Raw genomic sequence first — 72089 nt, 5'->3', positions numbered from 1 at the left:
GGGTGAGAGTGCATTGCTGACAACTGCTTATGGGAAGAATAAAACAACTAAGTCTCAAGCTAATTAGAAGGGGAATGGTAAAATACCACCTCAAGATGATATTAAGAAGGTGGCAAAGTGTTTCTTTTGCAAGAAGAAGGGACACATGAAGAAGAATTGTCCCGGATTCTAGAAATGGCTTGAGAAGAAAGGTAAATCAATCTCATTAGTATGCTATGAATCTAATATGATTAATGTTAATATTAACACTTGGTGGATTGATTCTGAATCTACTATCCATATTGCAAATTCTTTACAGGGCATGCAAAACCTAAGGAAATCACTAGTAAGTGAGCAAAACATTTTATCAGGCAATAAGCTAGGCTCACCTGTGGAGGCCATTGGAACTTGCATTTTAACTTTAAGTAGTGGCTTTATTTTAAAATTAGAAATGACCTTTTATGTACCAAGTTTTTCTTGAAACTTGATTTCTGTTTCTAGACTTGTACCTTTTGGATATTCCTTTAATTTTAAAGACACATCATTTGAGTTATTTTATAATTTTGAACGTGTTGGTTATGATATCTTCTTGTCTGATGGTCTTTATCTTCTTGGTTTACAAAATTATGTCACTTATAGTTCAATGCATGTTCAAATTGGTATTAAAAGGTGTAATATTAATGAGAATTCCTCTATGTTATGGCACCGGAGATTAGGACATATCTCCATTGAGAGAATTAAAAGGTTAGTAAAAGATAGGGTACTCAATACTCAATGTTTTGGACCAAGAATAAACATTGGGTTTAATCATTAAGTTTTATTACTATGAGTATATTGCTTGAGAAATTGAGCATATTGTAATACATGAATGATATTACTCGTTATAAGAGGAATTATTATTATGATTCGTATATTCATTTCTTAAGAAAATTGAGCATTGAGTCAGAATGTTTGGAACAAGTGGGAGAATGTAATAATTTTGGTCTCAACATTTTTGGAAAATGAAAGGCTCCATCGGTTTTGGAACTGAGAAGCCAAATTGAATGGCTAGTGGTAATGACCACTAATGGGTGGTAATGACCACTAATGAATGATAATGGCTAGTAAATGCATTCTTGATGGTAGAATACCTATATATAGCACATGTATTTGGTCTCTGATCTCTTCCAATTCATCTGATACACCATCTAGAGAAAGAGCTTGGAAGAACCAAAACAAAGCAACTCTTTCATGACAATGACTGAAAGTATAATTTGATTTTTGTTTTTCCGCATTTTGTTAATGACATGTGCTTTTTTTTGTAGTATGTAACATTATAGGTTAAAAATTTTAGTCTAACATAACCCAAAATTGCTAACAAGTTTGTGATATATATTATTCTCTTTTATGATTGTGATGTCTTTTTTATAGCGAGGAGAATAAATAAAATATGATATATATATATATATATATATATATATATATATATATATATATATATATACTTTTCAGATTGATTATATATTTTTATAATCTATCTACAAAAATTAATTTTTTAGATCACTTATCTAAAGAAATAGATCTAAAATAGTATGTTTTTAGAATGATCACTTAAATAAATTTTTAGAATGTTCGTGCTATCGTTGTAAAACATATATTTAAAAATTAATGAAAGCTGGTTCCAAGGCAACCCGATGTGAATGGTCTAAATAGCTAGAAGGTATGAGCTAATTAGCCAACGAACGGAATTAGTCCACGTACAGATCAACAATGCAATTTAACTTTGTAACTAAACATGGGTTATATTTCTTTTATATTTCAAATAATTTTTAAAAACTATAATATTACAATTTTTATTATTTTAAATATTATTAATATCCTACGTGTATAAGCAACGGATACAAGTTATCACCGACGGACATGTCACTGTTTTCCATTAACAATTGGATGATATATTAACAATGACGTAGAATTGCTTAATTTTAGAAAGTTAGAGGAATAATGTGTAATTAAATTTTTATAGGAATCCAAATTGCATATTTATAAAACTTTTATAGGAATCCAAATTGAATTTAAGAATTTTTTATTGCGAGTTCATTTTCTAAAAAAGTTTATCAAGAAGTTTTAAAATATATAATAGATAAGTATAGAAACAACATTTTTCTATAAAAGTAAAAGAAAAGAGAGACGAAGATAATAATAAATATTTCATATTAAGTGATAAAAATCATAAATTAAATAGTAAAACTTATTGCTGATAAAAAAAAATTGCATTCTAAAATATAAAAAATAAAAATTTAGTAACAGACTTATATGTATAATTGGCCTGGAATATATGTCAATTACTAAATTTGGAATTTTCAAAATAAAATGATTAGGTACTTTTTTTTCTTGTAGGGTATTGAAATATGGACCCTACCATAGATTAATTATTTAGTTATTAGGAGTGGGCAAATTATATTCTATATAAGTGGGATTTGGTCTCACTATTTTTTCCCATCTCCCATCCTTTGTTTGTTGATCCATCTCTTGTTTCTTGCTTTCTTTCTTCACCATGTCACTTGCTGGGAAAATCACCACTGAAATCGGGGTTCATGCAACCGCTACAAAGTGGTTCAACCTCTTCGCAACACAACTCCATCATGTTCAAAACCTAACTGATAGAGTGCATGGAACCAAGCTGCATCAAGGTGAAGACTGGCATCACAACGAGACAGTCAAGCACTGGACTTATACCATAGGTAATTAAACTTCTAACTATATTAATATGATCAAACGAAAATGGGTAGATTATTATTTCCCCCCAAGTTTGAATATAGTTTTAGTCTCTCTCTCTCTCTCTCTCTCTCTCTCTCTCTCTCTCTATATATATATATATATATATATAATATAATTCTCCTAGTTTTAGTTTTAGGGCCAGTTTTTTACAAATTAGAAAATAATGATTCTGATATTAGATAATTTAGTGATTTTTTTTACAATTTAAAAAAAGTTTAACTAATTTATATTTGTTTACAATCGTAAAAATTGCTGGGTTTTTTTTTTTTAAAAAAGTAGCTGATTCTATGATAAATTATTCAAAATGACTTATAATTTTAATCAATTTTTAGATTCCTTTCGGATATTGTGATTGTTTTGAATATATAGTTGAAATTATAAATGCATAAAAACTACAAAAAGTGATTATTTTTTAAAATGATTTTTTTATGAAAGAAGTGTATTAAACATTGCTAATTAGTTTAATTTTGACTTTCTAGCTATAATGGTTTTATTTGTTATGGAATTTGTTGCTGATTTGTGGACAAATTAAAGCAAAAACGTAGTCACAATGGTAAGATTAATTTCTTATCTACAAGAAATCAAATTCTGATGGATAGAGATCAATATTAAAATTTAGAAAAATATAAATTCATTGATTTATTCTTTTTTTATTTATAATTCTTATACAATGATCTTGTTATTGGTTTTGATTGCTTGTGAAACAACAGATGGTAAGGTTACAACATGTCTGGAGAGTATTGAATCCATTGATGAACAGAGCAAAACAATCACCTACAAGCTCTTCAGTGGTGACATTGATCATAATTATAAGAACTTTAAGTTCATCTTTCAAGCCATTGATGATAATGATCATGGCGGTACTATTATCAAATGGACCGTTGAATACGAGAGGCTTCGTGAGGAGGTTGATCCTCCATATGGCCACATTGAATACCTGCACAAATGCACTAAAGATATTGATGGTCATCTTCTCAAAGCATAGCTAGCTCTAAAAGTTATGCACTAAAAAATAATGGGCTTGACCTTTGGATAAGTGCTTATATGTATAATAAAATCGGTGTGAAGTTTGACGAGAAGAATGCTTAGTTATGTAGATCCTTCCTTTGTATGGAAAATAAACTTGGATATGCATGTCGGTGATATCTTGAAGTGTGTTAAATTATATTTGGAAGTGCTCAATGTGATGCATGGGAATATTATTAATGAATGGATGTTTATGATTTTCGTGAGTATATACTTTCGTGCAGTACTTTTTTATTGTTGCTGTATTGTTTTAATTTATTAGTTTGATTTGTCAAGATTTTCACTGGGACGTGGAAACGCACTAACATGAAGTTCAATAATTTAACGCGCCCCTATACAATAGAAACATGAATATAATATGATATCTGAATTGATTAAAATAATCGACCGATCGAACTCGCTGCTGTCATGGCTTAATTTCATAAGCTATACTCCGATTTTTTTTTTCTTTTAGTTGTTATTTTTTTTATTTCCTACCTTCCAAAATAATTATTATTTTAGTGGTTTTACATTGATTAAAAAAATTAATAAATAAATAAAAGATAATAATTTGACAAAATGAACTTTACATCATCATTAATTTATTTATGGATTTTATAGTACATCATTAATATATAAGTAATATTAGTTAAAAAAGTAATTAATATTACATTAAAAATTAAAATGATAATTATTTTGGATAATTTTTTTCTCTTACACAATAATTAGAATAAGACAAAAGAAGTATCATCTTTTCTTTTTGTTGTTAAAAACATGTTAATCGTAAAAATTGTATTTACTTATCGAAAGAAATATATTTCAAAACAATCAAGTAAATCTTATTAAATGATTCTATTAACAAATAAATATTTAAAGATGAGACATATAATTGATTCTCGATTGTGATCTCTTTTTAATTAAACAAGTAAGTTCATAATTTTTAACTTATCAGAAAATTGTATAATACTTTATACATATAATAATAGTGATTTCAATAAAGATATCCATAAATAATTATCTTAGTATCGTATAAAAGTTTATGATATAATTTGTAAGTAAACTTTATAATATTGTTTTTGATTATAAAATCAATTTCTATAGTTATTGTATTTCAATATCAATTTCAATAGTAACCGAAATGGGGATTGGAAGAGTAAAATGGTTTAGAGAGATGAAGCAAAGTAAAAAGAAATGAATTTGTAAAAGGCGGGAATTGAATACATACACAATTACCTGTTGAACCTATAACCAATTTTGATGGTAGGCGTTGTTAGTGTTTGAGAAATTAAATGCTAGTGTTTCAACTCCTTTTTTTAGTTAACATTCAACCGTCTTATTTATAGACTTATAATATTAATTGTCGAATTATATAATTTTGACATGTATACAACGATATTCCTAAATACATTGACCTAATGTTATTATACGTCTTCTTATAACTTTTTCGTAATTGCTTCAACTAGCATTTCTAATTTCGAAGAGACCCTGTTTTTGAGTGTTTTCCAATCTCGTGTGCTTTACTGATGTTATTGAAACTATCACTTTTGATCGAAATGAATTCCTTCGATAACGCATCTAACTTCTCAAATTTTAGTTCATATTATGATCAAATTCGAATAGACTCTTTTGTTTCTCTCAAGATAAGATCATCGAAACATGAGTTTCATAACTTAACTAAATTTTAAATAACATAGGTCAAAGAATGATTGTAATATTTTTTTATCCATATATAAGAAATAAAGATAAGTGTTAAACGTTTATTTACAAGAATTCACATACATTGTTATTATTAGTTTTTCATTTTAAAGTATTTACTAACAATTAAGTGGACACCAGGATATAACTATAGATAATAATTAATGTTTTTATTTTTATTTTTGATTCGTTAAAATCAAAAGATTTATGACAAATGAGCTAGACTTCTTAGTAGGAGAGGTCACGTTTAATGAATATCAATTATTTATTAAGTATAAACTTAAGCTATTGAAATTATAATTGTTGGTTGTTTCTAATATTTGTGGAACAAACATACACTCCATTTTCTGTTCGAGTAAGTGAAAATAGTTACGTGAAAGGTTGTTATCGTATGTAATCTATTTTTTTCCCTAAATTGAAACCCATTATCAATAACATTCATAATGAGATTGTTTGGGAGTTTTATGGTTACCACGAATATCTCCATGTTTGAACTCTATTATGGGTAGAGCTCTTTATATGAGACGTGCTACTCTTCATGTTGGGTCACTAAACCTACTTCTCCTTCTGAAATAAACACCATCACGTCAAGAGAGTAAAGGTTTAGAACTGAAGTAGAACGGGTTTGCTTGATCTTTTGCAATGGAAATGACTGTAGGTTGTTTTTCAATTTGTTAATACTTCTGCTATAAGCATTTTGTTTATGCATCATCATTTATTTTTGCTTACATTTGGTATCAGAGTCTGGTTTGCCTCTGCCTTGTTTGTTTCCTTTATCAGGAAATGGGTATTATGTTTTTGCCCATTTTAATTCAAACTAAAGCCAAATACATTTGGTATTACGACATTTTCTTTTTTGGTGTTTAAGAGACTAAGAATTCGTCTGGTTTTTATGTTGGATTTGCAGGTTACAACCGGGTCATATGTTTCATCTAGCCTTGTGTTGTGAGTTTGAATCCAATCTTGTTTTTTTTTTCACCATTTTGTTTTTTAACGTTTTAATAAAAAAAAGCTGTTATTATGGTCTGGTTGAGTTTCAAACCCAGGTCCTGGAATATGTACAATCCTGAATAACCACCCAGTTGAAAAGTTTGTTTTTTATACACTCGCATTTTAATCTTGATATTCTTTATTCTGGTTTGCACACACAAAACAACGTGCGATCTATTTGTCATTGGTGTATATAAAACATTTATTTGGTTAAAATTGCATGCTTTATTTTGTCCTTCTTTAAACATGCAATATTATTCAGAGCTTGTAATGGGTGGAATAATTGTTTTCATATATCATTACTTATTTTGATATTGGTATGTATGGATTTATTATTACTATACATGCAGTTTTTGTTGGTTTTTAATTTATTATTAATGTCTAGTGGTTGATATAATTTTAATAAATTAGAGACTAGCCTCAACATCTTTAATTGATTAAGATTATATATATATATATATATATATATATATATAAATATATAATTTTAGAATCACATTAGAAACATTAGTTGTAATTGATCATATGTATGTGATGAGATATACTCACAAGAATTTTGTTATATATGTATGATTAATTAGGATGAAATATCAAATTATATTTCTTAATCTACCCACAAGAATGAAGGAAAGGAACACAATTTAATAGTTTTATCATAAGGTTATATGTTGAGTCTAATTGAGTAAGATATGTTTGCATTGGTGAAACATGATTTTTTATTTTAGTCTAAAATTGTGAATGATCAGCATGTATTTTGAACTTTGCAGTTTCTCAATTTGTGAATATTTTTGACATTAAGTGTTGTATTCTTGAATTAAGAGGAGACAATTATAAGATTTGGAAGGAAAGAGTTATTCTTCGTTTGGGCTGGATGGATATTAACAATGTTATAAAGAAGGAAGAGCCACTGGCTATTACTGAGACCAACACTCCAGATGTGATTGATCTTTATGAGAAGTAGGAGAGGTCTAATAGCCTCTTTGTAACGTTCATAAAGACCAACATTTTTGTTGGTATTCGGGCTTTTATTGACCATCATGATAAAGTCAAGGATTTATTAAAGGCTATTGATGAGCTATTTACTACATCTGATAAATCCCTTGCCAACATATTAATTATGTTTTTTTCCTCTGTGAAGCTCACTGAGACAAGAGGTGTGTGTGATCACATTATGTGCATAAGGGATATAGTGGCTCAACTTAAGGGCTTGAAGGTAACCATGTTGGATTCTTTTCTGGTACACTACATATTGTGCACCCATAAATTAATATTCATAATACTATTCCACCTATACACAATATCCTTATTTTAAGATCTCTTATAACACACATAAGGATAAGTGATCTATTAATGAATTGTTGACCATGTGTGTTCAAGAAGAGGAAAGGTTGATAATGGAAGAGGGCGAGAGGGTGAACTTGACTATTTCTAGTAAGAACAAGAATAATCAAGTTAATCACAAGGGAAAAATTCCTACTTAGCCAATTATAAAGAATGAGTCCAAGTGTTTCTTTTGCAAGAAGAAGGGATATATGAAGAAAGACTAACTGAATTTTAAGAATTAGCTTGAAAAGAAAGATACCTCATTTGTTCTTATTTGTTATGAATCTAATATGGTTAATGTTAATCATAACACATAGTGAATTGATTCTGGTTCTACAATCCATGTTTCTAATACCTTGTAGGGTATGAAAAACCTAAGGAGGCCAGTGGGAAGTGAACAATGTATCTATTTAGGAAGCATGATGAGTTCACATGTGTAGGCTATTGGGACTTGTAATTTAATTTTAAGTAGTGGTTTTATTTTATGTTTATAAAATACTTTTATGTTCCTAGTTTTTTTAAGAGCTTGATTTCTATTTCAGGACTTTCACCTTTGGGATTTTGTTTTAATTTTTTGGATTCTGGTTTTACTTTGTTGAATAAACTAGAAATTGATGGTTCAAGAGAAGAATCATGTGATGGTCCTTAATAATATTAATTTACAAAATGACACTACTTATAGTTCTATGCATGTTTCTGTTGAGTTAAAATGATGTGCTGGGATGAGGATTCTTCTATGTTGTGGCACCAGAGATTGAAACACATCTCCATTGAGAGAATTAAGCGATTGGTAAATGATGGGGTACTTTGTACTTTTGGTTTTACTGATTAACTTGTGTGGATTGCATTATGGGTTAGCAAACTAACAAGTTTAAAATGGGGGAGGAGTTCAAACCTATTAGAAATCATTCATACAAATATTTATTGACCATACATGGATGCAAGTAGTCCAGAATACTTTATCACCTTTATAGATGACTACTTCTGATATATGTATCCCTACTTACTTCATTCTAAGAATGAAGTTTTGGATGTATGCAAGGGTTTTAATGTTGAAGTAGAGAAACAATGTGGAAAAAAATTGAGGTCAGATAGAGGTAAAGAGTACTATGGTAGGTACATTGAAAGTGGACAAACGCTTGGTTCATTTGGGGAATTTCTTCAAGATTTTGGGATTATTTCCTTGTACACTATGCTTGGTTCTCTATATTAGAATGGTGGAAAGGAGAAATTGAACTTTAATGGACATGTGAGAAGTATGAGGGGTAATGCAAAACTTCCTCGGTTCTTAATGATTGAAGCACTTTAAACGACCGTGTATATAATAAATAGAGTTCTGACTAAGGTTGTCTCAAAGACACCTTTTGAGTTGTTCAAAGGTTGGAAACCAGTTTGTGACATATAGGCGGTTGGGGATGACTATCCAAAGTAAGAATTTATAATCCACAAGAGAAGAAACTAGACCTTAGGACTATTAGTGGTTATTTCATTGGATATGCTGAAAAATAAAAAAAAAGGTATAGCTTTTATTATCTATCGCACATCACTAGGACTGAGGAGTTAAGAAATGCAAAATTTCTTGAAAATGACTTGATCAGTAAAAGTAATCATTTTCAAGACATTATTTTTGAAAAAAAATCATTATGACGCTCCACCTTCTAGATCAAGTGATAGATTGGTAGTCATTCACACCCCTCAATTTCAAGCAGGTGTTAGGCAATCAGTAATTGAAGTTCCATAAGTTGTTAAAAATGATCATGTATATCAAGTTGTTGATGAGAAACAAGTTCCTCAACAAGATGATAATGCAACATTAAGAAGATCTACAAAAGTCAAAAGGTCAAGAATTCCTAGTGATTATGTAGTATATGTACAAGAATTAGACTACAACATTGGAACTGAAAATGATCCTAACATATTTTCACAGGCTATGAGTTCTAAGGAATCAAATTTGTGGTATAATTCCATGAAAGATGAAATGGATTCTATGGCATGTAACAGAGTCTGAGATCTCATTGAGTTGCTTGATGGTGTAAAATCCTTCTAATTTAGATGGATCTTTAAAACAAAGAAGAACTCACAAGGCAACATTGAGAGACATAAGGTAAGACTTGTGGCCAAAGGATTCACTTAAAGAGAAGTAATTGATTACAAAGAGACTTTTTCTCCTATGTCTAAGAAAGACTCTCATTGAGTATTTATGGAATTAGTATCTCAATTTGACTTTAAGTTACATGAAATGGGTGTGAAAATTAAATTCCTCAATGATGATCTGGAAGAAAAGGTTTACATGAAACAACCTGAAGGATTCTTCTCTAGTAATGGTGAGAACTTAGTCTACAAGCTTAATAAATCCATATATGGATTGAAACAAGCCTCCAGCCAATGATATTTAAAATTTCACGAGGTTATTTCTTCTTTTGGTTTTGAAGAGAATGTCATGGATAATTGTATATACTAGAAGGTCAATAAGAGTAATATTTATTTTCTTGTTTTATATGTGGAAAATATTTTGCTTGCAACTAGTGATCAGGGTATGTTATATGAGGTGAAACAATTTCTCTCAAAGAACTTTGATATGAAAGATATAGGTGAGACATCTTATGTCATAGGCATTAAGATCCATAGAAAAGGACCTCTAGGCATTTTGGGCTTGTCTCTAAAGACCTATATCAACAAAGTTTTAGAGAGGTTTAACATGAAAAGTTTTAGAGAGACCTATATCTAGCACCAATCCATATTAAGCCTTCTTATGTTATTCACTCTCTTATGTCTAGTAATGACATTATGAAAAACTTAGTGTTTGATTCACCGTTTACCAACCAACACACTTTCATTTTCTGGTACATGAGTGATTCGAGTATACTAGAAACAACCTTGTAATCCTCCAAAACTTGACACCCTTGTAATTGCCTCTTGTAAAGAAAGATCTTCTACCTCATCCTTTAAATATAACTCGCATTTTTGACCTCCAAATCGCCAAAAACCCCTTGTTCCACTTCTTCAAAAGCATTCTTTAAAATAAAAATTTGTCCAAGAAGCCTGCCAAACTAAATTTAGGAAAGAATTGTGTGAAAGCCAAACATCTATGAATCTAAAAGGCTTCGACCACCAATCTTTATGTAAATGTTTCAAGATTGGATTGGCAAGGATTTGACATGGATCGGTTAAGGACACATTGGATTGAATGAAGCCAATGTGTTGGCCATTCCTAGCTTACAAGACATATGTGAAGATGACTCATTACTGATCTAAAAGTACTAAACCATGTAACTTTACATCTCAATAAAGGCACATCTACAAGTACATAACATCAATAACATCATTAAATTCTCATATCATCAGATCATGATAATAAAGTGTTTGCCCACTTCCCCTTCTTTCCTTTGGTTTTCTCAGATCATTGAAATCCTCGATAATACACCATAATTCAACACCCATCACCTCTATCAGTCTATTGAGATTCTCTCACAACTCTCTTTTACCCACCATAGTGTATGGTGAATAAATGTTGATGATCACCACTTCAACTAAATTAGCCTTCCAAGTGACTTTGATTCCTAGAAAACTCATACTGAAAAAACCTCTAGGATATCAAGAGTTATTTCTCCATAAAAGTAAGTCGCCTAATGTGTTAACAACTAGAACAAATTTCCATTCCATATTCTAACCACCCCAAATGGTTGAAAATTTGTTCTCCTTTATACCCTTGATCTTAGTCTCTTGCACACACGCATGAAGTCTATTTGTTTTCTTATAATAATATTCTTTAGCTCTCTTTATTTCACTTGTCCCTGGAGCCCCCTTATATTCTAGCTTAGTATCTTTACAAGATATTTTTTTTACCTCTCCTATTAGACACAACAACTATCTCCTCTAAACCTTTTGATAATATCATCCACATCTTCCTTGAACTTGACACCTATCTTTTCCCCTGACGCCTTTAGTCTATTAGCTTTCTTGTTTTCATTAAAAATCTAGTGAACCTCCTTCCTCTTGAGATGCATATTTTCATATCGAAAGCAAGCATTTGACTTGGGCTTTCACAAGTTGGAATTCCTACTTTGATCCTCAATCATCTCACCTTTTCTATCCCTTGGTTTTCCATTCCTATCAATCCTTATGTGTTTGTCCTGCAAATGGCCTTTAGATAAATATATTTTGCGCATATCTTCAAAAAAGGAATCACCCCTCCTAAATAGCCTTCTTAGATAACTTTTCCATGCTCCCCTTCTGATTAATCTTTGTCTATTTCCTCAAATTTTTATTGAAAGTAAACCCTTTAACATGGTTGGGTCTCCTCCAATTGTATCTTGGCTTTTGACATTCTTTGATCTTCTTGCCTCTTCCCTTGATTGATCATCTTCTCAAGACTCCAATTGAGCCTTCCTTGGTAGAATCAATTTCTTCACCCATAAGAGAAATCTTGGTTAGTTCCATAAAGCCAATACCTTCTATAGATTGATTGTCCATACCCTTCATATTAATCATAGCAATTGGATCCAGAGAAAGAGGTAAAACCAACCCACCCTCTTTGTTAGGCCTAATAGATCATTTCTCGTGCCTAACAAGAGTTGTAGCCACCAATTGTAAATAAGACGATAGGGGACCTTTATCACTAGGCCCAAAAAAAGTTGTAGGAAACATTTTCACACAAAGCAAAATTTGTATTTTTCGATGACTTTTTCAACCCTTTGCTAGGAGGTCAACAAATAATGGCATATGCTTTATCCCCCTGCACATCCTTAGCCCTAGTATTCACCTCTACGAAAGTTGGCAAATTGTTGAAACCCTACTGCATGCTTTCACTTGTCAAATAAACTTTCCCATATTTGTCTCTTCAACTTCTTTTCCCTCTTCAAGCACCTTTTTTTCATTAAATGCCTTGTCTTATAGGGTTTCAACAATATGTAATCTTTGAATTAATCAAGTTCCTTAATGATTAACTCAAAGATTACATAGACATTACTTTCCATAATCGGTCAATATAAAGGAGATAATAAGTTTTTTTTATAATAAAAATCACTAATATAAACTATGGAAACTCTTAAGTGGGGAATCCATGCAAATATAATTAAGTAATAATAAGATTAGGCACAATTACCTAAACATAAAAATGATGTAACATTTTTTCTTAAGAGTGTGTTAGGATGGAGAAATTGAAAATTCTGAGAAATTTTAAATTCTAAGAATTTCAAATACTTCAATTGAAATTCTTTTATTTTTAAAATTTTGTGTTTGGATAAAAAAAAATTATGAGGATGAAAAAAATGAATGAAAAAAAGAGAAGATATTGTTAGTGTGTTAGTTATACGTGTTCCTCTATGCTCACACCGATCGATATTTTAGGAGTTCAAACGGTGTTTTTTGAAGAAGACGGTAAGAAGAGAATTTCAATTTCTCACATTTTAGAAGGAAATTGAAATTCCATATTTTTAGTTGTTTAAAATTCTGTTTTAAAATTTCAAAATTTTAAATTCTTCATAAAAAGCATCCAAACAATGAATTATAAATTACAAAAATTCAAATTCTCTGATAAATTACTTTCCTCAGATAAAATTCTTTATCCAAACGCACTCTATCTGAATTTTTGTTCCACATTTTTTTAGTTACATGAGATTTTTAACAATCGCATACCAATAATGATTGATTCAAGAGGTCGGGGCTTGAACTCCTTAAGTATTTGATCAAGGGTTTAAACCCTAGGGCGTATGCAAAACATCATTGATGAGAGTGGACAATCATGTGGAAAAAAAATGTTGATGGTTGGCCGAGATATTCTTTTACAATCATGTGAAAAAAACACACACATACATTTTAAAAGAGTATAGATTCAAAAAAGGAGTGTTATGAATATTTATCAGTAAGTGTTCCAATTTCTCCTGCTATTTTTTTTTACCCCTTATCGCTTATAATTATTTATGATTTATATTCATGACCATTAATTAAATCATATGCAAATGAGTTGCAACTTTGTATCTCTCTCTATATATGATTATCTCCAATTCATATAGTTTTATATTAATTTCATTTTTTAATTTCTTTTCTAGATCATATAGTACTTCTTAAAGACATAGCCTAAATTATGTATGTTACATTTTTGTTTAAGAAAATTATCTAAAACATTTGCTTACCAGTGAAATTGTTTGGTGACATTTTTTTTCTGAATTATTTGGCGACATCGTGATGTATCGTTTAATTTATAATTATTTTTTTGGTAAACGCTTTATAAACAAATAATTTGTGTTTATATCTCTATACCGTAGGCAACTTAAATTTATCATCTAATTGATTTTGCTAATTAAAGAATCACTGAACAAATATTTCAGTTTTTTTTTATGCGCAATCAAGTATTTTTTGCGCTGGATTGCAAACGCCTTGACTAAATTCAAATTTCCCGTATGATTCATTATAGGCAACTTGGCTACATTATTTTATTTGAAGGAGGCAACTTAGCTACTAAGAAATTATGAAAGATTTCTTATAATTAGATATAACAGCACGTAATTTGCAAAGTTGGAATTGAAAAGATCGCGTATCTCTTGATGTATGCGTATCCCTTTACCAGTTAAGTTTCAAACTAGTAATTTTATATTTTAGAATATATAAAAGTGAAATGAAATACTTTTTATATAAATAGCTATATGTTATACGGAATTCGCAATTAAATTTTAAAAAAGTAATAGAGGTTTTTTTTTTTTACTGCAAAAAAGAAAAGTAATAGATAATGTTACGTAGTTTTGAAATATCAGGGCTTCTACAAAAAAAAGTTTTGAAATATCAGCTAATCAGAGGAGATTTATATGCCATAAGGGGAATTTTAATAACGTAATTAATTTGTTCTTCATATTTTCTGGAATTCAAATACTGAATTGTATGAAACTGGTAACAGCAAAATTCTTAATCCAATGTTTTTGTTCCTATTTTAGTTTACCGTTTTGTTAATCAGTATGTATATGAAATACTTGTTAATCCTCTAAAAAAAATACTTGTTAAAGAATTAATAAATATTCATTTAGATTAAATAAATTAGGATAAAATATGTCCAAGATCCCTATAAAATTTAAAAATTATTAATTCTGTCTTTGTAAAAAATTTTATATTAATTTGATTCAGGTAAAGATAAAAACATAATTTTGCTGATCATTTAAGAGGTGTACTTACTCCCTCTTTCTTTCTTTATTTCTTCTCGAGCACACCCACTAGACACTAAAACTTGTTGTTTCATCTCCCCCTAATCTCATGAGAAAGTCTAAAAAAATTTCTTTTTTAATCAAATTACCTTTATTAGTCACGACCAATTACGATTTAATGAAGTTATCATTAAGGACTAAAAAAGTATATATTTTATTTTACATGGATCAAATTAATATAAAAAATTTTATGAGTATAAAATTAATATTTTTTAAATTTTACAGGAACCCAAGCATATTTTACCCAATAAATTAAAAATCATGATAAAAATAATTCTTAATATTTTTTCCAAAAGAAAATTATACTTCTTAAAAAAAACCATCTTCAAAGTATATTATATGGTATTTTAAGAAAGAATATTGGTAAGAACAAATGACATATTTGATACTTTATTTTTTTTATTTAATTTGATCATTTATCTTTTCAAATTAGTTCAAAATGATTTTTATGTCCATCTAAATTTAACATTATTAATTAAATAAAAATATTAATGACTAAAAATTATTACAAAATGTAAGATATTTTTTCTTCTTTAGCTTACTCCTTCTCTTGATCCCGTTCTCCCCATTTTTCTTCTTCTCTGCCCACAAAGCTAGACGACAAAAGCAACAACAGGTCCGTAAATTCATAAATCATATTCTCTTTTCTTCCGTTGTTTTTCCCACTTCTCTTCTCCAATTCCCTTCATAGATTCCCTCATCTTCCCAGATTCAAGCATCAACAACAATCAAATCCAAGAGTTTCCCTATAGAATAAAATTAGAAACCTGGTAAAGAACCACAATAGTTGGCTTTGAACAACCATAAAGAAATTTGATATCCGAAAGCTGGAGCTCCTCAAGCCTGAAAACAAATGCATCATAATTTTAATAAACTATATCAGAACCAGAAACAAAAAAGAGGAAAAAGAAAAACTTGGGAAGAAAATTACAAGAAATAAATTATAAATGTAGAACATTTTCAATTTTAAAAAATTCCCACAGTGTGTGCTTTTCTTGTAAATTTCAAATAAGGTTTCTAGAAGAGTTATATTGTAACAATCAAGTGCATGATAATCTGATTTGATACTCCCTTATTTTATCCGTATCTTATGCTAATATTTATTCCGTAATCGGGGTGGTTAGGATCTCTCCTTATCAGCTCTCTGCCTTTATAAATCATGTAAATCCAAATCAATCAATAATACAAAATATCTTTTCCTTTTCCTAAAATTACACAGTACCAAAGCATCAGTCCTGATCCTGTATCTGCACACCATGTCTTGTGTTGACACGAACAACAAAATGGAATGACAAACAAAAAGTAAGGATATACTCGAAGTTAGGGTTGTTTCAACATATGAACCAAAATATCTTTGGGATGAAGCAATCTTAGTTGGAACTTATTTGATCATTAACAAGTATAGCAAAGTTTTGAACTTCAAAACTCTTTTTGATGTTTTCACAAGGTTTTTTTTTTTTTTCAGATAACATACTCTCATTCATTTTACTTCTAAGAATATTTAGGTGTACTCTACTGTTTTTGTGCATACTCATGAACCAAATGAAAGTAAACTTGAACCTAAAGCAAATCCTAACCAAAAAATATACACATAATTTTCACCCATGTTTTATGAATGTTCTCTTAGGTAACATAACATTTAAAACTGAAAGCAAACAATCTGGCAAGCCACTATGAGATCAGCAAAGCATAAACAAAGCTAGGGTTGTTTTCCCAGCACAGCCATCATCCATAGTCACAGCAGAGATAACATGAAAAAAAGATGCAATGAAACTAAACTGTCCAGACACCCATTTACAGCCATGACTTAACTCCACCATGAAATCCACAGTTTTGCTTAATATTTATAAAATCAGACTGATCATCGAACCAATTAAGACATTGGTTTAATCGTGGTCGAACTGTTATTATTATTATTATTATTATTAATTGTTTGTAGAGGAAAAAGTTTAGATTTTAAAACCATTTCAATTAAACACGTAGATTAAAGCAACTAATAAAAGTATATTCATACTTCATTTTGTTATTTCAAACAAAGCTATATATAAGTTCACTATTGACCCAAATCCTTAATGCATGAGATGCAGAATCCACTTTTCAATATTATGTAAGGACATCGACAATATCCAACTTGACATAGTTACTAGCACTACATTTATGCATTCCTAACATAAAATCATTATGTATTCATATTCAATTAAAATTTGATTATCATCAACCCACAAAATTATTTTAATCTTAATCCTTAAGTTAAAAAATCTAAGTCCCTTAAATTAGTGTAACCAAGGTATTTGCATTAAAAAGAAGAGTTTTAACCAATCATCTTTACATTATTTCTAGACATAAAAATGATTTATTATTTTTTTAATTCACAATCCAACAAAATTTCCCAATTAAAAACAAATAATTAGAATCACAAAATCGGTTGATCAAGCCAAAAACAAGTACAATAACAATTTTTAATTGAAATAGAAAACAATTAATGTAAAAATTACATGAAAATATGACCAATTATATTAAACTTAAATGAGGAGAAAATTTAGCTACTACCAATAGAGGAAAAAACTCTTGATGGAGAGATAATGGAGAACAAATCACTTCACCTCCAAAGCCGTCAAACACGCCTTTGCTCCTTCTCTCTTAATGTAAAGTGCTCTTTACTCTTTCCTATTCACAGCTCAATTGTTTCCTTTTTAAACCAAAGAAGACCTACCCTAATTAAAGCTAGTTATAAGCTAGGTAGGATTTAAAAAAGAAAAAAGAAAATAAAAATAAAAAAGAAAAAGATTTTTTTTAAAAAAAAAATCATTAATATTATACTCCACTTAATTTATTACTATGAATAAATGTATGTGGAATAAAGGGTACCGCGTTGAGAAAACAAATGTACAGCACGATCAAACAAATGTATGGACACTAATGACAGTGGTGGTTAATTGGAAATCTTTGCCATCATAATTAACGGTCTATAAGATTAATTTCGATGCCGCCATTTCGTAAATGTGTAAGCACTGGTCTGGGTTTTCAAAAATGTTTCACGACCATATGATTCGGATTTGGACTGTAATTTCAAAGTTTTTCAACTCTTCACAATCACAATTGGGACCACATTGGCCTGATTTATTTGTAATTTGCCGCTATATTAACAAGTGCTACGAAATCGTAATGCGACCTCGACCAATATTTAAAACCTTGATTACTCGTGATTGATACTGGAACTCAGGGAAGCAGAAGCCTTTTCTTATCGTTAGGCAATAATTACTGCTGACAGAGGTGGTTTTCGAGAGTCTGATTTGGTGCAAATGTGGAAGAAGGGTGCTAACCAAGGGAGATAGTTATTACAATATTCTATGGTGGCTGAATGTAAGATATTGTTCACCAAAAAATGTGGGAACCAACCTGCTCATACTTTAGCATCTTTAGTGTTTAATTATCACAATAATATTTTTGTTAACATCTTAAGAAGTTATCTTTATTAAAAATAATGATAAATCTTTGTCTAAGACCTTTATCTTGTACAAAATGAGAATTTTTCTTCTTACAGGATTTATTATTTACCCAAAGGCAAATAAATATTTAAATCTTAAACCATTTAATTAAAACACAGAAATTATTTACTATTGACACGAATGTCAATTATTGTTGGTAATTATTATAATAATTTCTGGATTGAAGATGTTACTGATTAGGTGGACCAAATAATTGCCAATGATGTAATTTTCTGCTCTAATAATATTCAGCTTTTAAATACATAAAATAATTATCTTTAACTTTTTTTTTACTGAAAAAAAAACATTATATATGTGATGCAAAGTTAATTCCCAAACTCTAATTTTATTTTGAATAACTAATTTTTAAGGGATTTTACAAAGATTTTTCTTAAAAAGATTTAGAAGGATTTCTTTGTATTTTAATATATATATTTATGTGAAACATAAATATCCATTATATGCATCACATTGAGCACTATATATAACATAATTTAACACACTTCCAAATTTATTCCATGCAAAACGAACGATCTAGGTAAGCATCTTTCTCGATCGTCAAACATCACACCGATTATACTGATAACTAGACAAGCACTATATATTCTAAGGCCAAGCCAATTATTTCTTACTTATTAATTATTTTCTGCATAACTTTTGGAGCTATGGCTTGAGAAGATTGCCATCAATCTGTTTACTGCCACTGTGCAGGTATTCGATGTAGCCATACGGAGGATCAACATTCTCATCAATCTTCTCATATTCAACGGTCCATTTGATAATAACACCCCCATGATCGGTGTCAATAGCTTGAAAAATGAGCTTAAAGACTTTATACTTATGACCAATATCTCCTCCGAAGAGCTTGTAGGTGATTGTTTTGTTCGGTTCATCAACGGATTCAATACTCTCCAGACATGTTGTAATCTTACCATCTGTTGTTTCACATGCAATCAAGATCAATAAAACACAACTGTGTAAGTTAATTATACAAAAAAGTAAAATACATTGATAATTTTTTTCAATTTTATTAATTTTAGTTTTTATACTTCAAAGTCACTAAGAAATTAATCTTATCATAATGTCTTGCTATATTGTGGTTTTTATTATTCCATATATCAATAATCAATATTCTAATTTAACCAAAAGAAATTGTAGCTAGAAACTCAAAAGTAAACTTTTATAATATGAGAATTAAAACTAAAACAAAGAGAATTAATTATAAAAACTAAAAATATATTCAAAATTAGGATAAATAATAATAATCTACCGATTTGTGTTTGAGTATAAATATAGTTAATAGAAGTTTATATAATTACCTATTGTACAAGTCCAGTGTTTGATCGACTCGTTGTGATGCCAGTCATCACCATGATGCAGCTTGGTTTCATGCACTCTATCAGTAAGGTTTTGAACATGATGGAGCTGCGTTGCAAAGAGGTTGAACCACTTTGCAGCAGTTGCATGAACCCCAATTTCAGTACTAATTTTACCAACAAGCGACATGATCAAGAAAGAAACAATAAAAGGAACAAACAAGAGCAAGGATGAGAGGTGGTGAAGAATATTGCAACCATATCCGACTTATATACAGGGTCTTGTAAGCCAGGCAATTGTCTTAGGCCCCAATATTTAGGGTCCCAAAACATTTTTCACGTTTTAAAATGAATTGTTTATTATTAATTTAAAGATTTAGGTGACAGTTGACTTTTTTATGATATGATATACTAATGTTAGTAAGACTTTATATAATCTTAATATATGAATATAAGTGTTATCGTAAATTATTTAATTGTAGTCTTATATTATTTTCTACAAAAAAAAAAGTTAAGAGAATTATTTTGCATCTATTTTAGGAGAAACTAATAGGTGGTACAAGACTATAACTTATTCATGGTTAAAACCATCTCTAACATGTATTTAAGTTTTTCAATTTACAAGAAAAATTAATAACATTTACGCATTTTTTATGTATGAGAATCAAATGAATTAAACTTTTAATTTGACTATTTGAATTCTGTATATTGAAAACTTTGGATGAAGATGGACTGAAAAAAAAATATCAACGTTGATTTGTTTTTAAGAATAAAGTTATTGCTAGATAGAAGTGCATCCATGAAAACTCATACTTTACTAAAAGTATTACACTATATAGAAAGCTTATTTTAAAAATAAAAATAAAATAAACCCATTGCTTTTAAAATTTATGAATAATATTTGTTATTTTCATTATTGTTGAAAAAGTTAAAATGAATAAAATATTATCTAGGATTACTTATGTCAAATAATAGGGTGAATGAATTTTCTATTTCATATATTAAGAATATATAAAATGTTTGAAGTACTTAATTATAAAACTTTGATACATAATTTTGACAAGGAAAATAAAATAAAAGTTAAAAAAAATCATTTTAAATTAAAAGGCTTCAATAATTTTTTTCCCTATAAAATAGGATTAGTCTTTTAAAGATAAAGCTTTTTATTTTAATTTTAGTCTTTAAAAAAAAATTTGTTTTAGTTTTGATTGTTAAGTAACACGGTTTATTGATGATGTATGTAATAATAGCTTTAATAGACAGTTAATTTTCAAAGTTATTAAGTTGTCTGATAGGATAATTATTTGTAATTATTTTTTATAAATTATATTTTTAATTTTTTTCTATTTAAAATAGTTGATGATCAATTATATATATATATATATATATATATATATATATATATTATTTGAGACTTCATGACAACGTAACAATTTTTTTTTATCAATTAAAAAAGATATTATATAACATAAGTATGGTTGCACATTATTATAGCATTAATAGAACCACAATAATGAACAACTACCCATTAGCAAGCACAGTAACTACATCCCACGAAATCACCTATTAAAATAGAACGTATCCTGTCATGTCGTTCAACCTGCCATGTCTTTAATTAACATTTATATTCCCTTATCTTCTCACCCTAATTTACAAATTATACCCCCATGATTTGACCATGCAGTCTCCCATAACCTGCATTCACTTATCATACGGCAAATAACCAAATACTTATTCATCCAAAGAACTAAGATAATAAGTTTGTATCATCGATCGATTAATATTGTTACTTAATAATATAAATTATATATATATATATATATATATATATGTATATATAATATTGTTAGTTAATAGAACTTCATGATTAAATTCAAATTAAATGTTTGTGCATGATATTTGTTTTGATTATTAAAATTTGCTGAATAGCTTAATTTAATATTGATCATTAATTGATTCAAGGAAGCACCAACATTTCAAAATAGCAACTGTATTGTGTCACATTTGTCCCAGCTACCTCTTGAACACAAATTCATTTTATCATTTATCTTTTTTACTTTGTCTTTTAAACAAATGCATCAGCTAGCTATTAGTGTGAAGACTTCAAATCTAATCACCTCTTTATTTCTTCTTTCAATTTAAGAAAGAGACTTGGGCAATTCTAAGCTCTGTGGCACTTTGCGCCCAAAACTTTCCCACCAACCCCACCTCTAATTCCTATATCTATCTATGCTCTTCATTTCTCTAGTTACTCGGAACAAAAATATATAAGTTCTTTTTCCTTCATATATAATAATCAAATATGCTCTTAGTTTTCCCCCATTTCTTTGGTGAGTGCAAGGAGTACTATAGGAATAACATAAATGGCAAGATTCCTGTGGAACTTAGTGAATTGAAGAACCTTATTTGTATGCATTTGTATGGTAAGGAGTACTATAGGAATAACATAAATGGCAAGATTCCTGTGGAACTTAGTGAATTGAAGAACCTTATTTGTATGCATTTGTATGACAACTTATTTGAAGAAAAAATCCCGAAGTCTTTTGGCAAGTGCAGGGTGATAATTATTTTTCACACCTTATTTTGTTAACAATTATTTAAACTTTTCTTTATGATTTTTGTTCATAATTGTGGATTTTGTTAATAAAGTCTATAAAATGATTTTGAAAACTTAAAAACATAGTTTTTATGCTTTTCACTACTAAAAAAATAAGTTTTAATATCGTTCTATTAATATCGATTATTTAAAAACCGATATCGTTAAGTACTTACAACATCAATTTTCAAATAATCGATGTTAACACTACAATTTAGTGTGATTTTAACATCGATTATTTGAAAATCGATGTTGTAAGTGCTTAACGACATCAATTTTCAGATAACCGATGTTAACAGTTGCGATTTTAATATCGATTATTTAAAAATCGATGTTGTCTAAGCACTTACAACATCGATTTTAAAATAACCGATGTTAATATAAACATTTTTTTAATTATTTATATATTTTTTTAAAAATCATATATTGAGTTATTAATTATATTTTAATTAAAAAATATATAATAATTAATAAACAATAACAAATTCAAAAGGTAAGCATTTAAAAATTAAACTAAAATTTTAAAATAAATTCTGTAATTTTAATTTTATTATTTCATGATTATCATTTAAATATAACGCACATTTATATTAATTATTGCATATTAGTTCATTTGAAAATTAAAAAAAAAACTATTTTTAATAGTAGAGTTAAACTTTTATAGAATTTTTATAAAATATTGGTAAAAACGATTATATCGTTAAACAATTAAAATTTATTATTAATATATTTTATTTAATTATTACAAAAATAAAAAATTTATCATACAAAAATATTTATACAAGCAATGTATATATTATTTATTATCAAAATGTCCAATAAATATTTAAAAAGTATATTTTATAAGATATTTGTCACCATTCAATAAATAAATATTAAATCATCATTATATTTTAAAATTTCTACAAACTTATACCTACGGCTACTTTTACTTATGGATATAATTAACTGTAGATTAAATATAAATAATTTATTATTTTTAAAAATTATATTTTTTATTGATGTAAATATGTTTTGATTTTAATTTTAATATGCATAAATAATTATTAAGATTATTTACTAAATTTTTTATTTTATAGAAAAATATAAAATTTGTAACTTAGTTATAATATTTTATTTCAATGAAAAACAAATAAATTTTCCATAAAAACATTTTCAAAAACATATGCTAACTAACCCCTCTAGGTGTAGCCTCCTTTTTTATCTTATATTTTATTTATTATATGAAAATGAAAAAAAAAGAATAAATTATACTTTGATAAATCCCTAATGAGACAAAATCATTCTAATCCTGCGGTGGGTGATGTTGTTCAGACTTTGGATTAATTAGGGAAATAAATAATTTTTTTAAAAAATGATCATAAATGGTATTTTTTTAAATTACAAAAATAGATAAGTTATACTTTGTATACAATTTCATAATAAAGAAATCATATATCTAAATACGATTTTGCTTTTTATTTGCTTAAAACATTTTTCTTCTTCTGAAAATTGAAATAGTATGTTAAATTATGGTTTTAATTTTTTTTTCTTTTTTCTAATGAAATATATATTAAAATATGATTTTTAAATAACTATAAAAACATTAAAATTATATTTTAACATTAGATTTTAACTTTTAATAATAAAAAAATTAAAAAAGAGATGAACCGTATATACGTATATAACTTTAGTGTCATAAAGATAAATTGCTTGAGAGGGCTTAAAATTTGATTGCAGAATCGGAGGTCAAGCCAACCACTCAAAAACCCACCTGTGTGTTGTCACCGTTGCTTCAGTTATCGTGTCCATCGTCACCGCCGCTTCAGCTGCCATGTTGATTGTTGTCATCGCAGTTTGAGCTGAGAGCATTGTTTCGCCTACTCCCTTGCACTGCTGCTTCTTTCTCCTTCTTCTTCGCGTGTTTGGTCTCCTCGTGTCTTTGCGTCTTTCACAAAACCAGGTTTGAATCTCCCTTTCTTATGGTCATGTTTAACAGTATGCATTATCGTGTTTTTGTTTAGGGGTTTGAGATTGGGAGGGCTAGGGTTTTTGTTTTATTCGTGTTTAGGGGTTTAACAACATCATCGTTTCATTGAGATTGGGAGGGTTTGGGTTTGTGACATTCCTGAATTGGATCTGCAGAGTAGAGGCCACCCAAAAGCTTCTGTTGTCCACTTTCAAGTTTCATCTATAGTTGTGTTTTTGTAACTATTAGTTTTAGGAAGATAGCTTATCCTTATTCCTTTGTGTGTTCTTTCTCTTTTCCTTATTATGATCTTATTTAATAGAAATTACAAGTGTAATGATAGTTTCTACCAACTTTTGAACTTCATTGAAACAATTTGAACATACTCAAATCCAAAGCCATCTCTGCTTGCCATTGTTTGATGGATCAGTGAGATAAATTAATGCTATGCTTGTGTGAATTAATGCTTTTGAAATTAATGCTATGCTTGTGTGAATTCTTCAAATCTACGGATTCATTTTGGAGCAAGCTAAAGTCAAAGGCTGCTAGGAACAGACAGCAATGATTTTTTATGCTTGATCAATGATTCATTTTGGAGCAAGTTATGACATTGATTAATGATTTTTTAACTCTTATTTTTTATGCTTGATCTATCTTCCCCTTAAAGATTAATCAGACTAATCTGAAATGAAGTTATTGTTGATCATGTTAATAATTCAAATATTTTTTGTTTTTTTTTTTTTTTTGGTACTGGGGGAGAGATTAAGGAACTGGTTAAGGATTATTGTAGCAGAAAAGTTTTGTTATTATAGCATTTCCTGAGGGATTTGTTTTGTTAATCTATAAGCAGACATTTCTTGAGGAATCATTTTTTTTTTCTTTTTGAGTTAAATTAAGGATCAAACTCATATTCAATATTGAATGCACTTTGTAGCCAGAGAATCTTCTTCTGGACTCAAATGCTATTCTGAAAGTTACAGATTTTGGATTAAGTACGTATGCACAAGTAAGATTATATATATGCACACACACACGCATATCTGCCATACAATTAGCTTATGCATGTGCATGTTATGAATTTCTTCTGATTTGTCCATGAGAAACTATAAGTATTGAAACTTGAAAGCATCCCCTATTAGCTTCTACGACCTCCCATCCTCGAATACGTGGTCGCTCTGCAAGGGCGGCAGCGCCGCGCGAGCTCGGAGGACTGGAGGAGCTCTTGGAGGCGCCGCGCGACATCCCCTATTAGGTACATTTTTTTCTCCCTAAAAAAAGTACACATTTTCTTTTGTTGAATACATTCAAGTACATATAAACACACATGACACAACCCCACCCTCGGTATATAACAATCAAAATCTGCTATGGCATAACAATAGGACCAGAAAAATATGTGAAAACAAGTGGCTCAAATGATTAGGAGCAAGCATATTCTCCCAATTAAAGTCACCCATTGCATTATTCAGCATATATATTCTCCCAGTTACAAGTAAGTACAGTGAAAAAATTTCACAACTTAAAGTAAATAAATTCATATATATATATAAGGCAACTGAAGAAGCACATGCATAGAGGGGGAATATAAGGCAAAACCATACTAGTTATGATATATATCTTGTTTGGCAACCATGCGCCATGTAAGCATAAAGTATATAGTTATAGCTTTGAATCATTTATGTCTTTGTTGAGTTCCTTTGAAGTCTAAATTTGCCTTGTTTACTCATCTATTTAGAGAATATCAGGATAAGAGGCTACCAGCAGCATTTTGATTCTCTTTCTTTTTGAATGCCATGTAAATGTGAAGGGAATTCCTTTCTTCTTGATTCATAGAATAAGAGAAATCCTTCAATTCTTGATTCATCGTTACGCTGTTTTCAGGATTTTGTTACTTGAGGAAGCCCTGCATAAGTGTCATACTTAAGTTGCTGAGACTATTTATTAGTGAGTTTTGTATATTTAGTAGTATGCTAATTGTTAGAACGACTTTCTGATATTACTTGCTTTCTGATTGGTTCCTTATTCAATGTTCTTATGTGATACATGAGATACTAGTAGCATAATTTAAATAAAATCATGTTGTTAGTATAATTTGTTTTAAATTATGTGATAATAATAATAATAAATGTATGTTGAAAAAGTGTGTCAAATAATATATTACTATTTCCTTTCAAAAACATTAGTAAATGACACCAAATTCCAGGTCTTAGACATATGAGTAAAGACTATGAAGATATATAGTTATAATAATGGGGTCCTTGGGTAATTCTTTGTGACTTTAATGCTATTCTTTATGATTATGAAAAGAAAAGTGGATCTAAAAATGTAACTCATAGGGAAACTCAAGCTTTTCGTGGGCAGTAAAAATAAGTAACTTGATCTTGTACAAATCTTCATTGTTTTGAGCTTGATAATGTCAGGTAAGTAGGTTATTCTTAATATTACTCTCTTTGATGTTAAATCTACTAGGAGATTGATTAAGAACGAGTTTCATATGAAGAGTTTTATGGATTTCATCTTAGTAGCATTTTGATTTGTTAATTCATTTTCTCTCCAAAAATTGTTTTTGAAAAACCAAAATCAATTTAGTTTTAGCATAGTGAATTGACACTAGCTACAACAAATTTTCTTCTAAAAACTAAAACTCCACATATTTGTCACAACGAATTAACAGCTCATTACAGCCAATGAGTATAGAAATTTGTTGATTTCTTTATATTGCACATAGTTTTTGTCTATATGATAAGTCTTTATATTTATTATTTCTTTTCTACAAATTAGATTAAGTTCATTTGCATCTGAAGCATAACACACGAATAAAAATCCCAAGTCTTTTTTTTTTTTTTAATGTTGTGTGAGGCAAATCCAACTTCCATTTATTTCTTTTTTGTTGTTGATTTGTCCGCTAATTTGAAACCTTAACTAATTGTGCAGTGATTTTTCTAATAATGACTAGTAGATGGCAACTTTGAATCCTTCCCCTTTGTACTAAGTTTTTCTCATGAAATATCACTACAATACTATCTTATTAAAAAAAACTTAATATGCATATTATTATTTTAAAACTGATTTTAAATTTAGATAATTATTTTTTAATTTCATTCAATATATTTATACATAAATGATTTTCATATTTCACTACGGTTTAGTGAACTTTTATCATGTTCAAATATATTTATCTAACAACTTTTGGATTACTACAGTTTTTTAAACAAGTTTTGAAAACAACGAATCTGATTGCATAGGAAGTTCAAAGCTATGAAACATCGACACTGACACGGATACCGGACACGACACGGACACGGACATGGACATGTGGACATCTGTCAAACACATAAAATTCAACCCTGACACGGGCGTCGGTGTCGGTGTCGTGTCGGACACCGGACACGGCAAGGCGCTGGGGCGTCCGTGCTTCATAGGTTCAAAGACCTTCTTGCCTATAAATGAATTCTTCAAAGGCAGTTCTCTTGTCCTGAGGTTTCATGTTCTCACTTTTAAGGGTTAAGTGATTTGAGGATTCTGAGAACATGACTAGGCTGGTTAAATATGATTCAATTGGAGATATTTTCTATTTTTTTTTCCTTTTTTTTTTTCTTCCTTTGGAACATTGATCTCATGATTAACGATGTGGGTATTGCTGGATTAAAAAAAAATGTGTAGATGGGATTTGTTTCGAAAATCTTCCTGAGATTATTCAAGAAAAACTCCACCTTTCCCATTTGTCACCCAGGTAAGTGGTTTCCTTCGCATTTTTTATTTTATTTTTATTGTTTTGAAATTCCCTTTAAAATATAGATATATGTGAGTATATGTCATTTTATATTTTTTATAATCAGAATACTTTGTTTGTATGTTTTTCTAGATAACTGGTCAAAACTTCTGGCTTATTTTATGTTATTATTTTCAGGATGAATTTTCTAAGCAATTGTAGATTCAATTGTGATTCTCATGACAAAAAATTATCAAGATTTAATTGTAAGTTCTTATGAATATTTTTTCTCATTTTTTTATTTTATATTTTTTCAATTGATGCTCAACAACGATATAAACATTTTAAAAATATTTGAGTGAGTTTTGTCCATCTCACCTTCTCTTTTTTATTAATTTTGTTTTTTCTTATTAGATTTTTCTGTCTTCATAACTTTACATCTAGGTCGTTTTAAATTTTTACTATAAAACGTGAGTCTATAAATTGAATGCGGTTGAAAGAGTATGGTTGACATCGGTATGAAGAGATGAAAAAGAATAAATTAGACTTATTCATTTCTTTTTACTTACTTATTCTTTATTATTTTTCTTTGATTTACATTATAGACTAATGTTTTTCTTTAAATGTTGGCTTTTAGGATGTTGATGAGAAAAACTGAAACAAAATTTGCAAGGATTTGAGCTATATGGAAACGAGAGGCACAGCCAAATATAGGATAAAGGAAGAAATCTTTTTATTAGAGGTAGTAAAAGGTTGACAATTGTGTATCCCTCAGTTAGGTTATACTAAGTATCATTTTCTAAGAGATAAGTTATCACACCAGAGAGTAGAAAGTTGATGTGTGTGTGTATATATATATATATATTATAAAATTGAATTCATAATTAAATTGTTAGATTAAATGTTTCGAATGGACTACACGAATTCAAGTATAGAACTTTTCATTATGCTTTACCAAATGTTGATCTTTTCATTATGCATACTAAATATTGATGTTATTATTAACAAATAATTACAGTTATTGTTGCTATTATAAAAAAATTTCTTATGAAATATATTATTGTTATTATCAATAATTAATAATTACAATATTTAATTTTGATGGAGAGAAAAACTGGATAAATATGAAAAAAATTATTTTTTTTGTTTTTAAATTTGTGATCCCTTTTAATCTTTATATTTTCTTATTTAATGTTTATATTATGATCCCTTTGCATCCAAACAATCCACTTGGCTAAAATAAAATGCATAAAGGCATATAAATGAAACTCAAATAAAAATGTTGAATAACATGCGTAAGGCTTAAATTTCACGATTAAATTAAATTTCTATAATTTATGTTATAATATTGTTAAAATAAATATATTTGTTCCTTATTTAGTATCATCCGACTTATAAACTAATTTATAAAACATAAAACATGTGCATAAATATTCATGTAACACGGTTAAACATGTGATTTTTAACAATATTTTACCAAGTGAAAATGTTGTTAAAAGTTTTTAAAAACATTTAAAAAATATCGTTAAATATGAATAAATATTACTATTATCTTTTTATAATATTTTATTAGACATTATACATAACTCTGTCTTCTTTGAAGAGATTCTTATTATTTTCTGAGATAATTTACATATGATATGATAACAAATTAGTGAGTTTAAAAAGTAGAATTAGTGAGTTTAGAAGGAAGAACGGTATCATAAATTAAGTTTGAAAAAATGGATCAAATTAATTCTAATTAAAATTCTTATATAACTTAAAAATTTGAAATAAAAACATTCCAATATGTTAAGCATGAGGATCCTATGTGTTGCATCATTTTTCATTTTATTAAGCTTTAATACTCAATTTGATCCTTTAAATATTTTAAAGTGTTTAATTAGGTTTCAATATTTTAAAAAAAATTCAATCAAATTTTACAATTTTTAAAAATAATTAATCCAGTCCTTTCCGTCCAATAGAATCCGACAACGTTGAGTTACCGACAGTTCAAATTCATGAACAACGACTGTTTTCAACAACCACAATATTTATTATTATTATTTTAAAATTAAAAAATAAAACAAAATAAAATTTATAAAATTAAGTTTTAATCTTGAGTGTATTTATTATTATTTTAAAAAACAATGTAAAGAATGCATCCCTCCTCCACTGGGAATCCAAAGCCCCCATCGCCGCCACCAGCATCAAACTGTTTTCCTCGCAACACCCAAGTTACTTCTAGAACCTCTGTGTTTCGCAAATACACCCCACCCTAAACCACTTGCACATATTCTTCTCCCTTTCCCAAATCCATCTCAGAGAGAAAGAAAGAGAGTCTTTATCATCAATCATCACCCCCTTCCTTCCATTCCCCAACACACTTCTCAAGAACCCTAATTGAACGTTTTAATAAAACTAAAAGATGAAATTAAGAATTAAGTCTTCTATTAAAACCAAAAATAATTTTCTAATATAAAGGATATTTATTCAAGAGAAAATATGTTAGAATGAATAAGTATCGATCCTTTTAAATTTATTCAACTTAAAATATTTAACTAAAAAAATAGAGCATATTGTGATTCGAGTTAAAAATTAAGAACTAATAATTTTGTAAAAATATATACTAAATAATTAACATCATAAAGAAAAAAAAAACATCATTGAACTTTAAAAAGGTTTACGATTGTTTGAAATGTAAAAAAAAATAAAAAAAATCTGTAGTATTGCATAAAATAAATTGAGTTACATTTTACATCACATATGCATAGTACTTGTGGTAGGTTGTATGCATCTTTCCATTTTTTTTAGCTTGATTTCATTATCATTTTCATTGATTTTCTATTTTAGGACTTATTACTGTATTTGTTGCACGTGTTTTTGTTTTAGGTTTAAGTATTAACCAATTTTCTTCAATAACGAAAGAGAGGGATGAATTGAGTTCTTCTTAAAATTGTTCTGCGTACAATCTCTAATCTCAAAGAAATTAGTTATGTTCAAATATATGCTTTTATATATTTGATATAGTGAGTAAGATAGTTTATTTTCTTAAACCTTAACTGCCCCGCATACTTTCCATAACAACACTAATTATAATAAAGCAATTTGAAGAATAATGGTTCGAAGAAAATGCATTAAAATTTTTTATACTAGTTTGATCCATCTGATTTACATTCAGTATTCAATTCAAACTTAAATTTTTTTCCCCTAAGTAAAACAATTACAGAGAACTAGTTGATTATGTCACCACTCTTAACAATCCATAAAATGGACACCCTCCTTGAATCCTAAACTTAGCCACCAATTTAAAAAAAAAAAAAAAAACAGAAAGCCAGATAATTATCTGTCTAAAAAATATTATTAAAATATTTTGAAAGAAAATTAACAAGCGCGGGTCTTATGAGCTACAACATTTTTCATTTTATTGAATACTTAACTGAACTTATAAAAATCATACAAAAAAAAAAAAACTGAAATCATAATACTCCTTAAAAAACTAAAATTATAATATACAAAATTTATTGGAACAGAAAATAAGTTTTATAATAAGTATCATTTTCAAGTTATTTTAAATTTTATTTCAGTAAATTGTACATATACCAAAGACTATGATTCACTTGAAAAGAAGGAAAAACTACTTCTTTTAGTAATTATATTAAAATCTAACCTAACAATATAAATTATGTTAAAATTTGGATGATATAATCACAGAAAGATATAATGTCAAAAAGTTATATGATTTTTTAAAAAAATTTATATAATTTTTTATGTAATCACATAACATTAAATATTAATGATTCATATTTAATTATATGGTTACCTCATATGATATGTGAATTATAATTAACAAAAATAATAAATTTAACTTTCTTAGTTGTATAAAAAATTGTGTCAATTATTTCTAGTTTAAAAATATATAATTTATCATTTTAAAATCGTCTAATTTTATGATTTTTGTATTTACAAAATTTGAATTATCATAATAAAAAAACTGTCAGTTGTGTGTGTCAATTTGTTGTATCAAATTATAATTACAGGATAACGAGGATTGGTTTTAATCTTCGACCGTGAATCAAATAGAACTGCCTCTAATTAACAAGAAGAACAAAAAATATTAATTACTTGTAAACCGTGGTGTACCGTATCCCTATATGATTTAAATTATACAATATCTGAATAGAATAAAATAATTGATCGAACTCACGGTTTACATGGTTTAATAAGATATTGTCCCGTGTGTCTCGTGTTCGTGTATGATATAAATTATATAATGTCTGAATAGAATATAGTTATTGATGGAACTCACGCTATACGTGGTTTAATAAGTTATTCTGCCGGGTTTTCTGTCATTAAGAATGATAATATAAATTAAGATTATATTTATACTAAAAATATTTTTAACTTTGTAATTATGGTACTATTATTCGTTTGTCTTATAGCAAGTGTATAAAATATTTAAGAACCAAGTAAATATAAAAGTAATTTTTGTAACTTTTTTAAAAAATATTAATAACGTATAGTTAAACTTAGCATAAGGTGGGGCCAAAGATTAGAGTGAGAATAAATACAAAAAATTGAAATCTTTGTTTGGTGCGAATTCACCATTAATAAAATAGAACACACATTTTCATTTTTTTTGTCCTAAATTAAACTCATGGTGTCCTTCAATCCATTAGAAAAAAGATTAATCTCTTAATTTAAGTAAATTTTATATATGATAAAAATCGAATATAAATTTTTTCGTTAAATAAATTATTCACACTTATATAAACATATATTACAAGTAGATGCTGACTATCCATAAGTAGATATTTTTTTATGTATTAAAATAAGTAGATCAATGTGTAAAAGTAACCCTCCAAACACATATTTTCATGCCAAAATTTCCCATATATAAGAAGCCTGTATTCCATCGGCGGTAACAAGATTAGCACTTCCACAATGTAATGAAAAGCTAGTGACAAAAGCAATGCATTAGATAATAAATAAATAAAAAGTAAAGGGTCCCAACTTAAAAGGCCTAAAGTTGCCAAGGTCATTGTAATAGTTGCCAAGGGTCCATTTATTAATATTAGATTTCTACATTTTCTATCACTAATTCATTATTTTAACACTCATTCCTCCTTAATTTTGTTAGTTATGGATTTGGTAAAATTAACTAAAAAGTAGTTAATAGTTAGAAAATTTAACTTATTATAATTTAAGTGTTCATTAAAATTATCTTTTGAAGTAGCTGAAAAGTGTAAAATGATAAAAATAATAAAATCATGATTTATTTAAAAAAGATAATCAGAAAATTTAAAAAATATATTAAGGATAAAAATATAAAAAAAAATACAAAAAGTTAAAAGCTACAAACTATCATTTTAAAAAATATTAATTCAGGATAGCTCACAAGTAGTTATAATTTTTTTTTTATTTATCAAAATTTTCAATCAGGATAGCTCACAATTGTGATTAGGAATCACAATGGGTAGGATACTATAATATAGATCCTCATATCCGAGTTTGAAAAAAATACATGTACTCACCCCAATGTCTACGTAGGTAACAAAATCTTCGTTTTCCATACTCATTGGGTGCCTATATATACCTATAATCTCATTAGCTACCTACACTTTATTTATGTTTAAAGTCAAATAAAAGTATTAATTAAAAATTATTACAATTAAATTAAAAATTCATTCTTAAATAATCTAAACATAACACCGAATCATACAAACTTAATCTTAAATCATTCAAACATGATTCATAACCAAAAATTAGAAATATTGTCACTCTAAACTATCAATGTTCTAATTCTCAAACTTGATTAAGTCTAACAATAAACTTAACAATAAACTTAAAGAGATGTTAAAAGATATTATTTCACTGATAATTAGGGATTATTCTCATTATTATGCGTTATTATGTTTTTCTATAATTGTACTTACATTCATCTCTATCTCTATCTTATATACAAAGAAGGCCTTGACTGCCTGTTGTATCTCCTGTCGACACCTGTCCAATAAAAAAATAAAAAATTCTTCAATCCTTATTTTCCCACTTCAATCCACGTGTTCAGCCCCTTTTTGCTTTTTTTCTTTTCCTTTTCCTATTATTTTGCCCCTCCCTCCACGGGTTTTTTCATCTCTTCTTTTCCCATTCCCATTCTATTCTCATTCTCACTCCGTTCACCCTTTCCCATTCCCATTCTCTTCTGATCCCTTTCTCTCACTCCTCATTTCTTCTTCTTCTTCTATTCTTTTCTTTCTCTCTCATGAACTACAATGATAGAAGACGTGTGTTTCCTCTACAAGGTACTTCCTTTCTACTTCCTTATTGCTCTTTTTTACTGTCAAACCTGTATGTTTTTTTTTTCTTTTATGTGTTAATCCCTTTCTCTCACTTCTCACTTCTTCTTCTTCTTCTTCTTCTTCCCTCTTGAACTACAATAGTAGAAAACATGTCTTTATTTATGCAGAGAAAGTGGAATAACACATTAAAGCTGCAATTTTTATCTCAAAAAACCCAAGAGTACAGGTTCGTAAACACAAAAGGTTAAATTTTTTTGGGTGTTCTGCCTTTATTTTGTTTTTTGGCTTCTCGCAATACAAAAGTTTACATTTTTTTTGTGTTCCTGAGCCTTCTCCAACGTGCTCATTGCTTCCTATGCCCAGCTTTTTGTGTTTTCGTCCTTTTTTGGTGGTGTAATGGTTCAATATATTTTTTGGCATGTTGTATGTAGAGAAGGTGGAAGAACACATTAAAGTTGCGATTTTTATCCCAAAAACTTCATGAGTATAGGTTCGTAAATACAAAAACTTAAATTTTTTTGGGTGTTCTACCTTTATTTTGTTTACTACATGAGTACAGGTTCGTAATGACAGTGCTGAAGGTGTTGAAGAATAAAGGTGTCATTTTTTTTTGCTTTTTTTCCTAATTTCTTTTTTTAAAAAATTTATCTTCTGCCATTTTTGTTACAAGAGTTGTTGCTGATTTCTTTTTATTTCTATTCTATTCTTTTTCGTTTATTTTTTTAAAAATAATGTTCTCCCAACACTTTAAATGCACGGGCTAACAGCCAACACTTATATTTATCTCATATCTTTTTTTTCTGCATCTTGGTGTTTCATGCCTTAGTGTTTTCATGTTTCATGACTTAGTGAGATTTATATTATCCAATCTTGTAATTGTTTGATTCACATTTTTTAATTGTTCATCCTTTCTTTTATTCCTAACAATATCAAACAATGTTTAACATTAACACGTTACCTTAAAATCAAACTTTATTACCTACATGTAGCTCGACATTAACTATTCCAACTTTCTAATACTCAACTTGGAGTACCAAACCTTTTTCCTTTTTTAATTAAAAAAAAATTGTCTTCTCTATGGAGAGCATTGGTTTTTTTTCCACAGGAATTTTTTCCCTTATAAACAAGACCTTGACTGCCTGTTTAAGGTCATTGCGACACGTGGCAGACCCTTTTTATTTTTTTATAAAAAAAAACTTTGTCTTCTTTACGTAGAGCTTTGGTTCTTTTTTCCCACGGGAATTTTTTTCCCGCAGACAGAAGGTCCCAGCTATGTATCGGCATGGTGCATCGATAATTGTGCCACAATTAATGCACAACAGGTAGAAATGACTGAAATGAAAATAAAATAAGGAAATGCACGTATTTGGTGTGGTGATAACTGTGCCATAATTAATGCACGAAGAAACGAAGGAAAATGAAAAAAATAGAAATAGGAAGGGAAAGGGAGAAGCTTTTTGCAGTGCGAGAAATGAAGGGAAATAAAAAAATAGTTCAAATTGTATGACAATTCTTTTCGATGTTGATACAATTTCTTCCAGCAACGGCTTCCAAATTTGTATATGGTTCCAAAAAATATATTACGCTTCATCGGGGACTAGGAAAACGCACCCAACGGCAGGTCACCATCCACGATGGTGTGCCATCAATTGCTGACCCATGGTTTCAGTATCTTGATAAAAAAAAATTGATGGCCGAAGATGAAGTTGTCTTCTACTTCCAGTTTTATGACCATGCATGGGAGCTTTTGATCAGAAAACAAATTGAATGGGAGGAGGAGGACATCCACCTTGAAGACTGACTTCTTTTCATCTGCATGGAATCGTGATAGCAAATTTACTGAATTAAACTTGGATTGAAGCAACATTAACTACCTCCTCATATATTTATATACATTTGATTTTAAAAATACCAGTTTCATGATTTAAAATTTGTTCTTAATAAGCATTTGAGTCTTTTGTTCACATAATATTTATACCACTAACAGTAAAGTTCCAGCCCGTGCATCAGCACGGGATGGAAATAGGAATGGAAGGGGAGAAGCTTTTTGCAGTGCGAGAAATAAAAAAAATTTCAAATTGTATGACCATTCTTTTTGGTGTTGATACAGTTTCTTCCAGCAACGGCTTCCAGATTTGTATGTGGTTCCAAAAAATATGTTACGCTTCAGCGGGGCCTAGGAAAATGCACCCAATGGCAGGTCCCCATCCACGATGGTGTGCCATCTATTGCTGACCCATGATTCCAGTACCTTCATGAAAAAAAATTGATGGCCGAAGATGAGTTTGTCTTCTACTTCCGGTTTGATGACCATGCATGGGAGCTTTTGATCAGGAAAGATATCGAATGGGACAAGGAGGACATCCACCTTGATGACTGACTTCTCTTCAATGAACAAATTTATTTTGTATTTTTAAACAAACAAACTTAAATACCTTACGGTGTTGAACAATCTTTTCTTTTGTTATCATCCAACAATGTTAGTATTTTTATCCCTCTCACAATATCATTTTAAAACCCGCACTACTTGCCACGTTATTTACATGGAATCATGATAACAACGTTTGACATGCGTATCCAACAATATATTAACTACCTCCTTACATAATTTACAATTTGTTCTTAATAAACATCTGATATATCCTCGATCTGTTGTAATTACAATCACCAATTACTCATTCCTTTAAAAAAACTATCTACACAATATTTATACCACTTACAGTAAGACGTCAGCTCGGATGATATGCAATTTACTTTATTATGTTTTTTCTCGTACATGCTTCCTATTATTTGCCCAATCGTTGCTACTTTGGGGATTTTAAACGAAAATCCATGGATGTGAACTTCCACTTCTTTGTCTTGCATTTGTTTTTATTTTTCCGTTGGGTGACCTTTGTGAACGTGTTAATTTTGTTTTCCTTTTTTCCCCGTTATCCATTCCTTAATGATGCACGAAAATATGATAATACTAATGTTTATCTTTACATATTCATTCTATTGATTGTTGTTTAACAATACAATTGATGACTGAAACTTTTAATACACACTCAAACTTGGTTTATACATCCAGAAACATTTTTTATAACTTTTTTTATTTATTGTTTGAATCTATCTCTTTTGATGATCATCTTTGTTTTCAATTTTTATTTATTTTCTAGGTTTGTTTCATATTATTTCCTGCAATTTTTAAAAGTTTGCAACACAATCAAACCTTTTTACAAACAATTTACATAGTGTTTATGTCACTTACAGTAAAATGTCGCCCCATGTATCGCATGTGCATTTAGCTAGTTATAAATAAGAGCAAATTAGAGAGATCGATATTCTTAAAAGGATCTAGAAAAAATTTACAGCATTGAACAATTTTTCTCACGCCACTTTTTGCTTAGTCGACAATCACGTTCAGGAATATCTCCTAAAAAATTTAGGACTAGTTGACTATTGCGAAAGGGTGAAACTATTTGTAATTTAAATTTGTGCAATAATCCTTTTAAGTCCCATCATGATATTGTGGTGTACTTCTACCACTTTTACTTGAAAAAAGAATATCATACTAAAAATTTAAAATGATAAATAATAAATACGAATTACATACTAATAAAATTAAAAATTAAATTACATACTAGCAATTTTATTTCTTACATACTAAATAAATTTATTAAAGAATTCTCAAAAGATTTGTTTAGCTACTTTCCTTTTTTGTTGGTTATCGCAAGTGATTCCATAATTTTATTAGTGTTGTCAGGAATTGGTAAATGATGTTCTATAAAAGTAGGACAAGGAGGCAATGTTCTTCCTCACCCTCATCCTTGTTCTTTCCATTGATTTCTTGCTTCTATATATTACTTGCTTCTTTTCTTGATCATGTCCCTTGCTGGTAAAATCAGCTCTGAAATTGGTGTTCAGGCAACCGCTGCAAAGTGGTTCAACCTCTTCACAACACAACTTCATCACGTTCAAAATCTTACTGATAGAATTCATGGAACCGAGCTGCATCATGGTGAAGACTGGCATCACAATGAGTCGGTCAAGCACTGGACTTATACCATAGGTAATTAATATGCAGACGAAAATGATGGGTAGATTATTCTTTTTTCCTAAGTTTAAATATATATTTCTAGTTTCTATAATTCTAACTAGGTTTAGTTTTAACTCTTATAGTTTTAGAATTATAAATTTCTATATTTTAAAAGTTTAATAAGCCATAACTCTTTTGGTTTTGGAATTATCGGTTCTTGATATGACGACTAAAGCCAAAATATACACACGATGGTGATATTAATTTCTAAACGAAAATAAATTATATAAAGGGATGATTAAGATCAAAATTGAAATATTTTTTTTTTATAAATGTAGAGAAATAATGAGCACACTTTTCCAATACATATTTTATTATTTTCTGAAATATATTATTAATTACAATTTTTTTAGGTCTAATTAGTTTCACACTCATAATTTTATGATTTTCAATCAATTTTAACTAATGAAAGAGAGTATGTGAGAATTGAGAAAGAATTTATTAGAGAGAGAGAGAGTTCTTAAAACTCCTCATAAACTTTTTTTTTTCTTTTTGTATAATTCTTGTACAATGTTTTTGTTATGGTCTTGATTGCTTATGAAACAACAGATGGCAAGGTTACAACTTGCAAGGAGAGTATTGAATCCGTTGATGAAGAGAACAAAACAATCAACTACAAGCTCTTCGATGGAGACATTGATAATCAGTTTAAGGTCTTTAAGCTCATCTTTCAAGCGATTGATAAGGAAAATGACAGTGCTATTATCAAATGGACAATTGAATATGAGAGGATTGGTGAGGAAGTTGATCCTCCATATGGCTACATTGAATACGTCCACAAATGCACTAAAGATATTGATGCTCATCTTCTCAAGGCATAACTCCAAATAAACAATATAATTAAAAAGAAATAATGGACTTTGCCTTATTATCTTTATAATCGAGAAGGATATGCTTGCTAAGTCCTTCGATTGTATGAAATAAATTTGGATATGCGTGTCGGTGATGTCAACTGAAGTGTGTTGAATTATATGTTAAAGAGCTCCATGTGATGCTGATGCATATAAATGAATATTTCCACTTTAAGAAATATATATTTTTATGTTGTGTTTTATATTGTCTCTGAATGTTTCAATTAAGTTTGATTCACCAAATCTTCACCAGCTCGTGGAAACGCATTAACGACACGTTCAGGAATTTATTGTATGTTAAAGGGGTCCATGTGATGCATATAAATGAATATTTCGGAAATATATATTTTTATGTTGTGTTTTATATTGTCTCTGAATGTTCCAATTAAGTTTGATTCTCCAAATCTTCACCAGCTCGTGGAAACGCATTAACGTCACGTTCAGGAATTTATTGTACCCGTTTCCAATCGAAACTTCACATTTTTTTATTGTAAGGAATCAAATATAAATATAAATAATTTAAAATAGCTCACATTCTATTTAACTAATTGAATATTATGTGAATAAAATAAAATATTTTATGAAACTCAAAGTTGAACATGTTTTAATAAGTTATTCTCCCTGTTCTTTTTATTTGCGTATCCAGGAGGAAAACATAGATTAAAAAGTGTGACTAACATGTAGTTAGTTTTTTACATTCATAACATATAGTTAGTTTGAGTACAAGTAAGTTCGAATCTTATTTTTAGTAAAATTTTAGATTTGAGCCTCATAAATTTTATTGTAAGTATTTGAGAACCCTTTAAATAGTTAGACAGTTTTCTAGCAGATATTAGCCAAAGAAAAATTTGAAAAATACTTCATATTATTAACACGGTGAGCAAAGAAAAAAAGAAAAGAAATGTAACCAATATTTTGATCACTTAAACGTAATTTTGGTGGTACTATTTTTTAAAATTATTATCTCTTATTTTAAATAGAAATATTTAGTTCTTTTATTTTTTTTAAATTCACAATTTTAATTTTCTTATCCTAAAATAGAGATATTTAATTAATTTTTCATTCTTGTAAAATTTATAATTTTAATCATTGAAAATATTAACTATATATTAACATTGATCACAACTTAAATTAAACAGTATCACATCATTAAATTTAAACTATCTCAGATTAATTTCTTATCGATCAATGTTTTTTGAATTTTATGGAATCATCAAAATTATAAATTTTATAAAATTGAATGATTAAAAGTCTCTATTTTAAAATAAGAAATTAAAATTATGAATTTTAAAATATAGGAGGATTAAATGTTTTTTTTAAGAGAAAGATCAAATTCTAAATTTTAAAAAATAGGAAGAATAAACTTGTATTTTAAGTCTATTTTTATTTATATAATTTTTTTAAAAATTATATTTTTATATCAGAAGTAGCTGACATTGTGGGAGCAAATTATGAAAACTTCCAGCGAAATCCATCTAACAGATATTACGGGAGTTGCATGCTGTCACGTTAATATGCATCTGGCAAATCAAAACGAAGTAATTGAAGCAACTGTGAAATGTGTGTCACCATGCCAAGGTGATGTGCTTCAACAAAAATAATGGAGAGCACAGCGCAGAAACAAAGTACCGTTGATATGTTCTTAAATCCTCAACGGTGCAAGTACATGTTGGCAGTGTAAACACGTAGAGTTGAATTGGTTCGAGTTTTTTTAATTTTATTTTCCTTATAACATCAATCAAACTAATCCTATCATATTTGGATCGGTGTCAATCTAGGTGATCAGATTTATTAATTAAATCATAGAAAAATTAAAAAACTAAAAATATAAAATCATTATAAAGTGAAAGAAAATTAGTTAATACTTTCAAAAGTTAAAAGAATTATACAATATACAAAAATAGCTCAAATAACAATTTGATACTTATAAAATATATTTTTTTAATTTAAATCCTTTAAAGTTTTTTTTATAAGTCCCTATAAAATTTACTTTTAATCATTATTCTCAAATAACAAGGTTAACTAATAATATAATCACGATATTAATCATCCATTGATTTATCACCTCATCAAAGATTTCACAAGATAATTATGCATAATTTTTTATGATAAATTAAATTTTTTAGTTTTCATTTTTTAAAAATATTTAATGACATCATAATAGTTGATGAAGATTAAAAATACAGTGTAATTAAAAAAAATACATATAGCTACTTTGTCATATTTATTGACAACGTCTATGAATTATAAACGTCATTGTTACGTTATTAATAAATGTTGTTATTTGATAATAAATACTAAAACAAAATAATTTAAATTTTACGGGACTAGAAAAAAAATAAAGGACTAAAATAAAAAATAGGACCAAATTGTTTTAATCCTATATGATGTACATGAATATTGCATGGGTAGCATATTTTAAGTGTGTGGGCAAAACAAAGAACAATTATATTATACTTTCATAGCCGAAGAAGTTATTCCTTGTATATAATTCAAGCTCAGCAAGGAAGGAAAACCCAACCTAATTTCATCAACAAACCAAAGCATACATGCAAACAAGGAATTGTCTCTTAGACAAGAAAACCGGTTAATCATAACAATCAATATCCACACCTTATATAAACATAGTTACAACGAAAATTGAAGCCAAACAAATTCAATTCAAAACATCAGCCATAAATAAGTGAGTTATAAAAACTATAAAAAAAAGTCCTATTTAGCTTTATAACACGTTCTAGAGCTTATGGATTTCAGGCAAAGAGCTCCAACTTTCCGTCCACAACTTTCTGTTCGTCGCGTGTACGAGACTTTGGAGCCACGATCGGAGACAAAAGAACTTCCAGAAGCTTATCTTCTGCGTGTTTATATTCCTGGTTTGAAATTTTGATATGCTTTTTTTTTTCTTAATTGATGCTTTTCTTTTTCAATTATAAAAAATAAAATGTGTTTCTTCTTCTTTTATTAATTAATAAAAGAAGAAGAAGATGAAGAAACACATTTCTTTGATGTCTAAATTCAGATCTTAACATTTTAATTTACATTCTTTAATTGTGTTTATCATCTTATATCCTAAGAAAAAACAAAGAAATGTAAATTGACAATACTTAATTTTTAACGGAAGATTGTACTAATTATTTTGAACTATAAAATTAATTCAATTGATGCAAGGCGGTTTAAAATACAGTGCTATTTTATATACCTTCTACTTGTTTACATTCCTGGTTTGCAAATTTTATATACTTGTTTTCTTACTTGATTTTCCTTTTCAATTATAAATAAATAAATAAATAAATATTATAATATAGATTGAGTTTACTCTTTAATTATTTAGTAAAATGCATATAAGATTTACTTATAATAACAGGAATGTGTCAAAATAATATATCATACAATTCATGAATAAAATTGCTTCCGAGAGTACGCTGTAATAATTGTTAATTCACTTCTGAATAATCAAATAATTCCTAACAATTCAACTTCTCCTCATTTTTATTATAAATTTGCAACATTAATTCTCACTATTTTCGGGGGGGAAAAGGTTTCAATATGAATATATAGTTGACATTTAATAATTCGAAATTGATTTCATCAAAATCAATTTTATCAAAATTAACTCAAACATATGCTACATCAGCAAAAGGTTTAGTTTAATTGGTTGAGTAGAGAATATAAATCTTATAAATTTTTTTGGTATTGTATTTAATTCCTACGAATAAAAAAATTATATATTTATCTTAAAATTTGGTGGTTTATAAATCTGTTTTTAATTTTTTCCCTTTTTCTGTAAGTAGCATTTTTGTCGAACTAATAACACCTTTCTCCCTTGCTTTTTACAGGTTTTCCAAGGGAGAATGTAAAGATTACATATGTGGCCTCTTCAAGAACGGTGAGGATTACAGGAGAAAGGCAACTTCAAGGTAACAGATGGCACAAAATTGACAAATCATATCCCATTCCTGATTATTGTGAGGCAGAGGCACTTCAAGGTAAGTTTGAGATTCCAATTCTCACCATTACAATGCCAAAAAAGGCCACTTCACAAGCTGCTACTAAACAACAAGAAGTGGGAACATCCCAAGAGAAAGGTGCAGTAGTAGCTGAACCAAAGCCTCAAGAAAAAGTCCAAGAGACCACTTCAGCACCACAACCTACAACAACTACTAAAGTGGAAGAACCAATTGAAGAGAAGAAAAGTGCATCACCAACAAGCCCTGATTTAAAGGCACAACAAAAAAATGATACTTTTGAAGACACACCATCTCAAAGCCTTTCAAAACCAATTAAGGATCAAAAGGGTCAAGAGGAATTGGTGCCAAAACCCACACCAACACCAACACCAACACCAAGGGCAACTACAATGCAAACATATGAAAAGGCTCAAAAGGGTCAAGAGGAAGAGGAGGTTGAGTCAAAGTCAACACCAACAATGCTAACCAAGGCCAAAACAGCTGAAAGACCACAAAAGGGTGAAGAGGAATTTGAAGCAAAGCGAACACCAACAATGCTGACCAAAGTCAAAACAGCTGAAAGACCCCAAAAGGGTGAAGAGGAATTTGAAGCAAAATCAACACCAGCAATGTTGACCAAAGCCAAAACAGCTGAAAGGCCACAAAAGGGTGAAGAGGAATTTGAAGCAAAACAAACACCAACAATGCTGACCAAAGTCAAAACTGCTGAAAGACCCCACAAGGGTGTAGAGGAAGAAGAGTCAAGACCTTCAATAACAAATGTTACAAGGAAGCCATCAGTTAAGGAGCAATTGGAGGAAAAGAAGACAGAGGAAACAAGTGCTGAAGATGCAAAGAAGGAAAGGATCTCAAATAAGGAAGTTAAAGAGGAATCTTCTGAGTCAAGAAAGCCTATGAAAGATAAGGAGGAGGGTGATTTTGAAGAGAAAGAAACCAAGGCAGAAAAATTGTTAGCCAAGGAAGCAGAAACTTCTGCCCCAAAAGTTCAGAAGAAAAAGGAAAAGCAATCCAGCAACAGAACTAATTCCAAAAGGAAAGGGAAGAGTGAAGACAATGCAATGGAAAAGGTTGGTCCTGTCTCCCAGGTTTTCACCAAAATAGCAGAAGGGATATGGAATGAGGAAGAGAAAAAATTAGTTGGAAATATTGGTGCTGCAGTTTTGGTCATTGCTGCATTGGGATATTATGTATCTTATAGGTTTGCCTCTTGAGGGAGAACCTAAAACAAGTTATTTTCAACGCATCCTTTCTCACACATGTACATGAATCATAAACTGTAACTCAAATCAGAGGGGAATAAAGAGTGTATGCAATCTATAATTCATATTTCATGTTCTATACGACCGTCAACTAAGTGGTAAATATTCATATATATATCATTCAGACATGGGATTATATTGAATTTGACATGAATTTGTTATTTAAATTTTGTTATTGATAATTTTCTATTTGAGAAATAATAGTGACACTTTATTTCTAAGACTATTATTGATTAGAATTTATTGAAATTATTACTTTTAATAGATTTTATTTCTAATTTAATGATTTTTTCTTCTGATTTATATTAAATTGATTTATATTAAATGAGAAATGAAACCTATCAAAATTGATGATTTTTAATAAATTTTAAACAATTATAAAAGGAATAGATTCCTCATAAAAAGAAATTACATTATCAATCTAGTTAAATTAAATTCTTTAAGAAATTTCGGTAATTTGAAGTTACCAACAACATACAAAAACAGCTTAATTCATTATAGGTGAGAGAATAATTCATGTAAAGATTTGATAAGCTTTCGCAACTAGTCAACTACATCTCTAATCCGGACCAATAAAAAATTCAATATAATCCAGACTTAAAATTTCTGTAATCAAAATAAATTAAGCTATGACTATACTGCAGAAAAAAACAATATATATTCACGTAACTCGGTGCAAAGTCACCAGATAAAGATGTTTCCAAAGGTCCAAATTTAACACCTACTACCTCACATAGTATGTATAGTTATCATCTTTAAATATATTTCTACTTTTTCTTCCCCAAAAATTATGTACTTCCAGCAATTTCACATGCATCGACTAGTTCACGGGGGAATACTGGTTTGTCAAGTCTGATAAAAAGAACAACATCAAGTGTTTTTTAGAAATTATGGTAAGGACCAACTCATTTAAAAGCTCAAGTTGGTAAGAGAAGAGGCTTACGAAATTATTGTCTGTTTTATATATCACAAAAACACCCTCGAGCAACAGCCCTTTGAACTTGTATTATTTATTTTTTATTTTGATCCATTGGAATCAATGACAATTATAATTTGAGCAATCAAATAAAAAAATTTGGCATCACACTTTAACTTAAAACTTTAAAGCTTAGATTTATGAGTTTTTTCCTCATTTATATGATGTTCAATTTTTTCATTTTTACTTGATGTGGGACTTTACCTCACATTTCTACTCCAACAAATAAAATATAGGGTTGGACTTAAGAAGGCTAGCACTATGAACCAGGCTCTATTATTGAAAGTTGGGTGGAATTTGTGCACCAAACTAAATGCTCTTTAGGTTAATTAAAGTGGTCTGCTCGAAATACAAATATGGAGATGATGTCTTGCTTATAATTGATGTGTAAGCCAGGTTCAAACCTTTGGCATGGAATTGTCAAACAGTGGGATAGTTTAGTGCCCACTACAACAAATTATGTTTTTGCAACATTAAAAAAATATCACCAAAATATGAATAAATGTTGCATCAAAGTTTGTCATATTTTATCAATGTATATATTTCATATTAAAGGTTTTTTAACAACATTTTTTCATACTAATAATAACATTTATAAAAATGTTACTATAGACTTTTTAATTAGCAACATTTTTTTATACTAATAATACCATTTAGCATTTTTAGTAATATTTTTTCAATACATAGGCAACATTCAAAAAAATTTTTTGCTAAAAAGGCTTTTAGAAATATATTTTTTAATACATAGGAAACATTTTAAAAAATTTGCTAATATATATGTTAAATGTTACTAATTTACTTTTTTCTATAATACGATATAATTTCAATTTTGTAATATTTTAACATTTTACACTTTGATATGTATATGAAGAATTTGATATCATCATTATTATTAAAGAATCTAGTGTTAATTGCCAAAATGGATAGAGTATCGAATAAGTGGAACTAATAAAAGAGAGAAAATATTACACCCAACAGAAAATAATAAAATAAAGTAATAAATGTATTTCATTCTTGGTACCATGTTCACTAATGATGGATTTAAGCCCAACATCAGTTATAATGAGAGAAAATTTTCAGATCAAGCATTGAGGATGATAGAGTAAATGGAATCTCTCAAAAACAATTTTGTATAAACTCTACAAATACCATGTTGAGTCGCAATACAAGTTCACAAATAATAAGTGAGCACAAATTCTTTCTAAAGTACTAAACAATAGGAATCAACTTCTGCTACCTAACTTCTTGTAGTTCAAACTTCCAAGACTGCAAATAAAAAAAGTCCAAAACATTTTAAAAAAACTACCCTATATGCCGGAACAATACTAAAATGTTTGCTTGTAGTCAAAACCCAAATAAAAAGCAATAACAACATAAATATAGTTGGAATAGATCATACATAAAGTTAACATCATTAATTTGCTAGGGAATGACAACTAGAGAGTAAACCATCAGAGACAACCAAATCAAAATTAAAATGAACATATCAAAACTCATGGTCCCCTGCATTTTTCTTTTATATGCACAACTCATTATAAAAAGATTTTATTATATTTATGATGCACACGTATGATTATGATTATGAACAACTTTGTATTAAAAATGATATACTAAAGAAATTAAACAGGGTAAAAAAAGACACTCAATTAAAATGTTCAACAAAAAAATTAGAAACATAATAAAGTGAAGTAAATTCACCTCTCAGCTTGCTTCTTGACTTGAAGAAGCATTTATCACATTCTAAATTTCTAAAAAAAGCAATAAAGGAATAAAAAATAATAAGTTTATACATGAGTCAAGTGTAATATAACAAAATGAAACCATCAAGATGCATTTTGACTTAGGCTTCTTGTGTTGTTTAAGGTGAGTTTTCTCATCTTTCAACATACCCAAGTTAGTTCCATCAAAATGAACTTTGGGTTTACATTTCCTTTTCCCTATTTGTTTCTCTTGAAAATCATTAAAATGAACTCTTATATTTTTTTAACACCAAAAATACATGTAAAACGATATTTTAGCTCAGTTTACAATATATAAAAACGATACAGTATAAAAATAAGCACCATACCAAGTGCACATTCTTGTTGATTAAAGTGAATATACCTATTAAGAATCATCAAAACAAAAATGAAAGATTTCATAAATCATAATTCCCATGAATAAAAAGTGTCACAAGACAACAAAGTACATAACTAACCTTTCATTTAATGCATCAAAATGTAATTTCCCATTTTTTGCATTTAGTTGCTTTATCAAAATAGGGCTTCATTTCCTAATTCAATTGTCATAAACAAAGATTCAATCAACATTAAACTATTTAAGAGTGAAAATAAGGCTTAAACTTACTTCATTAGTCATGGACATTCATGCTTTAATAGTCGCTTTATCAACCTATGTTTTCTTGCAAAATAAATTCTAATTGGTGAATGCTTTAATCAAATCCACTTACACTTTCAACATCCTCTGAATCAAGATTTTCTTCATTATAACCTTTTTTTTGAATCTTTTGCTATAATAAAGATTATATATTACTTACTAAAACAATGAAAAAAAGTATAAATACACTTTAGAGAATAAGGATTTACAAGAAGATGGAAAATGCATTGGATGGACTCTTAAGCATATTAAGATCCTTTTCAATTACAATCCCCTTATGATCTTTTGATTGGCTATATAAAAATAGAGCGTACGAAAAATAAAACGAACACAAATTATCTAAAAAATGAATTAAAGACATAATTAAGCTAGGTGAATTCACCTCTTACTAGCTTCTTAACTTCGACAAGATTTTCCATAATTTGAATTTCTACATTATACAAGAAAGGAATAAAAGAAAATAAGTTTATACTACCAATCGAGTAATTTAAAAAAATGAAACTATTAAGATAAAACTCTTTCTACTTACCCTTGTTGTGTAGCTTCTTGTGAGTTTTCTCTTCATTTCCCTTCCGACTCTCAAAGGAAGTATGGCTTTACTTGAGCCTTAGCTACCACTTTGTTAAGATATATATATATATATATATATATTGACACACACATGTATGTATATGTATGTATATAAATTAATAGATAGTACAAAATAGGTTCATGATGAAGGGCACAATCTAGCCTATGATAACAAATTACAGAACCAACTTCTACAATAAGCTACAAAGAACCATAAAGTGTTAATAAAACATTATCAAACAACAACTTTAGCACTCCCCCCCCCCCCTAGGCTGGAGCATATAAATTGTATGCTTCAAGTTTGGAACATATAAAGTGGATTAGAGGACCTCTCAAGGACTTGGTCAGGATGTCTGCAAGCTGGTTGTTGTAGTTAATAAACTCGATACTAATTTCTTTGGATTGTAGTTTTTCCTGAATAAAATGACAATCAATCTCTATATGTTTAGTTCTCTCATGAAATAAAAGATTAGAAGCGATGTGAATAACTGACTGATTATCACAATACAAATTCATCACAAAATTTTAATTCTTGTAGATGTTTAATCCACACCAATTCACAAGTAACAAGAGCCATAGCTATATATTCTGCTTTTGTACTTGATCAATCAACAACACTTTGTTTTTTGCTTTTCAAAAAGACAATATTTCCTCCAAAGGATACACAATATCCAGTGGTGAATCGCTTGTTTATGAGAAAACCTACCCAATTAGCATCACAGTACCTACAAATTTAAGTATTTCCATCATCATTATACAATAATCCTTGTCCTATAATCATTTTTATGTATCTAAGAATATGAATCACAACATTCTGGTGGTCAAAGTGAAGATCCTACATAAATTGATTAACAACTCCGACTACAAATGATAGACCAGGCCTTGTAATTGTGAGATAAATGAGTTTCCTAATAAGCCTTCTATACTTCTCGAGATCTAGAAAAGATTCCCATTGATCTAACATTAACTTTTGATTTGGATTCATAGTACTATCAATAGGCCTACAATTAGTCATACAATTAGTCATACTTGCCTCCTCCAAAATGTCCAGATCATATTTTCTCTATGAAATGACAACACCTTTGATTGAGCCACTTCAATATCAAGGAAGTACTTTAGATAGCCAAGGTCTTTGGTTTGAAAATGACTAAATAAGTGTTGCTTTAGTTGGGAAATTTTGGCAGCATCATTTCCTGTAATAACAATGTCAACAACATACACAATTAGGTAAGCATATTTCCCATGAGAAGTATGACAATAAAAAAAAACAAAGTGATCTGCTTCACTTTGCTTCATTCCAAAATTTTGATATAACTAAATTTCTCAAACCAAGCACATGGTGACTGTTTGAGCCTATAGAGAGATCAATACAATTTATACACCAAACCATACTCCCCCTGAGCAACAAAACCAGGAGGTTGCTCCATATAGATTTCCTCCTCTAAATCAGAATGAAGAAAGACATTTTTTATGTCCATAAAGAGGCCAATGACGAATAGCTACCATTGTTAGGAAGAGTTGAATAGTTGTGAACTTGGTCACAAGAGAGAAGGTGTCATTATAATCAAGGCCATAAATCTGAGTGTAGTCTTTGGCAACCAACCTAGCCTTAAGTTGATCAACCTTACCATTAGTCTTGACTTTAACAGCACAAACCCATCTGCAACCGTCTTCTTCCCAAGGGGAAAAGAAACTAATTCTCATGTGCCACTTTTCTCAAGAGCCTGCATTTTAACAATCATGGTTTGTCGCCAACCGAGATGATCAAGTGCCTTTTGAACATTTTTAGGAACAATAATAGAAGACAAGGAAGAAATGAAGGAGAAATATGAAGGAGATATGTAATGATAACTCAAAAAATTATAAATAAGGTGAGAATTTTGAGTAGATTGAATACCTTTCACTAGGATGTGATGTAGAGGAAGGATCCATCGTTTGGGAAGCTAATGGCCAAGGAAATGAACCAAGAGAACCTATAGGAATTGAACAACTATTTATTAAAGAACAGGCCCTCATAACTGCATCTCCCAAATGATGTACTGGAACATTGGTATTAAGCATCAAGGAGCGTGCATTCTCAACTAAATTTCAATTATTTCTTTCTTCTATTCTATTCCATTTTTTGTGGTGTGTGTGGACACGTGGATTGATGTAGAATATCCTGTGAGGATAAAAAAGAAGAAAGTTCAGCTGAAAAAGATTCTTTGGGATTGTCACTTCTAACAATTTTAATTGTTTTGCTAAATTGGTTCTTAATCACATTAAAGAAGGACTTGAAGATGGACAAAAGTTTATATCTCTCTTTCATTAGATCAACCCAAGTACATCGAGAGTATTCATCGATAAAGGTTACAAAATATCTGAAACCAAAAGATGTTATTTGGCTTGGTCCCCAAATATTTGAATGAATGGTATAGAAAACTGAGTTACATCTTTTTTCAATTGGTCTATGGAAAAAGGATCTAACATATTTTCTTAATTGGCACGACTCACATTCTAACATTTGAAGTTGCTTGAGACTAGGAACCATGATCTTCAATTTTGCCAAACTAGGGTGACCTAAACAGTCATGCAAAAGTTTTAGATAAGAGGCTGCAAAACAAGACATAGATGAGTTGGCTTCGAGACAATAAAGGCCTCATGATTCATAACCAACGCCAATCAGACAACTCGTACAACATTTGTAATATTCTTGATTTTTTACTTCTCGGCGAATCTCACACTACAACACTTTATGTGGTGACACTTCCCTCAACTCCTCGTTAATCAGAATCCTTCACCAGTCAGAATCCTCCATAGGTAACCCTTTTTGAAACTTCTACAATCAATTTTGCCTGCTTCTTAGCCTATGATGACAGATTATAGAACCAACTTCTACAACAAGCTACATAGAAATATAAAACAATAACTTTAACAGCTTTGTTTCTATCAACAAAGTGAAAAAAAATGTTTAAATTATAAACAAGAATATTATATAAAGGAGAAATAGATACTAGAATACTAAATAGTAAGTTGTTGGTCCAAGTAAGTAAGAGAGTTTATTGGCATTTAAGTCGACTTATGTATTTATAGATGTGTTAAGTGTCGTAGATCATCTGGATTCTTCATACCAGGGAAAGTTAAGAATACTACTATTTAGAGTAAGTTCACGCTTTAAATTAAATAAAATGACACATGTTATCAGATAAAACCAAGGGTAACATTATATGCCATATACACGAGAAAAAAGTAACTTAAAATTGCTAAATATTCAGCATAATAACAAGTTAAAAATGAGTTTAATATAGCATACCACAACGCAAGCATGATGAGTAGTGGCTGAAGAACATGCATCAACAACTACATCTTCTTTTATATTTGGAATATTGCACATATCTAGAATCATTATTCCTGGAAAACAATTTGGCAATTAAGTCAAAACATTTTTGAAATTGCCTAAAAGTTCTGCTTCCATGGCTTTCACTTGCTCTTTTAGTTTTACTTCCATTTCCTTTTGCATTCTTTCTTGTAAGCTTTGAAGTTCAACTTGAGAATTTATTTTAACTTCATCAAGTACTTTTTGATTTCCAACTTGAGACTTAGTTCCCCATAAGTTTGAAGGTACAAACCCTTTTCCATATGTGCGAACATAGCCATGTCCATCTTTTCCCAAGACTTGGAAAAATACATCATCTCTAGTTGGGCTTTGCTTTAGCGCTTCTGGATGGGAAGCAACTTCTTCCTTAAGCTTTAACATAAAATCAAAAGTTAAATTATATTTTTGAGTAAACGAAAAAATATAGAGTAGATAGAGAAAACAATTGAGATGATCATACAATAATTTTACTGGTTTCCTCCTTCTCAGGCTTATGTGTCAGCATAAACATTTCTACATAAGATGACTCTCTTCCATTAGGATTCTTCATTGTCTATTATATAAAAGAAAAAGATTAGTTAAATCACTATTTGAAACAAACAAAACCATTATACCAATACAAAATTAATTATGCAATTAGTGTTAACTCTTCATCTTGTATTTCTGCTAAAGTTTTTAAACCAGTAATGTGTATAGTGATATATTTTGCTCTACTTTTTTTTTCTTCTTGCTACTATTATTTATAATACAAACACCATATGAGAAAAACAAAAACAATCAAATCATTAACATAAATAATCACATAATAAAATTTGATATATTTAAATCGCCTTAGCTATGTCGGATTTCCAAAATTTAACAAGAATTTTCCATTGCTCTAGTGGAACATTAGGAGGTTGTTTTTTTAAATTACAATCAACTGGCATATTTGGGAAAAAGTACTTTGACTTCAATCAGACATTTATAACTCCTCCAACTTGAGCATATGATTTCTAAAATCCACTTTTAGCACGCTCTTCAATGTCAAAATTTTCCTGCATAACATCATCAATTAAAATAAATATTTGGATCAATTAAAAAAATATAATCAATGATAAAGGTGAGTGGAATGTAATACTATGACAGTTTTCCATAAGTCATCCCAGTTTTCTTTTAGTCCTTTACAGCTTGTGAATGTTAAGGGGATTAAATATGCATTCCTAGCCAATGTCCCCAAATAATTGCTCAAGGTAGCTCGATAACTACCAATAGGTTGGCCATGAGCATTAAGGCTACTTGTCAAACGATCTTCATATCTTAAGCCATGAGTTTTAAGACATTTGGTAGGACCCATTTTCTTCTTGTTGGTAAAACCTATTATTAAGTATAAATTTGAATATAGTAAAGCAAGTTCATTCTAACACATGCTAATGTAATATATGATATAAATAATTAACCATCGTGTTTGGGTGCTGATGGAGTTTGACAAGGCTTGATGCGGTTTCAAATCCTCAAAGATTGCAGCCATAGAACCACATGGACATGAAACCTTATGCTTCTTGGCAACCAAGGTTGTTGGTTCTTTCTCATCAATAACACTTGTCATTGAGCTACTTGGCCTTGAAATCTTATGCTTCTTGGCTAACAAGGTTGTTTGCTCTTCTTGCTCACTAAGGACATAGTGCATTGACTAACTTGGTCGTGAAACCTTTCCTTCATTGCTTACCATCATGATGTAAAACATAAAACAATGTAAAAACAATATATAGTCTTATCGTATCAAGAAATTCAACTTTTGCAAAGAAAAACACAAGTACATTCATCTTAAATTTAATAGTGTTCGATGAAATACACAAATACATTAAACAGAAAATATAAACATCATTAAGACTCTTTTCTAGTTGCTTGTTTTGTATCAACTATTGTCCCAAGTACATCATCTCTAAACCAACTGATATCATCTTCATCTTCATCAACCATAGATTGATCCAACAAATGACTTCTCAATTGATCTTTCAAGTACTTTTCAATATCATCATTCTCAAAATCTCAATACATGTCAAACAAATCTCTGGTGGTGGTTTCAGTTACAGCATGTCAATTAACACTTGGGCCTTGTGTATAGTATACTTGCCTAACTTGAGTTGCAAACACAAATAGGTCGTTTTCATAAATCAACTTCCCAAAATTTGGAAGCATTAATCCAAAATGATCTTGCTTACTTTAAAACCAATCACATTTAAATAAGACCAATTTAGAATGACCACAATAATCCAACTCTATTATATCTTTCAAAACTCCATAGTAGGTAATATGATCTACTTCAGGATTTTCATCTTTTACACTTTTAAACCTAACAATAGATGAAGTAATCATTACTCTCTAGAGTTTTCTGTTTTTTTTTTTTTTTTCACAACCTTCAACAATAAACTAGTAACCATTTATCACATAAGCTGAAAATCATCTTGCGACAGTATTAGGCTCTTTAGACAATCATTTAACCTCTTCACTAACAATCACATTCTTAACATGATCCAAGGAAGCCTACATAGTAATCCCCTTCGACCGAGCTACCTAACACTTTCATTTTTCCTTTTCCATTGATAGGGCCCTTCTTCGCAATCTTCTGACCCATCTTCACAGCTTTACCTTTTTCCTTCTTATCCTCTGACTTTTGATTGGTCTGTGATTTTCTTCCAAATTGTTGACCTCACACTAACCCACCCTAAACAGGGGTTGAGTGTTTTTCCCCCTTGTGAATTCCTAACTTTAGATATTCACAAAATTGGGTTGGCTCATAGTAGACCCAAAGACAATAGTAGGTTGATGGATAGGAACCTGGCCATATATTCTCAATTTTGAGCAAAACCCCTAACATGTTGTCCACCTTAGTTATAAAATCTTCATTCCATGACTCAATACGTACCCACACCTCCACCTTTTTCACAGCGAACTCCGACGTCTATCCCTAATACCATCGCATCCTATAAAACACCATCAGACTTCGATAGTTTATCCAAATAACAAATATTACTCCATGGGAAAGACGTTTATTTTTCTTCCTGCTTCTTTGCAAAATGGTTCACCCTCTTGGTCAGTGGTCCCATGTGGGCCCCCATCAGAAACCCTAGCAGAGACGTTTTCGCTCATATTCTTTACTCCTTCGCTACGTCACAGACACAATCACTTCTACCCTAGCACAAACCCCATGTTGATGTCATAAACTCTCATTTGAATATTAATTATTTTGGCTCTGGAGTGTTTCTTGTCAAGACCTTCCGCAAAAAAAAAAAACAATTAAATTGTATCATAATTAATTTAATTATTATTAAAAAGATAATTTATGTCATAATTATTTTAATTTTGTTAAAAAGGTTATTATTTTGATATATATATATATATATATATATATATATATATTAAATACGCCTAAAAAAAGTTTTTGTTGTTATTTCGAAATACACAGCGAATTTGTTAAGTTAGTTTTTTAGTAAAAAATTAAGACATGAAAACGGTAGCTTCGTGTTTTGAAATCGATCCCTTGCCACAGCTATACCTCTACATCACAAAAATAGTCAAACATATCAATATATTGTTAGAGTTTAAAGTGCATGAGCCAAACAAAGAATTTTAACTTTATATATCCCAGAAGTTATACAGCAAGGGGGATCGAATGCAAAGTTTTGTCATGCCATAATATTAAGCAATCAAAAAAGAATAATTTCTTTTTTGAGAAATCCAACGTCATCAATTCTTGAATTGTTCACTATAAATGTACGAACCCACTAATCCAATAAGTTCCAATAAACAATTGCCATATTTTTGCTGCAATAGAAACACAAACACAACAAACAAAAGCAGTTATGATGGAAATGTCCACCTTGCAATCAAACCTTAACTATGAGAATTGCCAGCCTAAATTAGAAACAAAGGAGACCCCAGAATCACACATCCTGCTTGTTCACCTTCCTGGTTTGTATGGCTAATAACCTCATCATCAACAAAATCATGTTTTTGTTTTATCTTGCACATCTTTTCATAATTTCCATATTAAAAGACAACAAATAACAATCAATCATCACTTCACATGTTATGTAGTAAACCATAGTTTGCCTTTGCCTCCATTCTAGTTTATATAAAAACCTAAAAAACCATACTAGTATCAAGCAAATATTATCATATTACTACACATATACGTGTTTGATTTGGTTTATTTGTAAAAAATAATTACTTCGATTATTTTAAAAAAAATATTTTCCCATAATAAACGATTAACGAATATATGCACTACAATGATTAGTATTACAATATTGATGAGAAATAATCGCCTAATTGCAATATTGCACAATAGAAGACTTTGTACGAGAAATATTTATCATAACTAATGAATTTATTAAATTAAAAAAAAGAAACCTCTATACAAGGAAATTTATTGGAACATTTCATTTCATATATATATACAGTCATTTTGTTTCCCATGACAAGCTTATTAATTTCTTTGTTTTTTTATAGGTTATGCAGAAGATGATATAGGAGCTCAATTTGAGTACGATTATAGAAGAGTTAGAGTTTTTGGTGGAAGACCCCTTGGAGATAACAGATCAATTCGCTTCAACGTTGTATATGCAGTTCCTTGGAATTGTGATGTGAACAAGCTTAAGGGTATGTTCCAAGGAGAAATTTATAGTGTTACAATGCCAAAGGTGAATACATCAAGCGATTTCCCAGATCAAAATTCACCCAAATCTTCATCACATGGAAAGGCTCAAATTGAAGTATCTGAGGAACCAAAATCAATAATTGAGAGTCAAAAACAAGATAATGAGACTTTAACCTTACCAAAAGCCATAAGTGATTCATTGCCTCAAAAGGGTGAAGAGGTAATTTCACAAGATGCCAAGAATCGAAGAGAAGAAAGGTTTGAAAGTAGTGAAAAGAAAAGGGTTGATAGGAAAGACACTATGGAAGAAAGTGAGAATGTTTCTGCCTCAGGAAAACCACCCCAGAAAGGAAAAAAGGAACATGTCATGGATGAGACAAGTTTCATCACAAAGAGTGAAGAGGATGGTAAGGGTAAGGGAGAAAAAATGGAAATGAATGATACACTTGATGAAGGGAATGATGGAAAGGACATAATTGGAACATCAAAAAAGAAAGGAATAAAGGAGGTGGCTACTTCTGCTTCTCATGCCGTGACAAGTTTGGTAAAGAGGTTCAATGAAGAAGATATGATGCTGTTATATACAAGTGCAACAACGGCTATAGTGTTGGCACTAGGTGTTTATGCTTCTTACAAACTTCGTTTCTCAGCTAGACAATAGATAAAGGAATTAATCACTCTTTCCTTTCATGTGATTTTGGCATGTTTTGTTTTCAGTATATTGTAAAATCAAAGAAAGCATGCCTAGTTTTATAATCATAATCAAGTTGAACGGCAGTTGTCTCAATGATTAGACCAAAAAACAATGTGTTACAGAAGTTCATAAAACAATTGAAATAGCTATTGACTGTCTAATTGGACAAATAAATCACAATTACATCATATAACATAATAGTCGTAACTTTATCGCTCCATGGGAGCCCAACCAATTGGTCCACAAATATAAGGTTCCATCAGATGTTTTTATGGAAGCTTTTGCAGGTAAAAAATTTAGTCTCGGAAATGCACGAGTAAAAAAAATAATCTCACATTTATTCTAAAGTAATAAATTAATTAATCAATAATATATTTTTTATTCAGGTAAGTAATCTCATTCTCAGTCAATATTTAGTCCCGCGGAGGAAATAGAGAATATTTATTCCCATGATACAAAAATTTTATTTGAGTAAAAATACATATATAAATTCTTGTTAACCACTAGCTATCATATTTTCCTCTTAATCATTTCTTCATTTATGTTCTTTAACTTTTGTCATTCTCAAAATTTTCGATCATGCATCAATTTTTATTTACCACTAATTTCATGAATTTTACCACAATAACTTTTTGTTTTTCCTCCAATTGTTCCTTGTTCATGTTTGATGTGGTGAGATAGATATATCTATAATTTAGGTCATACTCTAATGAATACTGAAAGAGTAGTGAGAGAGGTTTTGTCATGGAAACAAGGGATATATAGCATTGAGTTTAGTTTGCTTGTCATTTGTGGGTCTTATATAATAAAGTTTTTTATATTTGAAAAAATAGCATCTTTAACATAATAAGAATATTTTAGTAATTATAATAATATATTCCAAAGAAAAAATAATTTAACCAAACATATATCTTAATTGTTTATGGGAATATAAAAAATATTCTTAACTAATTTTGTAATTAACCAAACACATTTTTTATTAAATACTCGGGAATAACATTCTCATGTTTTATTCCTAGGAATAATATCCCCAAAACTAAAAAAGCTATTCATGAAACAAGCACCCCCTATGTATTACTCCTTTCTAATTTCTTGTCTCCATGCCTTTCCTCTCCCTCTAATTGGAAAATGATCAATATTTTAAAAATTGAACTGGATTAGTCGATTCAGTCGATCCAACTGAGAAACGACCTAGTAACCACTCTGGACACTCTTAACAACGTCATTTTTAAAACTAATGAAAATCAAACAAATTGATAAAAATTAGAGTTGAACCAACACAGAACTGATACCAAACCGGTCTTCTTATTTTTTTTTTTTATGTTTTTATTTAAACTATTTTTAAAAAATAAGTAAAAATACATAATTTAAATATTTCAAATATGTATCAATTATTTTATCTACTACTATTAATTTTATCAATAAAACATATAATTTAGTCATTTATATTAATTTATAATTCTTTAGATCTTAAATTTTTGGAAGTCTAATTTTTTTTATTACTTAAAATATTATATAATAATACAAAAAATAAAAATGATTTAATCCTGATTCAACTAATATCTTCACTAATTCCGTCACTGGTCCGATTTTAGAAACCTCGAAAATGAAAAATCTTTAAAATATTAATATTTTCTTTCTTGATTGTTTTCTCTTTTTTTTCTTTCTAAAGTAGTATTTTTAATTGAAAGGACAGAAAATGAGAAAAGAAAATATGAATATAAGAACCCCAATTAGACGCCTCAATATCTTTTTCATGAGTTAAGGTGTTTTTACGTCATACAAGTCTTAAATGAACTTGAAAACCCTTTTATGACCCAATTTCTTGTGTAAACCATTTTTTTGTGTGTAAACCATGTTAAGTTATAGAAACTACTATCTATGATTTCCTAAACATACCCTTTAAAATTTCAAGGTCGTTGGCTGCATGTTTAGTGAGATATGACATTTTTTTAATTAAAAACACAATAGTCATTCGCTCACTGTACAAGCTTTCCATCCATTTATAATATGCCTAACATATGTTGTGTATCAAACACATTGAGAAACTTGCTCAATCTTGCTAGACTCAGTTCAAGTTAACCATGATCAATTCAATCAAAATATACATGGAACTCGAACCTATCCGATGAAAATTCCTTCCTGGACAAGATAGCAATGTAGGAAGGGTGGCATAGAAAGCAACGTTGTGCAAAGGAAAGAAATATAAAAAGTGAAAGACAGAAAGACAAGAAATTATAGTAAAACATGCTTTTATATACAAGAATTTGCAACAGGCCATTATCCATCAGAAAGATCATCACCATAAAAACCAATACCATCATCCTCATCAACCAAATATTTACTTTTGGATTTTGATGATTTGCCAGATTTTGTGGGTTTCTTCATTTTTTCTGCCTGCAACTCCAACACCTTCTCTGAAGGTTTCCACTTTCTTTTGATACGTGTCCCCCCAGCATCATCTGCAAAGAAATTTTGAAGGCTGTAAGTAAAAACTGCGCATACAATATTACCTTCTAATAACAGAATCTATGTAAGTTGAAAGCTGAAATTCCAAACACATCCGGAAGAAACCAAAAAATAATTTTGCTGCCATAGTTACACATCAGTGGTTCAATAATTCATATTCTTCCTTTTAAAAACAGGTTTCTTAAGAATCCAATACTCGGTTACAAGCATATAGTGCAAGGCCTGACTTTACCTTCCACTGGACTTGAGTTATGATTCATGGTATTTTCATTTGGTCCAGCCTCTTCTGAAAGTGGGGATCCAGAGTTATTGCTGTCCACCAACTTTGAAGAACTATTTACGAACTTGTCTGGCTGTTCAGGAGCATCACAACTGGGAGTTGCTGGCAGGAAACATAACTCTTCTTCAGACATATCAGAGTCACTGAAAGCAGGATCTTTCTCCACCGTTACAATGTCAATTTCGTCATCTTCATTAACATCAGATCCTTTTACCTGCAATGACACGAACAAACCTAGGACTAAAATGAGACAAGGAAGAAAAAGAAAACCTGCATGATCATCTAACCCTACCTTACCTTCTCAGTCTCGGGAATCAAATCAAATTCATCTTCTCGCTCCACATACTCCTCATTTTCCTCGAGCTCTTTGAAATCAGGAGCAAATGCACTCCAGTTCTCGGTGTAATCCTTAGCCCAGATATAAACTATGCCATTCAAAGAAACAGATACAACAATAGGACGTACAGGATGCCATGCTAAATCAATAAGGGCTTCCTTAGGTCCTTCAAGGATCTTCACAAGATGCCCAACTCTATCCCATACGTAAATCTTGTGCTCCCCTTTATTAGCAGAACCACCCACAACCCACTCACCGTCACCACTGAAGCAGGGTGCTTTCCAGTGCACCTTCGTTATTGAATCTTGAAACTCCCGGAACAAAGTTAGGCATTTTGAGCCTACAGCTTTCAACTTCTCAACATCATTTAGATCATTGAGGTTCCCATTTAGCTCATCAAGTGTTCTAACTTCTTCTTTTAGGGGTAGAAGATTTTCATAGATCCTGATTATTCGATCATTTGAGTTTGTTAGAAGATATTGTCCGTTCCTGCTAAACACAATGTTCTTCACCACAGAACCACCAGGTATAGGAACCATGGCACGCACCTCACCATCTACATAGTTAATTACAAGAATTTCCCCTTTAGAATTTCCCACATAAACCAGGTTTCCGTACTTACTAAAACATGCAGCAGTTGGTGAGAAGGAGGTAATTCCATCGGCACACTTGTTACGTGAGGTAGGGGTTGGTCCATTATTGGATATCTCCAAGATAGAAACTTTAAGCGAAGTTGTGTTTCCTGTGTTCAAGTCAACAATCATTGGAGGACATGAGAGAGGGCATGCCAAGCAAAGAGATGGTTTAGAGGAACCCGGATGAAGACGAGCTTGTAGAGGGGTTTGTTGTAAAACTATTCTTGTTATCCTCTTACCACTCATAACATCCCACAGCAACAATGACTTGTCAGCAGCAGATACAAGAATTCGATGACCACACTTTGACCAACAGACACTGGTTATTGGAGATGAACATTCATTATCTCGTAGCTCTTTAGCAATGCCCCGGGTTTCAAAATCCCAGATAACGCAACTTCCGTTGTTGCACCCAGCTGATTCAATTGATCAAATAGAGTGAGAAAATTGATAATGTATAATAACTCCAATTAATAATTCACAAAAGTTTTAGTTTTACACTTGCTATGATATTTCTACAACACATTCAAATAAATATATAAGCACATGCTATGCAATATACGTCTATGCATCAAAACAAAGAAACGACTACATAGGTCATAAAGAAATAGTCAGTACAAATGTGGTGATTATCTTATTGTGAAACCTTCCTTGATACCCCATTTAGAGTTTGCTTACGAGTGTCAATAATCCTCACTCATTGTCACCATATACGTCCAGATTAGTCCCAACAACACTCTGCATGCTCATTGACCAAAGTTCTTCAAATAATTAGCACTACCAAAAACAATATCATCTTCCTTTCCAGACCATGATGACCAGCAACATATGAAACCTGCTGCCCATAATCCATACAATCATCAACTCAAACCAGGCATATCTTCAACAACCCCATCTGAACCTCTTCTGCCTTATCGTCAAAAGACTGACTATTGCCCAAGGTAACTTTCCATATCTGTTTTCTATTGACCAACAAGTCTAAGCATTTGATCTCACATAGGATTAGTATGTATTCATCAAAAAGCAACCACTTACAACATAAATGATACCCATTGCATTACCCCCCCAGTAAAAAAAACAAACAAATTTGCAGCCAATGTAACTTTTTTTTTTTTGTATCTGTAGAAATCTAAGACATGTACCAGGGGGGTTACAAAAGCTCACACACTCTGCTCAATCAACTAAGCTAGACCCCCTTGGTAGCTGATGCAACGTTTAACATCAATTGTGAAGGGTAAAAAAATTTTATCCAATCCTTCATATACCACATGCACAAAGGAACACATTCACTGCTACCCCTAGTCTTATCAGGATGAATTTGGTATAAATTAACTACTCAGTATACATTACACTTCTTAATATATAATATTCATGCATAAATTATATGGATGAATTTAGTATAAATTAACTTCTTACTAAATTTACAAGTCATTTTGATATATTTGGAAGGACTAATGCAACTCATGCAAGTACATAAGTCAACATACTAGTTTAAATTTAAAAAAAAAAAAAAAAACACGATTATTTGCTTCCTATTAAGCTCAACCAAATCACACACTACTTAAGGCACATATCAACACAACATATGCATATAAACAATAATTACCAAAATATTTCAAACACATTCTTAACAAACCACATCATTCATATCATACCACGTTGTTCCAATCTTCCAGAATTGGTAAAGTAACCATAATTTATGCCACTAAGTATCATCACTTGCCAGAAAGAACAGCAAAGCAGAAAAACACCGACCTAGGTTGTGTTTAATTGTGTTTTCGCTTCTTAGTTTTTAAAAAATTATTTTATATAAACAATTTTAATAAACTAATACTTAGACAACAACAGTGGATAAAGAAGATGTTCCAGAACAGAGAACACGAATACCAGAAAACTGAAAGTAGAAATATTAAAAGAAATGTAATTTTTTTTTAAGTTACTTTTATTTTTTGCATTTAAATACAAAAAACAAATTTCAAGAATAGGAAAAAAAACCCTAACTTGAAAGAAACCAAAAAATAGAAAAGTGTAAGCGAGAAAATTACCAGCAAGAAGTGTACCACGACGATTAAAGGCAATACATTTCATACACCCATGTTCCAAATACTCCTCTATCACTTCTGGAAAATCTCCCTGTAAGGGGTCTTCAATATTCCACAATAACAATGTTAAAACTTAGGAAATAAATATATAAAATGAAAACAAATGTAACAGAAACATCACTTCTTTTTCTCTTTCTTTTATTAGTGGGTACCCATTTTCAACTTTTCAAAGGTTATTTAATTGCGCGTTATCATGGACATAAATAAAGGCTTAAAAGAAATTGTGTTAGGTTACTGAAAGGAAGAAAATAAGGGGCCAAAGAGAGAGAAATTGGAAGAAGAAAACGAACCAATGATGGGTGCGTTCATCGTAGCAAGAAGCTCGAACGTAAAGTGAGACAGAGAGAGACTGAAGTAAAGCAAGCAAGGGAAAACAGAGGCAACAGCCAACAGTGCAAGAACTGAAAGACAAAAGCGGTAAGAGAGAAATAGAACGAAGTTAAATCATTAACGTTTAAATACCTTTTTAATCTTATAATTTAATGTTTTTATTTTTTCTTATAATTTTTTAGTTCTTACAAAAATATATTTATTTTGTTTTTCATTTTTAAGTCAGTTAAATAACATCTTTTTTACTGTTTTAAGGGTTATTTAAACCATTTCAAGGAGGGGAAAAAATAAATTAAGTATAATTTATAAAAATTAAAAAAATTATAAGAATTAAAAAAATATTTAAGTCAATAAATTTATTTTTTTAACAAAATTTTCTTTTAACCTTTTTAGGTCCTTAAAAAAATTGTAGGTTCTCGATAAAACAATTTTTTTTTTTTTATCAATGTCATCAAGATTTTTTAGTTGATTAGTAGCGTGGCCATTGAAGTTTTAAAAATATAATTTATGGTGATTTTATGACGGGTTAAAAATCATCGGAATCAACTATTGACGTAGACGTAGGATGAAAAGGTGGGCCACCGTGAGTTGCCATGGACGTGCAACGTAGTATTAAAATGAAAGTCATGGATTCTAATTATGATTGAATTGCAATTCATGGCTCTTGATAGCATCATTTATATTCTATAACTATATATAAACCAAATATATAGACACTTTTGTCTCTTAATTATACTACAATTCAGTTCCACTAATATATGAATTAAAGGATAGAATACAATGGGTAAAAAAATGTAATCAGAAACTGCACTTAATATTTTTATCCTTACAACTGTTTAATATTTTGTAACTGCACTTGATATTTGTAACCACTCTCATAAGTAAGTAATTGCTCCCAAAACGAGAAGCAACCGTGAATCTTTATCAAACTGCAACAGCAGACCCTGAAACACGTCCCTCTCAAATCTAAAGCATTAAAAGATTATTTTCTTTAATTAAAATCTTTCTTTGCCCCTTTCCACCTTGATTCATTTCAATTTTTCACAGGTCAATCTGTCATATATAATGCAGAGTCTGAAAAGTGAAAAGCAAGGCGACAATATGAAGCAAACACAACAATGTTGGTGTGCTAAACTCCACCTTTTTGGTATTGTCTTTGTACATTGTAACAGTTTGTCCTTCTATTACAAAAGAAAGGAAGGGGCATTGCATACCTTGGTGTGGTATTGAAGACTGAATTTAGGAGAAGCCCACCACAATTTTTCTAAATCAGGTTATACATACATATGATAATAATAATTGAATTAGGACTTTTGAGGGGGGAAATAACAGAAATGAAAGCATTCTGACGATGCTTACATTTCCGCATTGATTTTATTTTTTTCACAGGGACCTTTTATTAGTCTTATATTAGTGTAAATCTCCTCGGTGATCCTAAATCCAAAATTTTCTTAGTCAAAAAAAGTTTATGAAATATATATATCATCTCTCATATTATGTAGATATTTATACCAATATAGGACCAACAAAAGGTCATGTAAAGAACTACCTTTTCATAAACTTTCGAAATATTACGGCATTCTCTTTCCTTAAAAAACTATTAGCACTACTTTTTTTGACTAATTTTTCTATTTTATGTTTATTTTAAAAAATAACAATAGAGAGACAAAATACCTCTCTCTTTCAACTAGTAATAATAAAGAAAATATCTCCATTTGATATATGTATTTTATTAGATCATTTTATTTTGTTATTTTTTTAATAAATACTCATTACTCTTAATTCAATAAAAGAACACACAAAGTAAAATAATTTTAAAAAGAAAAAAAAAAACAAAATCAGCGCACACACAATAAATAAAAATTCGATCTCTTCCCAAATCCAGCTTCTCAAATCTAATCCATGGTCTCAAATTCCATCTTATCCCGTCAACTGCGTGCCAACTTAAACACACCTTAATCAGCTCACCAAAATCTCCCCCAGGTATCCACCTTATTACCTCCAATTCAAACCTATCTCAGTTTAAACACCAAATCAAAAGAACAAATGGCGCTATATGCATATTTAGGAGCAAGCGAGCTATTCCTCTCCCTTTAAGCGTAAGGAATCTGCATTATTTTGTCATGGTCACGTTTCAATTATAATCAAAATCCTCAATAATGTTGATTTAAAGCAAATAATTATTATTTTGAAAAGCTTTTGGCTTACATGCCAATAAACAATATCATTGTATTTGCATCTGGTGGGCAATAGACAATAGCAGACATAGGATAAGATATGAGAATTATTTAAAAAAGAGTTAATGTTTTATAGTTGTGATCCTTGTTGCAGAGAATGTTTAAACATTCTTTCTAAATTTGTCGAAGTGAACAAAATAAGAGAACAATCATTTAATGCACCAACAAATACTTTCTTTAAACACAAGATCAAATGCAAAATAAAGATTGGTTAAAGACAACAACTACTTACTGAACAAATCTATAAATATTAAAGTTTTAAAGAGTTGAAGTTAGAAGAACAAACGCCATTTTGAATTTCTTATTCTCTTTTACCTTTAAGCTCTACCTTCTTATTTTCTGATAATTCTCTAAGTTGTAAAAGTTTTCAAAACACTTTGTATAGTAGAAAAATATTATGCTAAAGTTAGATATTTGTATGTAAGACGATAGTCTTGTCAATGTACACTCAACCTTAAACAAATATGTTGATTTGTTATAGAGCCAAAAATAGTTTGATAGAAAACAATATCTAATTTGTGTTGTAAAAGTTTGGAGATAATTAAGCTTTTTGTAAGACACAAAAATGACACGGAAAAATATTTGTATCTTTTTGAGAAAGATAGTAAAAACTTGGTGAATTTTTTAGAATTGAAGGTAGTCTCCGTGGTAAAAATGAACAAGTATAAATCTTTATATTTTCTATCTTTGTCTCTCTCTCTCTTACTTATAATTGACTAAGTACTTGAATTTGATTTTGTCTTAAAATGTGTTTTTAAACATGTTAAGTATCACTTGTCATTCCTTGCTTATGAAAACTTTGTTTTCCTTCTTAATGTTTATAGATGATAGCTTCTTGTTTCCAAAAAACTTACAGAAAATTTTGAAATCACAATTCAATCTCCCATCTTGTGATTTTTTCTTTTACAATCACCATGGTGGTGAATCTGAAGCAAATATTCAAATCCAAAACAAAGACATAAAGATGTCAATAGATCTTAGTAGAAACGCTAAGGCACAAGGGATCCGAAGAATAAATGTTAAGATAGTGTGAATCTAATAAGAAAATGTGGTCGATCCAAAGTGCATATCTTCCTACTTCATGATTGTTGTTTGTCACTAATGTGTAAAATGTGTATTCGCACTAGGACAAGTTTATCCTACATAGTAGTATCGTGGACTCGAAAGTCTGAATATTATATTGTATCCAGAGACCCGTTCTGTTCTCAAATAATCTAAATTATATTAACTAAATAATTTTGGGTTTTTTTATCTTGAGTTTAGGGATTTGTTGTAATTGCATTCAAGAAAAAAAATAACTAAAGACAACAATAGTTGTAAGAAAGAGATATGCACGAAAAAAGATTACTCAGGTTATGATGATTTCCCATGTATCATTTTTCTCTAACTCCTATTTTAATTTAGAACTCTCAATTAACCATCAATTGTCTAATGTCTCTTAATTTAATTATTAATGTATGGTTAATATTTGATAATATTCTTTCCCCTAAATAAATCATGTGTTGGTCATTTGGAATTTAATTTAAAGTTAAAGATGAATTATGAAAAGGTTTATATAAAGAGAAGAAAAGCATTTTCCTAGATCTAGAAATTGATTAAACGGTAATTGAGTTTTTTTTTCCTTCCTTTATAATTATTTAAATATTTAACTTATGATGAATAATATTTAATAAATAATAATTTTTAAAAATACTTATTATTTTATTGGTGTTTTATATCATGGTTTTTATATTTATTCGAATTTTAGAAAATATTTAAATTTTAAAAGAGATGCAATTGTTGTTTTAGTTAGAAAAATTAAAATATTTGAATTCAAAATAATTATAACAATAATTAGAGTTAGAATTATATAGTTCTTTTAAAACATAGAGTGCATAAATAAGTAAACAAACATTCAATTATATTATAACTATAAATTCCAAGTATGATGATGACGGTAAGCAATAAGTAGAGTTAGAATTGGAGATGATTCTTCAGAACGATAAATAATCTCCAATCCATATACTGTAAAATTCAAAAAAAAAAATCAACCATTAGCAATTGCTAATAGAATTATCCAACAAATTAATCAAATTAAGTAACCACAGATATTATTCGCACCATGTCATGTCATTACATTCAATGGCAAAGTTCTGAAACCACTCACATGATTTACGTAAATTCGATAGCAGAAATTCAGGATAGTTAGCTTAATTTCGATGTGGTGAAACCAAGCTTTGAACATAATCATAACAGTAAAAGGAAAATTTGTTTTTGAAATGTTCCATACGTTCTGATCTATTATATCTCCGATTATACAGAACAAATCTTGCACCTGCATAACTTGTCAGCAACACGACATCCTCATCTTGAGACATGCACAAAGGACGGTCATGATTTAGAAGTTGCTCGTAATTTACGTTCAACAACTTAGTCCAAGAATTTTCAACTCCAAACTCCCTCATTAACCAAACAACACAATGGGTTTTCATGTGATCAAGAGAAAGACACAGACAACCTTTCAAAACCCCAAAATAAGGCTCCATGCGAGGGACTTCAAGAAGACCTTCAGGCATCGACAAATATGTGTATGTCTCGTACATAAGATCATAGGAAAAAATTACTAACTGATCGATATGATCGATAGTAACATTTTCCCATAGATAATGAAAACTTGACACGCGTAGTGCTAGCCAGTTAACAGTGCCACACGCAAAATGTCCTTCTCCCAGCACGGGAAAAGCAGGGAAATTCGAAGTCTTTCTCCAACAAGTGTCACCCAAGCAATGAACTTTGATCTCCTTTGTCTGCGATTTAATATCGCAAAGGAGTGCCACCACCTTGTAAGTGTCACTCGAATCATCGAATCCAAAGCCACATTTCCAAGGATAGTAGGTATTATTATTATCTTTGAATTGAATACATAAGGGTGGTGAATACTCAGACATGATCCCTGTGGCTGGGTTCCATAATCGGTACTGGCACTCTTCTTCAAATTCTCGAACATCAAAACACTTAGTCATGCAAACCAACCCATTGCAAGAACCAAAGATACTGTTAGTGTGTTTGAATAGGGTCAAACAATCATCAATAGTGAATGATGGGTTCTCAACTAAACGGCGTATAGAGCAGGGTGCGACGCCAACTTGTTGGCCAACATCTCTGTCATAGATTGCTTGAAACTCTAATAGGACATGGGTGTTTTTGGGGGATCTTTCTAGGTGCAATTTAACGAACGTAGGATCGAAAATGAGGGAATTCCAAGTCTCGGAAACGTACCTGAATCGCATGAGAGCCTTCACTGGAAGCCATGACAGAATTTCCACTATGAGTTCCCGAGGAAGTACTGGAGCACCAGACATTTTCCTTACCATGAAGATGCAAGACAGACTCTGAAGAACAACTATTAAGGTTTTGCAAAACGTTGGCTATTATATATAAATTGTTGAACCATGGCTAGCTCTATGGTCTCGGGCAACGACTCTCACATTCCATCGTTTGGTACCACTCAGTAGTCGTTAAGAAATTATATACACAAGTTCTTTAACTATATTAGTGGCTCTATCATAAACTCTATGGACAAACACTTCCACATTCCGTTGTTTGATACCACTGAGTAGTCGTTTAGAAATTATATATAAACTATTCAGCAAAAAAAAATAAAAATCTTTGTTGTGTTTCTGTGGACAAAGTCCTTCTCATTCCATCGTTTGGTATTTACTCAGTAGTCATTCCGTTGTTTAATAACACTCGGTAGTCATCAAGAAATTGTGTATAAATTATTCAAAAACAGAAAGAAATTATATATAAATAATTCAACAAAAAAAAGAAAAAAAAAATCTCGGTTGTGTTTCTGTGGACAAAGTCCTTCACATTCCATCGATTGGTATTTACTCAGTAGTCATTCCGTTGTTTAATAACACTCGGTAGTCATAAAAAAATTATATATAAATTATTCAAAAACAGAAAGAAATTATATATATACTTGAACCAAGGCTTTACTCTATGGGCAAAGACTTTTACATTCCGTTGTTTGATACGACTGAGTAGCCGTTAAGAAATTATATATAAACTATTCAGAAAAAAAAAATCATGGTTGTTGTATGTCTATGGGCAAAGTTCTTCTCAGTTCATCGTTTGGTATTACTCAGTAGTCGTTATGAAAGTAAACGGTCTTTATTCCACCGTTTTGATTTTATATAATACTGCTACCAATTGTGTTAAATTTGATGGTATATATGTTTTTTTGTAATTAGGGTGATTGATTTTTAATTTTGCATATAGTTAAGAGCTTAATTTCTCTTGATAGACATAAAAATAAGTTTGAATGACTTAAAACCTAACACTTAAAAGTAATATTTTTATGAGTTTAATTGTTATGTATTTAGTTTTATCTTATCAGAAATTATTTAAGATAATTATTTATTATTTTAAAAATTTACAATAAATTTATTATAATTGAATAACTGAGTAAATTTTTTATACTATCAGTTCATACCTTTTTTTCTCATATTTTATTCAAAACCTTTAATTACTCACGAATTGTGTGAAAAAACTCTTTTTTACAAAGAAAGTTATCTAAAAAAAATCTCTATAATGAGAAAAGAGAGAATGGTGTGTATTGCTCATGCAAATAAATCAGTTTTAAGTAACACATTAGATTTGCAAGTAACTACTATGTCTTTTTAATCTCTCATTCATGCTAAAAATAATTTAATCTCTTAGTAGCATATTTTCTACACTTTCCTTTATTTTAAACTTTTAAATTTACCAAGTACTAATATAGTGGAATTTAAAACTAACCATTTTTAAATTTTAATTAAAACTCATTTTAATTTTAAATATTTGTTAATTTTAAAACTCATACTTATTTTAAAACTACTTGTAATGGTTGAAATTTGATAATTAAAGCTGCTCATTTTTTAAATTTTAAAAATGATTTTAATTTTAGATACATGATCATTTTAAAAATGATTTTGATTTTAAAACGGTCTGTAATCATAACCGATTATTATACATGTTTCGTGCCTTGAAGGTTTTTCCATCCATGATCAAAATGCTACAGTCATACATGGTGTTTAGGATGAACATGGGAAAATGTGCACGGGACAATATTGAAAATGGTTTTGTATTTAATATTTGTTATAACATTCCTAAATTACTCAACAAGTAGTTCTCATCAATTTCTTTTTTATGGTTTTCAATGTGAATCGGGACTTAGCGGTGAGACACTCTCGGAAAATGGACAACATTAAAAATGATTTGTGCACAATGCTTTTGTAATAGAGTATATAATAAATTGAAATTGGAGAATGCACATTTAGTATATACTATTAAATAGAAATTGTAAAATATGAAATCAAAACTTAGACGATATATTCAAATACCATTGGCATGTGGATTGTATGGTTAGAGGTTCTTTTTGTACTGATCCAGGTTCAAGACAATAGTCAAATTAATGACGATAACATGGGCATTGGCTAGTTTATTCTTAAATATAAGCAGATATCTGAAACATATTTTTTAAAAATACTAAATGTATAATTTGTCATTAATTATTTATACCTCACAACAATTCAAAGATATTCTTATCTGAGAATTTAAAAATGTTTCTTGCTTTGTTTACATAGAGAAAAGAAAAATTATCTTGTTCAAATTAAAGGAGTTGAACTACTATATAGACCACATGCAACAAATAAAGGAAAAACACACATGAGCTTTAGAAGGAAATATAATTGGATAGCTGCAACGATAAATTAAAACATTTGACCTTTAAATCAATTCTCTCATGCATGATAGTGTATATTTAGTTTTCTTTCAATTTTGTTCCTGTGACATTTATATTGTTTTAATTTGATGTGCTACCTTCATTTGAACTCTAAACAATAAAGCAAACATATTTGAGACCTATAAATTGAATTTATCTTATTTTGAAACGTTTAGTTTAGTTGATAACTTGTTGTATAATACAAGTTTTATGTTACTTTCATATATGTGGTTTTATCACCGATAACAATGAAATTCAATCCAGATAGAATAGTTTGGTGTATATATATATATATGTTAAGTGTTGGGAATTATAAATTTGTATGCTCACGATCGAAATCATCATGTAATTAATTATAATTTTAATAATAAAGTATTATTTTATTTTTATTGTCATATTTCACTATTTGATTAAATGGTCCATTTGATAATGTCCTTGATTAAAATTAAAGACTTGTTATTATAATAGAGATTATGATAATGAAAAACAAGTTTGTTCTAATTTTAATTTAGACCGTTCTTGATCAAAGGATTATTGTAAATAGAATATCAATAATTTGGATAGATTAATATATATGTGATAGTATTTATTGGATAAATATTAATAGATCTCATTTATTAATTTGCATATATACATGAGTCACATGTTGATGTGATCATTGAACTAACTCAATTAAATTTTCTAATTGTTAAAATTTACCATAAACTGCCAATAGAAAATTCTTAAGAAAAGGTATAATAGTTTTCTTTAACATCAGATCGTCATAGTAATTAATAAATCATTTGTTATATTTTGATTCCAGACACCTAATGCTTTAGAGCACTTGTTGAACGGATATTGGATATGATTAAATACATATAGAATTAATGATTAATCAAGATGGAATCCATCAACTCTTGGTAATGAG

The 72089-nt window shown here is 29.6% G+C and overlaps 7 protein-coding genes and 1 long non-coding RNA gene across 11 annotated transcripts; 5 read left to right on the top strand and 3 right to left on the bottom strand.

Annotated features, from left to right (window-relative positions):
* Window positions 1–2443: 2443 nt before the first annotated feature.
* On the top strand, window positions 2444–3973 carry LOC114422901 (MLP-like protein 43). The gene is made up of 2 exons (XM_028389463.1): window positions 2444–2699; window positions 3447–3973. Exons 1-2 carry the CDS (start codon window positions 2513–2515, stop codon window positions 3719–3721), a joined length of 462 nt encoding a protein of 153 aa, XP_028245264.1. The 5' UTR covers window positions 2444–2512; the 3' UTR covers window positions 3722–3973.
* Window positions 3974–18901: 14928 nt separating this feature from the next.
* Window positions 18902–20000, bottom strand: LOC114423350 (MLP-like protein 34). Its single transcript, XM_028390078.1, has 2 exons — window positions 19750–20000; window positions 18902–19365 (listed from the first exon to the last, which is right to left on the bottom strand). Exons 1-2 carry the CDS (start codon window positions 19934–19936, stop codon window positions 19094–19096), a joined length of 459 nt encoding a protein of 152 aa, XP_028245879.1. The 5' UTR covers window positions 19937–20000; the 3' UTR covers window positions 18902–19093.
* A 4044-nt stretch (window positions 20001–24044) lies between these two features.
* Window positions 24045–28662, top strand: LOC114422577. 4 transcript variants are annotated; one of them, XR_003668701.1, is made up of 6 exons: window positions 24045–24284; window positions 25430–25542; window positions 26172–26234; window positions 27954–28023; window positions 28201–28268; window positions 28640–28662. It is a non-coding gene; the product is annotated as an uncharacterized LOC114422577 (long non-coding RNA). The 4 variants fall into 4 exon arrangements; XR_003668699.1 differs by having other exon boundaries at window positions 27536–28023; XR_003668698.1 differs by having other exon boundaries at window positions 27494–28023.
* A 9397-nt stretch (window positions 28663–38059) lies between these two features.
* Window positions 38060–39412, top strand: LOC114423095 (MLP-like protein 43). Its single transcript, XM_028389716.1, has 2 exons — window positions 38060–38331; window positions 38908–39412. The coding sequence occupies exons 1-2, from the start codon at window positions 38145–38147 to the stop codon at window positions 39177–39179; spliced, it is 459 nt and encodes a 152-aa protein (XP_028245517.1). The 5' UTR covers window positions 38060–38144; the 3' UTR covers window positions 39180–39412.
* A 2315-nt stretch (window positions 39413–41727) lies between these two features.
* Window positions 41728–44579, top strand: LOC114422608 (inactive protein RESTRICTED TEV MOVEMENT 2-like). Its single transcript, XM_028389054.1, has 2 exons — window positions 41728–42082; window positions 43046–44579. The coding sequence occupies exons 1-2, from the start codon at window positions 41953–41955 to the stop codon at window positions 44386–44388; spliced, it is 1473 nt and encodes a 490-aa protein (XP_028244855.1). The 5' UTR covers window positions 41728–41952; the 3' UTR covers window positions 44389–44579.
* A 10939-nt stretch (window positions 44580–55518) lies between these two features.
* LOC114421167 (protein RESTRICTED TEV MOVEMENT 2-like) lies at window positions 55519–57169 on the top strand. Its single transcript, XM_028386988.1, has 2 exons — window positions 55519–55664; window positions 56205–57169. The coding sequence occupies exons 1-2, from the start codon at window positions 55556–55558 to the stop codon at window positions 57011–57013; spliced, it is 918 nt and encodes a 305-aa protein (XP_028242789.1). The 5' UTR covers window positions 55519–55555; the 3' UTR covers window positions 57014–57169.
* A 1917-nt stretch (window positions 57170–59086) lies between these two features.
* Window positions 59087–63291, bottom strand: LOC114422575 (protein RBL-like). The gene is made up of 5 exons (XM_028389007.1): window positions 63160–63291; window positions 62813–62911; window positions 60093–61183; window positions 59748–60009; window positions 59087–59508 (listed from the first exon to the last, which is right to left on the bottom strand). The coding sequence occupies exons 1-5, from the start codon at window positions 63176–63178 to the stop codon at window positions 59327–59329; spliced, it is 1653 nt and encodes a 550-aa protein (XP_028244808.1). The 5' UTR covers window positions 63179–63291; the 3' UTR covers window positions 59087–59326.
* Window positions 63292–67345: 4054 nt separating this feature from the next.
* Window positions 67346–68777, bottom strand: LOC114423984 (F-box/kelch-repeat protein At3g23880-like). Its single transcript, XM_028390873.1, has 2 exons — window positions 67706–68777; window positions 67346–67440 (listed from the first exon to the last, which is right to left on the bottom strand). Exons 1-2 carry the CDS (start codon window positions 68775–68777, stop codon window positions 67346–67348), a joined length of 1167 nt encoding a protein of 388 aa, XP_028246674.1.
* Window positions 68778–72089: the final 3312 nt, after the last annotated feature.

The sequence above is a fragment of the Glycine soja genome, chromosome 8, assembly GCF_004193775.1.
Source record: "Glycine soja cultivar W05 chromosome 8, ASM419377v2, whole genome shotgun sequence".
In the NCBI taxonomy this organism is placed as follows: Eukaryota; Viridiplantae; Streptophyta; class Magnoliopsida; order Fabales; family Fabaceae; genus Glycine; species Glycine soja.
The sequence above is the reverse complement of the archived record's forward strand: the minus strand, read 5'-3'. Positions and strand labels throughout refer to the sequence as shown.

What these genes read in the sequence shown, in the direction of transcription:
- LOC114423350 (XM_028390078.1), bottom strand. Translation starts at nt 19,936, where the DNA reads ATGTCGCTTGTTGGTAAAATTAGTACTGAAATTGGGGTTCATGCAACT. An exon ending in ACACTGGACTTGTACAATAG is followed by an intron (nt 19,366 to 19,749) that starts GTAATTATATAA and finishes GTGAAACAACAG; the next exon opens with ATGGTAAGATTACAACATGT.
- LOC114422608 (XM_028389054.1), top strand. Translation starts at nt 41,953, where the DNA reads ATGGATTTCAGGCAAAGAGCTCCAACTTTCCGTCCACAACTTTCTGTT. An exon ending in TCTGCGTGTTTATATTCCTG is followed by an intron (nt 42,083 to 43,045) that starts GTTTGAAATTTT and finishes TGCTTTTTACAG; the next exon opens with GTTTTCCAAGGGAGAATGTA.
- LOC114423984 (XM_028390873.1), bottom strand. Translation starts at nt 68,777, where the DNA reads ATGTCTGGTGCTCCAGTACTTCCTCGGGAACTCATAGTGGAAATTCTG. An exon ending in GAGATATAATAGATCAGAAC is followed by an intron (nt 67,441 to 67,705) that starts GTATGGAACATT and finishes TGAATTTTACAG; the next exon opens with TATATGGATTGGAGATTATT.
- LOC114423095 (XM_028389716.1), top strand. Translation starts at nt 38,145, where the DNA reads ATGTCCCTTGCTGGTAAAATCAGCTCTGAAATTGGTGTTCAGGCAACC. An exon ending in GCACTGGACTTATACCATAG is followed by an intron (nt 38,332 to 38,907) that starts GTAATTAATATG and finishes ATGAAACAACAG; the next exon opens with ATGGCAAGGTTACAACTTGC.
- LOC114421167 (XM_028386988.1), top strand. Translation starts at nt 55,556, where the DNA reads ATGATGGAAATGTCCACCTTGCAATCAAACCTTAACTATGAGAATTGC. An exon ending in CCTGCTTGTTCACCTTCCTG is followed by an intron (nt 55,665 to 56,204) that starts GTTTGTATGGCT and finishes GTTTTTTTATAG; the next exon opens with GTTATGCAGAAGATGATATA.
- LOC114422575 (XM_028389007.1), bottom strand. An exon ending in TCGTGGTACACTTCTTGCTG is followed by an intron (nt 61,184 to 62,812) that starts GTAATTTTCTCG and finishes CAATTGAATCAG; the next exon opens with CTGGGTGCAACAACGGAAGT. An exon ending in TGATTCCCGAGACTGAGAAG is followed by an intron (nt 60,010 to 60,092) that starts GTAAGGTAGGGT and finishes GTGTCATTGCAG; the next exon opens with GTAAAAGGATCTGATGTTAA.
- LOC114422901 (XM_028389463.1), top strand. Translation starts at nt 2,513, where the DNA reads ATGTCACTTGCTGGGAAAATCACCACTGAAATCGGGGTTCATGCAACC. An exon ending in GCACTGGACTTATACCATAG is followed by an intron (nt 2,700 to 3,446) that starts GTAATTAAACTT and finishes GTGAAACAACAG; the next exon opens with ATGGTAAGGTTACAACATGT.